This window comes from Syngnathus typhle, linkage group LG4, assembly GCF_033458585.1.
Source record: "Syngnathus typhle isolate RoL2023-S1 ecotype Sweden linkage group LG4, RoL_Styp_1.0, whole genome shotgun sequence".
Classification (NCBI taxonomy): domain Eukaryota; kingdom Metazoa; phylum Chordata; class Actinopteri; order Syngnathiformes; family Syngnathidae; genus Syngnathus; species Syngnathus typhle.
In genome coordinates, this window is record NC_083741.1 from 4,607,659 (window position 1) to 4,666,511 (window position 58,853).

The window sequence follows — 58,853 nt, forward strand, 5'->3', positions numbered from 1 at the left end:
TGACGTCCGCTTAGCAACCCGGGGAAGAGAAGCGAACGTTCGCTCCATGTTTGCGTTTGTTTAGAAAACTCTCGTGGCATGCGGCACACGTGCTGCTGACGTATGACGTAGCCCGCGTCCCAATAGATTAAGGAAAGTATCGGCTCACAGATCGGCTGTATTTTCCGATACCCGATCCATCTATTTTGTTGATATCGGGGCCGATATCCGATCTAGATATCGGATCGGTGCATCTCTAGTAGGTATAATTACATGCTTAAAATGTTTCTTTTATTGATTTTATATATGAATATACTTGTCTGCTTATGTACTTTATTCAATGAGGTTTGAGCATATATGTTTTTGTAGCTAGGCAGGACTTTTTGTATTTCGACCCCATTCCTTCACTACTACTAGAAATACTACTACTACTACTACTACTACTACTACTACTACTACTACTACTACTACTACTACTACTACTACTACTACTTTTACTACATGTGCTACTACTACTACAAGTACTACTACTAGAAGTACTTACTACTACAAGTACGACTGGTAATACTATAAGTACTACAATGGGAGCTTAAGATCAGGGGATGCTTTGAGAATAATTGTCAATTTATGTCTCTGTGAAGCCCTTTGAGACTGCTTGTGATTTAGGGCTATACAAATAAACTTGACTTGACTTAAATTACCACAAGTACTACTACTACTCTTACAAATACTATTAATAGGACTACAAGTACTACAATTACCACAAGTACTACTACTACAAGTCCGACGAATACTACTATTACTACTAGTACTGCTACTACTACTACTACTACTACTACTACTACTACTACAACTACTACTCATACAAGCACGACATCGATGCTAAAGGTAAACATCGATTTATATCGCCGTGTTTGACCTCGGACATTAGACGCGACTTTATTTTGAAATCCAGTTCATTGTTGCTTGCTTCCTCTTTCCGGGAGCAGGGAGCAGTGCGCGGCGTTGTGTTGTGAGCAGAGCACGCACGTGAAAGGGGAGGCGACAACTAGTACGCGGCTCCTGGGCTGGTGCTATGGCTAGTGTCCAAAAAGACGAGGAAATTTGCTCCCCTTTAGGCTTCAAGTCATTCGTTTGGAAGCACTTTGGATTCCAAAGAAAAGATGGCTCAACCGACAAGACACGTGCAGTTTGTAAATCCTGCCATGCGGTGATCAAATATTCAGGGAGCACAAATCTCGCCGCACATTTAAAGAAAAAACACGACATCAAAGTTCAGTGTTAAAGTAAGCAATTTGTATACTACAATACTCTCGTAATTTCCTAAATAAAGAGTTTGCAGTACCTTGTTGATTTTGCGTATGAATTGTTATAAATCAGGATATTGTTCTCTATTTTTTATTAAAAAATAAATAAAAAATCGATCGTAGAGCACTATATCGCGATATATCGTGAATGAATCGCAGCAGGCTTTAAGATATCGGCAAATATCGTATCGTCGTTCTTTATATCGATATTATATCGTATCGTGACAAAACCCGCGATTTACACCCCTAATCGAAACACATCAATGAAATTCATCCGCGTTCTGCCATTGAAGCGGGGTCCACCCAAAGACCAGTCGTACAGACGCAACACTCATTCACTTCACCAAAACGCAACAATATAATTACGTTAGCTCTGCATAAACCTCGATGCAAAGAAACTCCTCTTTTTGGGTACAGGCTACAAGGAGTATATATTAAAAAGGAGACTTTATACTTAATTGTGATCATCATTCATCCATCCATCCATTTTATTTTATTACTCAGGTATTTTCAAAGCAAATTAATAGGGGTGTAACGATACATCGATACACATCGATTAATCGATATAATGCTCTACGATTTATTGGCATCGATGCTAAACGTAAACATCGATTTATATCGCCGTGTTTGACCTCGGACATTAGACGCGACTTTATTTTGAAATCCAGTTCATTGTTGCTTGCTTCCTCTTCCGGGAGCAGGGAGCAGTGCTCGGCGTTGTTGTGTTGTGAGCAGAGCAGGCACGTGAAAGGGGAGTCGACAACTAGTACGCGGCTCCTGGGCTGGTGCTATGGCTACTGTCCAAAAAGACGAGGAAATTTGCTCCCCTTTAGGCTTCAAGTCATTCGTTTGGAAGCACTTTGGATTCCAAAGAAAAGATGGCTCAACGGACAAGACACGTGCAGTTTGTAAATCCTGCCATGCGGTGATCAAATATTCAGGGACCACAAATCTCGCCGCACATTTAAAGAAAAAACACGACATCAAAGTTCAGTGTTAAAATAAGCACTTTGTATACTACAATACTCTTGTAATTTCCTAAATAAAGAGTGTGCAGTACCTTGTTGATTTTGCGTATGAATTGTTATAAATCAGGTTATTGTTCTATATTTTTTTATTAAAAAAAAAAATCGATCGTAGAGCACTATATCGCGATATATCGTGAATGAATCGCAGCAGGCTTTAAGATATCGGCAAATATCGTATCGTAGTTCTTTGTATCGATATTATATCGTATCGTGACAAAACCCGCGATTTGCACCCCTACAAATTAATATTGTTGCATTTATTAATTTGCTTTAACATGACAGCGCAATATAATTAAAAGCTGACACGATAGCAATGTCAAACGTGTTCATTTAAGAAAAAGCCACACACGTTTTGTGATCAAATCTTTCATAACGAGAATGATTTGAGTGAATTGATTTTACAGTTTTTATCCCCCCTCCCATCTGTCACTTTGCTTGGGACAAAAGGAGCCTTCAGAACTGAAATTTCTTCTCAATTATTCATTCAAATCAATTCACTCAAATCATTCTCGTTATGAAAGATTTGATCACACAACGTTTCCGTCTGTACGACTGGTCTTTGAATGCACCCCGCTTCAATGGCAGAACGCGGATGAATTTAAAGACATCAAATGAGAATAATCCTTTATAAAAATTAAAATTGACGGACGCAAACGTGAGTTCTTCATGTTTTTAATGAAAACAACATAGTGCTGACGCCGTCCGACGCCGTACGACATCGGTTTTTCGCTATAATTCGGTATAATTCGAGGTACTCCACCCTCACCCAAAGTTAAGGTTTCATGGGAATATTATTGTCATAATTGTCTGGACCATATATGATAATTGTTTAATGGTAGTTATTGATAGATCTTGAAGATGTCAAGCTATGGGTGCATAAGACTATGTTGTTCATGCATATAGCACGTTCATTGTAAGAGGGGAAGAGATGTTGTGTATTTTGGGCTAACTCAAATTCTGTAGTAGAAAACCCCCGGAAGTGGGATGGGCATTCTGTGTTGTTGTGCTACGCCCTGTGAACGCACTGTGAGTAAGGAATAAAGCAGTTATCATTCACGTCGTTGTCCGACCTATTCTTGCTATCTAAGAACCTGGAAAATAGTAAGGATATAACATATATCACGGGTCATTACGACGAGTTTGGTGGAGTTTTTACTGCTTCTTCCAACTCCTACCGCGCTGACTGTAACCTGACACTCTCTGGCTGCGTCTTGCCTCTTTTTTTTATTGTCGGACTCGGTGGACTCGGTCAAAATCAGCACCGAGTCCGAGTCCGGCAAAAATGACCGAGTCCGAGTCCCCGAGTCCGAACCGAGTCCACAATTTGTGAGTGTTGATGGGTGTTTGTCCATGTATACCCTGCGATTGGCTGGCAACCAGCTCAGGGTCTACCCAAGCTACTGCCCAAAAGACTGCTGGGATAGACTCCAGCACGCATGCAATCCTCGTGAGGATAAGTGCTTTGGAAGATGAATAACAGCACATCACATTAACAAAAACATCACATCACAAATGATCACATCCCATGACATAAACATTAAATCACAAAAATTACAAACTGCATTCACATAAACACCACCACATCACGTAAACGTGACCACGTAAACATCGCAACACTTAAAATATCACATAACAAACATCACAACATAGAAATCATGGAATGTGCGTCTACATCCGTGACGAATGGTGCCGGGACTCTGTAGTGGTATGCAAGCACTGCTCGCCACTGGCGGAGTTTGTGATCTCCAGGCTGTTAGGGTCCTGAACTCTCTCCCCCCTTCTGCTCCCCCCTGTACTTTTGCGCTTTGTTCTGTCTGCTGTGCACTCTTGCTCCGTTTTGCTCCTCTTATTTACCGTGTTATTTGTTTATTTATTATTTATTCATCACTCTTATTATTCCTTATTCATTGTTTATGCCTTCTTGTTTTTATTTTGCGTTGTTTTATTTGTGTGTTTATCGTGTACTGTGTCTTGTCACCGTGGGATAGGGGAAACGTAATTTTGATTTCTTTGTGTGTCTTGGCATGAAGGAATTGACAATAAAGATGACTCTGACTCTGATCACATCATATCACATAAACATCATGTCACATAACAAACATCACAAACACCACATCACAAAACGAACTACATTATGTTGGATTTGGTCCACAATTTGGGAAGCGCGCTATCCGTGCCTCACGGCAAAAGCCATAGCCAATCACCTGTTATCCAATTTACTCACTCCGTGCTCGTTTTATTTCTTCAGTTTTAGGAAAAGGCTAAGACACCGAAACAAAATTTAGACATACACAGGTTGGTTCAATCACAATTCTTGTTAATTCTCTGTTTTTAGGAAAAATACAATACAGAGCTGGTTCCGCGGCTGGCGGCTGTTGATTTCCATCCCGTCTTTCGGCCTTGGCGATCACCTTTGGCCGGGTTCTTGGTTGTTTTGCTCTTCCTCTGGGACCTCTACCGGTTTTATCTCAAAGTGTCCTTCCTGTAAACTATTCACCATTCATTGTCCTTTCAATCTTATCATTTTGTACAGAATTATGTGAACTTTTGTGTGTGACATTATCAATTTATTAATGTTCCCTGACTATGCAAAGTTCTTACTCAGCACTTACCATGCATTTGTTTGTTTGTTCTTTTGACACTATCTTTTGACACACATCTTTTCATTGTTAGGCAAAACATTTCCCTCTGTCCAGAACATTCAGTAGTAATCCAAAACTGGCGTCTAGCATTAGGCAACATATGGCGTCACATCCAGCATTAATGAAAACATAAGATATAATCAAGTACTGAACATTTTTAGATGACTTTGGCAGTGTCCGTGATTGAGAAAAACATCAGGTATGCATTAAACAGTTCCTTAAGGCAGTTGTTTTCAAATGGTGGTACGCGTACTCCTGGGGGTACGTGGAGGTACTCCAGGGGGTACGTGAGATATTACAAAAAAAAAACAGTAAGCCTGATTGTCTTGAGAATTAGTTATAAAAAGTTTGATGAAATACAAATGTATGTTTTATATTCAGTATTCAATTTTAATCCTTAATAAACGGACTCTCCACAAACCAATAGCAGTCACCTGCGGTTGCCTTGATGACGCACTGTAACATGGAGATGTGGCTAAAGCGTAGCAGCGATGCTGCTGTTGAAAACACTGAGAAACAAGTAAAAATGAAGGCAAAACCAGAGCCGACGAAGTACCGACAGTAAACGAAAGACTATTGTTTGATGGTATTTACGTCCACAAGTTGTAACCCACCCAAAGCGCTGTGCTTTTTTGAGGGGGAGAAATTAGCCAACGCTAGCATGAAGCCGGCACATCTCCAGCGGCATCTCACCACAAAACACGGATTCCATGTTGGTAAGCCACCGGAGTTCTTCAGGAGGAAACTTTCTGACTTCAAGTCATCCCAAGACACAATGCGAAAAGCCTCCACTACATCAGCCAAAGCCTTGAAGGCTTCTTATGCGGTTTCTTTGCTAGTAGCTAAAGCCAAAAAAACGTTCACCATAGCTCCATGTTTCTCACTAAAATGTAGTGAGTGCAAAAGACTCATTCAAGCTTCAAGACTGTTCAACGCTTGTTCAATGCTTGTCAAATGTTCAATGCAACAATTCAATTTTAGGAGAAAAAAAAGGTTGTTGTTTTTTTATCCCAAAAGAGGTCAAGTTGATTATTTTTTATGAGCAAATCTTTATTATTAAGTTATCAATTTATTTTGTAAAGATATTCATTATTTATAATTACCGTATTTTCCGCCTTATAAGGCGCACCTAAAAACCTAAAATTTTCTCAAAAACCAACCTTATAGTCCGGTGCGCCTTATATATTGACCAAATTCCTAAATTTAAACTGGCCCAAAGCATTGTGTCATGAAATCAATCATAAGTGGCCCGCTGAAGACTATGAATCATGACTCAAAAAGACTATGGATCATTATTTTATGATTATAAAGTAATTTGTTCCGTCTGAAGTTGAAATAAAAAAGATAAAATGGAGAATGATTTGATTTGGATTAAAAATCTGACATGATGCATTAATGGTGCGCCTTATAGTCCGGTGCGCCTTATATAAGGATAAAGTTTTAAAATGGGCCATTCATTGAAGGTGCGCCTTATAGTCCGGTGCGCCTTATAGGCCGGAAAATACGGTAAGTTAATTTATTTTTGTGAACACATTTTTAGTTATGTATATTTTTATTTCTTTGCAAGAGATTATTACAAGAAAGATTAATATGAATTACCGTTTTTTTCCATGTATAATGCGCAAAATTTAACTAATTTATTGTCCTAAAATCTGGGGTGCGCATTATACATGGGTACAATTTTTTTAAATTTTTTTTGGGTAAGAAAATCATGGTACAACAATTTTTGAAGAAAATCTTGTCACGGATGGAGTGTGGAAAGGAGCAGGGCGACCAAGTGCAGCTTGGACCAGGGTTCATTGGAGGAACTCAAAACACAGACTTGGTAAACTAACATAACTCTCCAACAAAACCAACAACAGGACTGACCGACAAAGACGTGGAACAAAAAGACAGGCTGACATTACCAAAGACAGGAACAGAAACCTGTGTTATTGTCAAATATTGTTTGTTTTTTAATCTCCATCGCGGCAGTATCACTGCACATGCGCACTATGGATCCGATGCGAAAAGTCCTCTTCTTGACTGACAATGAATGTGATAGTTTAATACAATCAGCAAATAATAAAATGCGTATTACAGGTAATATTTTATTTCACAACACTTTGCCTTGTTCCTTTTGTCTCTGCTGTTCACTTCAAACACGCTCCATACGAACGCAATGCTCTCGTATCAGACGCTTGCTCGATCACCTGCTCGTTTGCTGTCACAATGTACCCTACACAAATCTGAAACATTTGTTGCGGCTCAGAGTCACGATGAGGGGCGAGTTTTGGTTTCCAAGGGTGTTTCTATTCCTCTTCAACTTCTCTCCCATACAGAGCCGCCTTTTTCACATGTCCGCACGTCACTTTCCTCTTTTCATTTTAAACAAACTGATTGCGGTGGGGCCTTTACGGGCAGTCGGAGAAATCAACGCCAACAAAAAAAATACATCCAGCCAAGCTAAGACCATAGCAAAGACTATAAAAATGGGACCCATTGCCTCCCTGCTTGGCACTCAGCATTAAGGGTTGGAATTGGGGGGTTAGATCACCAAATGATTCCCGAGCGCGGCGCCGCTGCTGCTCACTGCTCCCCTCTCCCCCAGCAGATGGATCAGAATCACACGGGGATGGGTCAAATGCAGAGGACAAATTTCACCACACCCAGATGTGTGTGTGACGATCATTGGGACTTAAAAAAATAAAAAATAAATAAATAAATTGGGGTGCGTATTATACATGGGTACAGGCTTTTTCCCAGCATCGACATGCCATTTTTAGGGTGCGTATTATACATGGGGGCGCGTTATACATGGAAAAAAACTGTAGCAGTGTTCTGCATACAGTATTTGAGTTTTAAAAGGGTTTATGCCTTCTTGGTGGTCACTGTTTACTGTTTATCGTTTTTGTTTCTATATGCAATGTTTGAAACATAAATGTGTCCGTCAGGTACATTGCTACAAGTTGTTTAACAAATCAAACACTGATGGGACAATCCTGTACCTCTTTCTTTTCGACCAGAAATGTGTTGCGCTGGTCAGGGGGTACTTGGCTGAAAAAATATTTGAAAGGGGGTACATCACTGAAAAAACTTTGAGAACCACTTCCTTAAGGGTCATTAAGGTATTCAGGCAATATATCGACAAACATTTGTTATTTCAAAGTGCACAGAAATACAAATCAGATCATAAAGTTATAAAAACGTTTTGTCATTACCACCTATCAAAAATGTCTAGTTATGTCTTCTTTATTGATTTGGCGTGAAGGTATAATTATATGCTTAAAATTTTTCTTTTAATGATTTAATATGTGAATATACTTGTCTGCTTATGTACTTTATTCAATGAGGTTTGAGCATATCTGTTTTTGTAACTAGGCAGGACTTTTTGTATTTCGACCCCATTTCTTCATGTATACCGTATTTTACAGACTATAAGCAGCTAATTTTTGCACAAGCTATGAACCCTGCGGCTTGTAGTCTGGTGCGGCATATCTATGGATTTTTCGAGATTTTTGTGATGTCTAATACACTCATTAGTAAAAATGTACTGGACAGCTGTTGTGCAGCACTGCTTTGCTCAATGGAGGGATATGTGACCAGACACACTGTCACTGGGAGAAGAGTAGTGTGTTGATCACATGTCCGTCTGCCAGGCAAATAATGCCGCACAATTGACACGAACAAGAGACAGAACGAGATCAAGACGGACATTACTGGAGTAAGGAAGCTTTTATACACAAACCCTCATTAGAAGGGACAAAAAAATGCATATGATGCAGCTTTTAAGTTAAAGGCAGTCGTTTTGGCTCTTAACAAAGGAAATAGAGCTGCAGCATCTATTGTAGAGGTTTTCTCTGGCCACTAGAGGCCACTGGGCTATTGTTGATGACATCTTGTCGCATTAACCTTTTCAGTATTTTTTTCCCCCCGGGTCATGTCTTCTCCGGAGCTTTAGGTGTAGCTCGTATCGCATGGCAAACTTTACCCCTATAAGTGGTCCAATTATATTATTAATTGTGTGTTGCTAGTGTTCCCTGCACATTAAGTATATTAAGTACATTGCGGAGATTTATGCATGTTTGTATGTTTGCAAGTTTACAGAGCTTCTTCATCTCTGTCAATATACGTTATGTTAATAAAAGTTATGCGTCCCCAAAGAACCATCTTGTGTATATTCTTTTACAAATGATAAATAAACATTAAAACACCTGCGATTTATAGTCTAGTGCGTCTTATATGTGAACAAAACAAGAGTTCCCCCTAATTATAGCTGGTGTGGCCTATAATCAGGTGCGTCTTATAGTCCAGAATTTACGGTAAATAATGTGTGGTTTAGGTATGCAAGTGACCTTAGGTATTTTTTTATTTTTTTTATATTTGCCGCTTAACAGAGCTGTTTATGTTTGGTATCCGCATAAAAGATACAATACTATGTGTGCATTTTAATGAAACATTTGTGTATATATAACATTGAGCATTTTTTTATCATTGAAGGCTACACATGATCACCAAGCTCCGTCTAACAACCCTGAATTCCTTGGTAAGGCCGGGTGGGTCAAAAAGGCTCCTTGCAGACTGCTGGCTAGCTATAAAGACAGCTACATCCATGTTGATAAGACTGCTATTGCTGTATATCAAAATGAGGTACAGTATGTTGTCATTCCCTTGTATGGTTTATATACTATGTGGAAAGTATCATATTGTCCTTACATAAATAGAGTAGGATTATCTTTTTAATATGTATTTTACAATATCAGAGCGATTATGGCCTCTTTCATACTAAAAGTGATAATAATGCGTTGGATTTATATTGCGCTTTTCTACAGAAGCCTGTACTCAAAGGGCTCACATTATTCATACGCTCACCCATTCACCCATTGGTGGTGGTAAGCTACATAAGTAGACATCGCTGCTCTGGGGCAGGCTGACAGCATGGCTGCCAATGCACGACTATGGTTTTTCCGAGCACCACCAAATATTCATACACCAGTGTGAGTAGCATTTCAGGCAAGGTGGGTAAACTGTCTTACCCAAGGACACAATGAACCATGACTCAGGCAGCCAGCCAGCCAACCCCTCCGGTGACTGGATGACTGTTCTACCACTGAGCCACGTAACCCATAAATCATATAGGGATTTTCAAACTCATGTTCCACATACGTTTTGTATCCACAATCTAAAATGTTTGATATATGATACAAACAAGTATTCAATAAAAATTTATGAGAACATATAGTCTATATAGAAAATCTCTTACATGTAATACCTACATCAAGAGAATTAAAAGTATCTAGTATGTATAGGCAAATTGAAAATGGTTTTGATAGGTTAATAATGGAACTCCAAATTGTAGTCAATATTTGCTGCATATCTTAATAAATACGATGATCCCTCGTTTGTGTCATGGTTTTGGCGACTGATTTGGCCCACATGCAGAACACACTCAGGACACACTCAGAATTTTAAGTGTTTATTGAAAGGGGGATGAATAGCAGAGCTGAGGGACCGGGACAGGAGCAACAGAACTGATCCTTCAGAAGGTGGAGAGAGCAAAGTACCACCAGAGAAGAGTGGATTCTGCCGGGAGGTCAGCAGGGTGGATCCAGGAGCTGGAAGACAGCAACAGAGTTTATCAGATGGCTCGATAGGAACTTGGCACTTGGTGGAGGGCAAACGGGCAGATAGGAGTGTCAGGTGAAGTGGCGGAAAGCAAGCAGGGCAGATCGGCGCACAATCCAAAGCCTTGGAGGCAACCACGTGGGCAACACTCAGGCGAGGAGTTGCTGGCAGCAAGCTCCTTAAAAGCTTCACTTTAATAAGCTTCAATCGGCAACACCTGTGGATCCTCAGCCACCTGTGAAAAAAGACGAGAAGGCTCCCAGACTCTAACAGTTTGGGCAGAACCACCTGTGAAAAATTTAAATCCGCAAAGTAGAAACGATATATGCATGATGTAGAAATTTAAATACCAATATATTGATATTTCCAACACATAGTATTTCTTGATGGGCACTACAGAGCATGGGTGTATTGTAAGTCAATTACAAGTGTGGTTTTACTTACCAAGCAATGCAAAGTGCCCAACCTCAGAATTACCACACTACGCTAACCCGGGGGGATATCATGCAAAGCGAAAACAAAGTGAGTCACGGTTGCGCATGAATCTCATGAATATTAAAGCTTTTTAAATCCTTCCCAAAACTTTTACAGCTAAACATTTCTTATTCTCTTAATAACCATTCCCACACTATAGGCTGATATAACTACCGTCATTTTCGGACTATAAGTCGCGTTTTTTTTCATAGTTTGGGTGGGGGGGCGACTTATACTCAGGAGCGACTTATACATGTTTTTTTTCACAAATTTTTACTTGATCATTAACACATCACTTACTTACAAGTATAGTTGACCACTTCGCATGTTATTTTTAGTATAGTTGATCACTTCACATGCTTTGATATCTTTATCTTGAACATATTCAAAACATGAAAAATAGAGAGAAAAAATCAAATAAAGTAATTAACACTTTAAAGCACCATATCCTCTGGACATGTCCTCTGTCACCAGGATGACATAAAGGACGAGAAATTTGATTGATGGATTTAATGATTTGGAGTGACACAAATGGTTTGATAATATTGTTGTTTATGTGATAGTTATTTAAAATATAGTTTATATATCGTTGTTTGGGCCTGTGGAATAATTTGAACTGCGGCGCGCCACACGGCATTGTTGACAAAGGACGATCGATAAAAGAAGAGAAATTTGATCGATGGATTTAATGATTTGGAGTGACACAAATGGTTTGATAATATTGTTGTTTATGTGATAGTTATTTAAAATATAGTTTATATATCGTTGTATAGGCCTGTGGAATAATTTGAACCGCGGCGCGGCACACGGCATTGTTGACAAAGGCCGATCGATGGATTTAATGAATTGGAGTGACACAGATGGTTTTATAAATGTGTTATTTATGTGATAGTTTTTTTTAAATAACTGAATGTTACGTCAGGCCCGTTCTCAGCTCCTCGTTTGTGTTTGTCACGTTAGCATACCGTATCGTTTAGCCTGTTGTTGCTCGTTCATGTCTGTTCTTGGTGTTGGATTTTGTCGAATAAATTGCCCCCCAAAATGCAATTTATACTCCGGAGCGATTTATATATGTTTTTTTTCACATTTTTGGGCATTTTATGGCTGGTGCGACTTATACTCCGGAGCGACTTATAGTCCGATATATATAAACTGCATATCAAACAACTATAACATAAATAACAAGTTTATTGAATCATCTGTGTATCTCCAAATCATTAAATCCATCGAAATCTTCGTCCTTTGTGTCACTTATAAACAACTCAGCTGACTCCGGAAATCAGTGGATGTATTCAGATTTCAGACTCATCGTCAACTGCAGTTCCAATTTTTCCACTGGCCTAGATCGCCCTCATGCGGTTCAGTGTGAAAATAACACGTGAAGTGATATACCACTAGTAATGTTAATGTTACAATTATCTTGAATAGATTAATGTGCATGTTCTTGCTGAGAGGTCTAAATATGAAAATGTTTAACAGATGCCAATCATACAAACCTCTGTTGTACTTTCCAACTTCGACCTCAGCGGTTAGTGCTCTGCGTTTCTAACCCAAACCTGCTGGGGCTGTGGCTACAATCTTCAAATAGTGATTCTTTTGTTTCCGCAATGTCAGGACATAGATTTGTGCGTCGACCGCAGTGATTTTGATGCAAATGAGGGACGCGGTGCGAATTGGCTCGGAAAAGTGTACTTCTATTCCACAAAGGCGCAAACACCCCGTTTCGCTGAATTCTACCAGCACAACGTCTAGCAAAATACCAAAAAAAAGAAAACTTCACCCATGCGCACAGACTGCTCTATGCTAGACTTGTACCCAAAACAAAATTAAGGCCCATAGAATTAGCTAGGGCGGCCATATACTATGTCAGGTTGGATGTAGTGATGTCGGTGTTGAGTTTGATGTATTATCAAAATTATTTAAAATTAATATGGCCAAAATAGCAATACAAAATACTTTAGATTTCACCACACTCTGAATTTTATTGATAAAATTGAATTGATGAATAATACATGCTTTGTGTTACAGGACCTCATAAACTGCATTGAAAGTCTTGACCTACAAAACTATGATAAATGTCATGAATTAAAAAGCAGATTAATGAGGAAACACAGACTGATCCTTATTCGATCGCCGAAGTCTGGAAATGAGGTAAGCTAAAAGAATTTTTAGGTGAAATGACGACAGTACAACAACATGATTTCAATGTATTGAGTGCGGATTGAGTGACAGGTCAGAGGGTAACCAATCTATGTTGGACCCGGCCTTGACCTTAGCCTTAAGCTCGTATCCCACTCAGGAACGAAATTTGCAAATGTTTGTAATTGTAGTGAATATTGAGGGTTTTTTTCTTTGTGGTCGCAAACTTTCACAAAGTCATCCAATAGACGTTCACCAACAGTTTTAATGGTTGCAAACAGTTTTTTTTACCATCAAGAAATTGAGCATATTTAAAAATAATTGACTCCAAAATGCATATAATCATCCATCCATCCATTTTCTATACTGCTTGTCCCCACGGGGGTCACGGGCGTGCAGGAGTTCGGCATTAATTTTTAATGGCCAATTCAGTATTTGAGTTGTGTAGTAGCTATTGTGAAAGTGATATACAGTCAAATCTCGTTTTTTGACCACAATCCGTTCCAGAAGGCGGCTCGAGAAGCGAATCGGTCAAATTCCGAATCTATTTCTGCCATTACAAATAATGGAAAAATATTTAATCCGTTCCCAGACAAAAAAACAGCCTTTTTAAAGCATTTTTTCATTTCAGATTGCGCAACTGCAGCACACCGCCAAACGCGCAACCGTAGCGCATCGCCGACCGCACAACTGCACCGCGCTGGTCACATTATTGTGACAGAGCCGTCGCTGAAATTTAGAAAATATTTTTAAAGTCCTGATGTACTTTCCAAAATTTAAGTGGACCTAAGTGCGCAGGGAGCTTAATTTTGTCCGATCGCGCAACTACAGCGCACCGCCGAACGCGCAACCGTAGCGCGCCGCCGACTGCGCAACTGCACCACGCTGGTCACATTATTGTGACGGAGCCGTCGCTGAAATTTAGAAAATATTTTTAAAGTCCTGATGTACTTTACAAAATTTAAGTGGAGCTCAGTGCGCAGGGAGCTTAATTTGGTCCGATCACGCAACTGCAGCGCACCGCCGAACGCGCAACCGTAGCGCGCCGCCGACTGCGCAACTGCACCGCGCTGGGCACATTATTGTGACAGAGCCGTCGCTGAAATTTAGAAAATATTTTTAAAGTCCTGATGTATTTTCCAAAATGTAAGTGGACCTCAGTGCGCAGGGAGCTTAATTTGGTCCGATCGCGCAACCGCAGCGCGCCAGGCGCTCACTGTCGCATTGCTTTAAGAGCGTCTTTGTGTTTTAGGATGGCTTTACTCCTCTAACTTGCTTTCTTTGGAGGCTTGATTAAGGGTTATTACAATCCTCAAAGTAGCGAAAATACAATAACAACGAACGGAGTCAGTCGGCATCCGGACCGCGCGCTCGAGTTTTCTCAGGTCCTCTCGGCTCTTCTCGCGAGATTTGGCCTCCGAATATTTGTTCGATAACCGAAGCAAAAAAATCTAGAATTTTTCGTTCGAATTCCAATTTGTTCGAGAACCGGGACGTTCAAAAACCAAGGTTTGACTGTACAGTCCCCCCACATCGACAGCAGCAAAACAACTGAACCAACCAAAGATACAACCTTCCTCTGTGCCTGAGAGCATTCCCTCCCCGACCAACCACCGGCCAGCTCTGCCCAGCAGTACTGTGATGGCTTGAGGGATGCCATACACAGCATGGCCCTGCCAGTCTTTGGCAAAAAGCAGGGAAAGCCAAACGACTGGTTCAATGCCAATTTAACAACATTGGCACCAATCCTCGAAGAAAAATGCGTCGCCCTCACATATTACAAGCATACTCCAAACCAGTGACGTGCGGTGAGGTTCATGACTGGGGAGGCCGTGTCACAAAAAAGGTGGGGGAACGCTGCTCAAGTGTGGCTGATTCATTATTTAATTTGAACTATTTTAATTAAAATCTCATATCAGCAGTCTTCATAGAATCAAAAACTTGTTTTCGATCGTGCGTACAACTCTGTTCCGTTGTCTGAATCAAACCTTTTAACTCCGGAGTTGATCTTCCTTTACTGATGACCTCCTGCTTCGACCGAAAATCACTTATTCTACAGGTAGGCGCATGAAGCATCACTAGCACCCCCTGCCATAAGGCTGGAGAACCTTTTTTCGTAGCCTCCGTAAGGTATCTTTTCAAAGCGGTTTTGTTCATCTAAAGAAACACGACGTTACAGACAGATGACAAAAAAACACAAGATGATATATAAGTCAGCTTAACTACGGAAATTAGTTAATATAGCCACGGTGTTTGAACCCTTAAACAGGGACAGAGAGCAGTTCTGTCTAACTGCATAGCCTGTCAAGATAGGCAGCCGTGTGATTACACAATCTTCAGAGGAGGCTAGACAAGAAGTTGGCTCCTCCGAGCGAACCGTCTTCGGTTTTAAAATAACTATAAAAATTCAAATGTTGGTTCAAAATGATACAAAACGAATGAAATTAAAGGAAAATGACTTTATAAGAAAAACAATAGATTTTTTTTTCCCCTTTTCATGATGGCAGGGGAGGCGTTGCCTCCTCTGACCGCACGTCCCTGCTCCAAACTCCAAACCTCTCCAGGCCCTCCGATCTTCTAGGGCAGGGCTCTCAAACTCCAGTCCAAATGATCAGTTCATCCTCACGTTCTGCAGGAGCCTGATAATTGAATCAGGTGTGTTTAACGAGGGAAACTTGGAAAACATGTAGGAATGCGGCCCCGAGGATTGGAGTTTGAGACCCCTGTTCTAGGGGGAAACTTCAACAAGCCTCTAGACCAGGGGTCACCAACACGGTGCCCGCGGCCACCAGGTCACCCGTGAGGACCGCATGAGTCGCCCGGAGGACTGTTCTAAAATTAGCTCAAATAGCGGCATTTGTCAGTGAGCTGCATCTATTTATTTTAGAGTCAAACCTCGGTTTTCGAACGTCCTGGTTCTCGAACAAATCGGAATTCGAACAAAAAATTCGAGATTCTTTTGCTTCGGTTGTCGAATAAAATTCGAAGGTTGAACCTCGCGAGATGAGCCGTGAGGACCCGGAAAAAACCCGACCGCGCGGCCCGGATGCCGACGGACTCCGTTGTTATTGTATTTTCGTTACTTTGAGGATTGTATTAACCTCTAATCATGCCTCCAAAGAAAGCAATGCGACAGTGAGCACCCGGCGCGCTGCGGTTGCGCGATCAGACCAAATTAAGTTCCCTGCGCACTGAGGTCCACTTATATTTTGGAAAATACATCAGGACTTTAAAAATATTTTCTGAATTTTAGCGACGGCTCTGTCACAATAATGCGACCAGCGCGGTGCAGTTGCGCGGTCAGCGACGCGCTACTGTTGGGCGTTCGGCGGTGCGCTGCAGTTGCGCGATCGGACAAAATTAAGCTCCCTGCGTACTTAGGTCCACTTAAATTTTGGAAAGTACATCAGGGCTTTAAAAATATTTTCGAGATTTCAGCGACTGCTCTGTCACAGTAATGCGACCAGCGCGGTGCAGATGCACAGTGGGCGAGGCGCTACGTTTGCGCGTTCGGCGGTGCGCTGCAGTTGCACGATCGGAAAAATATGCCCAAATTAAAAAATGCTTGAAAAGACGTTTTTTTTTTTTTTGTCTTGAAACGGATTACAAAATGTTTCATTATTTGTAATGGGGAAAGATAGATTCGGAATTCGACCGATTCGCTTCTTGAACTGCCTTATGGAACGGATTATGGTCAAAAAACAAGGTTTGATTGTACTTTTGCTATTCTTGTTAAAATCACACTTACATGTGAACTGGAAATGACAATAATAACAGTGAAAGCCAACTTGAGCAAATTGGCTATTTCAGAAGTGTGTCAAACTGGTAGCCCTTTGCCTTAATCAGTACCCAGGGAGTAGCTCTCGGTTTAAGAAAGGTCGGTGACCCCTGCTCTAGACGTTGTGCCAACGACTATTGGCTACAGCTCTGCAGCAACATCAGACTCATGTTCGACGGCATCAAAAAGGCACTTGGACCATCACCCCGCACAATTGCCCCGTTGAAATAAGCTTAGGGAGAAACCATCGTTGACCGCTCTAAACAGCTGGACCACTGAGTGGAACACTACTCAGAGCTCTATGCCAAAGACGACAGTGTTTCTGATGCAGCCCTCAGGCATGTAGGGCATCTACCTGTTATGGAAGAGCTCGACATGGAACCAACGACTGAGGAGCTAAGCAAAGCAATTAACAGCCTGACCAGCGGAAAAGCTCCACGCACCGATGGGATAACAGCCGAAGTCCTCAAGTGTGGGAAGCCTGGTCTTCTGCATAGTCTACACAGGCTGTTATGCCTGTGCTGGAAAGAAGGCTCTGCCCCACAGGACATGAGAGATGCTAACATCATCACCTTGTACAGAAACAAGGGAGACAGGAGTGACCGTAACAACTACCACGGTATCTCCCTACTCAGCATTACCGGTAAGCTCTTCGCACTAAATAGACTCCAAGTCCTCGCAAAGAAGCTCCACCCGGAGTCACAGGCATGGATCAGATCAGGAAGATCAACTCTGGATATTATCTTCACCCTGAGACAGCTGCAGGAGAAGTGCAGAGAGCAACATAAACCTCTCTACATGGCCTTCGATGACCTTACCAAGGCTTTCAACGTGGTGACCAGGAGCAGCCTCTTCCAACTGGTGGAACGGATAGGTTGCTCTCCAAAAGTCCTCAGCATCCTCCAGTCCTTCCACACTGACATGAAAGGCACTGTTCAGTACGACAAGTGCACTTGTGAGCCCTTTAACATCCGCTGTGGTGTCAAACAGGGATGCGTACTGGCACCCACTCTGTTTGGGATATTCTCTCTCCTCCTGCGCCAAGCCTTCGGAACATCAACTGAGGGAGCCTACTTACACACCAGGACAGACTGCAAACTATTCAACCTCTCCCGACTGAGGGCAAAATCCAACGTCAGACCATTCACCATTCGGGACATGTTGTTTGCTGATGATGCAGCATCGGCACCACACACGAAGGAACACCTGCAGATTCTCCTCGGCCGATTCAGCCAAGCATGTCAGGACTTCAACCTGAGCATCAGCCTAAACAAAACCAAGACAATGGGCCAAGGGACCACTGTCCCACCCTCCATCACCATCAACAACTACACACTGGAAGCTGTAAACAGCTTTACCTATCTTAGGTCTACCATCACCTGCAATTTGTCACTCGATGCTGAGGTCAGCAGCCGGATTGAGAAAGCAGCTTCTACTTTTGGAAAACTGACATCCAGAGTATGGCAGAACAGCAAGCTCACCATCCATACAAAGGTACAAGTGTACAGGGCCTGTTTCGTCAGTACACTCTTGTATGGCAGTGAAGCCTGGACTCTTTACTCACACCAAGAGAGAAGGCTAAACTCTTTCCATCTGCATTGCCTGAGACGCATACTGGGCATCACCTGGCTGGACAGGATCACAGACAGTGCAGTCCTGGAGAGTGCACCGCTCCCCACTATGCTCTCCCAGCTGAAACAACGGCGTCTCCGGTGGCTGGGCCATGTCTGTCGGATGGAAGATGGTCGTATGCCAAAGGACATCCTATATGCAGAGCTAAAATCAGGCAAAAGGCAAGTAGGCCGCCCGCTGCTCCGCTACAAGGATGTCTGCAAACAAGACCTCAAATCCTTCAACATCAACCCAGCCACCTGGGAAGACGTCGCCCAGGATCGTCACAAATGGCAACAGGCTCTCCGAAACGGGCTGCAGACCGACAAAACCACCCTGGCTCAACACCGAGAAATGAAAAAGAAGTTGAGGAAGCACCAAGCTACCATGACCTCACCATCACCGGATCCGGCCCACACCTGTAACATCTGTGGCCGTGTCTGCCTCTCACGGATTGGACTCGCCAGTCACAGGAGACGCTGTGTGAAGAAGACCTAACCTCCAGACTTAAGAAATCTTTGGTCTTTGGAGACTGTGATGCCGAAGAGATACACATACAGTAATCCCTCGTTACTTCGCGGTTCACCTATCGCGGCCTCAATGCATCACAGATTTTTATGAAAACAAATATTGTCATGTGCCTGTGGCACCTGCCACTCGGCCGCACCCCCTCCAATTAGCTGTCTCGTTATGCCACTCGTAAGATCACTAGCCCTTGTCCATTTGACTCCCATTGCCAATCTGGCACGTTTGTTGATCCGTCTGCCTCAATCGCCTGCTCGTCTTGCCGATTGTTCCACCGGGTGGTTCCCAGCCGGCAGCCAGTCAGCTCCGGTGAGGAACGCATCTGAACGCCACTCCGCCAGGTTCGTCAACCAGCCATCATCCAGTCAAACCAACCCCCAAGTCCGATCGCCGCTCCAGTGCTCCACCGTTCCCTTCCCTTCTCACAATAAAGTCTGTGTCGCCCTGCATTTGGCTGTACTGCCTGATCCCTTACAGTACAGACTGACCATCACAATGCAGCCAGTGAGCGACCAGACGACATTGTGCCGATTGGAGCGGACGAAGGCCGCGGTCAGCGGTCTGTCAGCTGACATCCGGACTCTGATTAAGGTGGGTCAAGAACAGCAGCAACAGCTGCAACAACAGCACCAGCAAATTGAGCAGGAGCAACAGGAGATGGCACAAGTCCTCAGCGACCTCTGTGCACTGTCGGTGACCAACCCATCCAGCCACGCTCCCCCGGTCGCTGCTGCGCCCATCGCTACACCCACGCCCCGACCGGCCACTGAGGCCAGGGGGCTCGTGGACGTCCCGGAACCCCAACTTGGTAACTTCGAGAAGTCCGACGGAGACCCCAAGCACGTCAGGGCCTATATGACCAACTGCCGCATCATGTTCGCGACCGAACCAAGGTGGGGTTTGTCCTGACCCACCTCACAGGCGAGGCAGGGCTGTGGGGAATGGCCGAGTATGAGAGGCGGGCTCCTACTTGTGCTTCATTCAACACCTTTGCGGACAAGCTGTTACGCATGTTTGACTTGGGCTCCGCTGCTGAAGACGCCATCGAGGACGTCAAGGCAGCAAATCAGTAGCGGAGCACGCTTTGAAGTTCCAGACATTGGCCGGTAGCAGCAAATGGAACACCCCGGCCCTTGTTAGTACCTTACTCTACGGTCTCGCCGAATATATAAAGGATGAAATGGTGGCCTATGAGCGCCCTCGGACCCTTGAGGATGCGATGTACCTGCTGGCCCGAGTAGACCGACGGATCCGAACCCGGGGGCGCGAGCGTGAGCGGAGATCGCTACTGAACTCGCGTAGTCTCCCTCCTCCACCTGCCCGGGCCCTGCAGACCACGCAGCATGCCGAACCCATGGAGCTGGGACGAGCTCGCCTTCCTTTAGAGGAGCGCCGTCGATGCCTCACACAAAACTTGTATCTATACTGTGGAGAAGGAGATCATCGGGCAGCAATTAAAAGACCAGAGCTCACGCGGCGTCGGGGGATTCGCGTGAGCTCGACCGGCACCAGCTCCCACATCCCCAGCGCATTCACACTGCAGGGTCGGGTTCAGCTTGCAGCGGGCGACTGGAACGTGGCAACCTTGAAGAACTCCGGATGGCACTCTCCGCCCGTGCATTGACGACCGGGGAATAAACAAAATCACCGTCAAGAACCGCGACCCGCTACTTCTCCTTTGTTCCGCCTTCAAGAGTCTCCAGGGAGCCACCATCTTTACGAAGTTGGATCTCCAAAACGCTTACCACCTGGTGTGCATTCGGGAGGGGGACGAGTGAAAGACGGCTTTCAACACTGCGAGCGGGCACTATGAATGCTTGGTGGTCCCGTTTGGACTCACCAACGCCCCCGCAGTTTTCCAGACACTGGTCAATGATGTACTCAGAGACATACTGAACAAATACGTGTTCGTGTATTTAGATGACATGCTCATTTTCTCTCACTCGCTCCCTGAACACATCAGACACGTCCGGGTGGTGCTGCGCCGTCTCCTTGAAAACTAGCTGTATGTAAAAGCAGAGAAATGCGAATTCCACGCTCCGTCAGTCAAATTCCTCGGGTACGTGGTACGGTAGGGGTTCACAGAAATGGATCCCGAAAAGTTGAGGGCGATCACGTCATGGCCTGTTCTTGAAACGCGCAAGCGGCTGCAGCAATTTTTGGGCTTTGCAAACTTTTATCGCCGCTTCATTCGCGGTTACAGCACGGTGACCGCTCCCCTCACTGCCCTTACCAGCCCGGCCTCCCCGTACAAGTGGACAGAGCAGCCAGAACAAGCCTTCCGCAAACTGAAAAAGAGATTTGCATCCGCTCCTGTCCTCCGAATGCCCGACCCCGAAAGGCAGTTCGTGGTCAAGGTGCATGCCTCAAATGTGGGAGTCGGGGCGGTTCTTTCACAGCGGAGAAGCCAGGACAACAAACTCCACCCGTGCGCCTTCTCTCGCCGCCTGTCGTTTGCAGAACGGAATTATGACATCGGCAACCGGGAACTCCTCGCAGTGAAGCTGGCCTTGGAGGGGTGGAGACATTGGCTGGAAGGCGCCACCATCCTGTTCGTTGTCTGAATGGCCCACCGAAACCTGGAATACCTGAAAATGGCTAAAAGACTAAATGAACGGCAAGCTCGGTGGTCTCTCTTCTTCAACCTGTTTAATTTCATGCTTTCTTACAGACCGGCTTCGCGCAACGGCAAGGTAGACACACTGTCGCGAGTATTCACTGGTGGGGAGGAGGAGCAGGGGCCGGCTTCCACTATCTTTCCAAGTTCAGTCCGGGTCGCTGCGGTCTCGTGGGTCATTGACCGCCAGGTGAGGGCAGTCACATGAGACCAATCCGGCCCCAGCAACGGCTCGGAGAGTTTCTTATTTGTTCCAGAGGACCTTCAGATGTCGGCCTTGCGATGGGCCCATAACTCCCGGGGCTGCCCGCACGAGGTATGTGGTGGCCCAGCGCTTTTGGTGGCCTACCAGGAGGGAGGACACCCGCGATTACGTCCGGGCCTTCCTGTAACCGCTACAAGTCATCAAACACTCCTCCGGCTGGGCTGCTCCAACCCTTGCCAGTGCTCTGTGACGGGGCTTTGTTGATGTTCTCATGGCTGAACGTCTACTCATACACGTCGGTCGAGCCAAATTGTCCACTCTTTTTTAAACACTCGGCACTCAGTGTCTGCCTTTCTTTTCCTTCGGGCACTCATTTAATGGAAGGATTCCAGCAGAAGATTTGTGGGTGGCTTTAGCGTAGAACTGCATCTGAAAGCTCAGTGCACGTTTTACGAGAATGCTCACGTCACAGCCCACACTTGAAATTTGGCACTGATAGAAATAGAGTGCGGAGTGCGCCGGCTCCGTACTACTGAGTACTCACAGGCACTTGTGAGTGTGCACTGAGCTTTCTGACACTGCTTCCAGTAGTAAGTGTGCGGGCGGGCGTTTCCCCATCTACTGAAGAAACGCAGTCATTGCAGGGAAAATGACAAAAAAAGTTTAATACAATTTCTTCAGCTTTGGAGGGCCAAATTAAACGGCCCCCGTGGGCCGGATGTGGCCCGCGGTCTGTAGTTTGCCCTAGCCTGCCCTAGCTTGTGTCTGCCGCTATCATCGGGCTTGGGCGAGAGCCCGGGCCTCCCTCCTCCGCACAGTCTCCGGCTACGCTCGCCAGGCAAACAAGTGAACAACGCTGGCCCTGGTGCACCAAGCAAGGCAGCGAGTGTGGTTCTCGACGCGGGACCTGCCACTGCAATCGGAATCCCACAAACTGGCGCCCCGCTTCGTAGGGCCATTCCCGATACGCAAGGTAATTAGCCCATCCGGCATCCGTCTGCACCTTCCAGGCCCCATGCAGGTCCACCCTACGTTCCATGTGTCACGGGTGCGGCCCGTCCATGAGAGCGCATTGGTCCCAGCGCCCACTCCGCCACCACCCCAGCTCGTCGAGGGAGAGCCGGCATACACCGTCCGTTCCTTGCTCCAGTCACGACGGCTCGGACGCAGAATCCAGTACCTCGTGGACTGGGAAGGCTACGATGATGCGCAACACTCCTGGGTGCCGAGCTGTTGGATTCTCGACCAGACACTCATCGCGGAGTTTCACCGCCGTCATCCGGACCAGCCTGCTTTTCGGCGAGGGCATCCAAGAGGATCCAGGAGGACCGTGACGGACGGTCATGTACAGCACCTCCCACTGGCATCTGAATCATCCGCTCCTGAAACCCCAGCTCCTGCGCCTTCTGCACCAGCTTCCGACATCGAGGAGTTAGACGTCTTGGCGGAGTATTGATCCCGCCCGTCCGGTGTTGGGGTGGTTGTTGGGGACGTCAGAAGCCGTCCCTTGAGGGGGGTATTCTGTCACGTGCCTGCGGCAATTGCAACTCGGCCACGCCCCCTCCAATCAGCTGAATCACTCACACCTGTCGCCGGCTCGTTATCTGGGCTATTTTAACACTGCGAGGAAGCACTTCCTTGTCAGTCTGTCTCGTGATACCACTCGTTAGCTCACTAGCCCTTGTCCATCTGACTCCCATTGTCAACCTGGCACGTTTGTTGATCCGTCTGCATCAATCGCCCGCTCGTCTTGCTGATTGTTCCATCAGGTGGTTCCCAGCCCGCAGCCAGCCAGCTCCGGTGAGGAACGCATCTGAATGTCACTCCGCCAGGGTCATCAACCAGTCACCATCCAGTGAAGCCAACCCCCCAGTCCGATCGCTGCTCCAGCGCTCCACCGTTCCCTTCCCTTCTTACAATAATGTCTGTGTCGCTCTGCATTTGGCTGTACTGCCTGATCCCTTACAAATATTGCAGATATATTCGGTGCGTTGAGGCTTTTTGCGGCGTCACTTGGAGCACGGGCTTTGTCTGCCCATATTACTTTACAGCACACTATTGGCCAGTAGGAGACCAATGGGAACAGACATGTCATCAATTTAAAATAAAGCAACTTAAAATAAAAAAATAGTAAACAACAGGCTGAAGGTACGATATGCTAACATTACGTAAACACAAACAGGAAGCTGAGAACGTGCCTGACGTAACATATTGAGTTATTCAATAACTATAGCATAAATAACATGCTAACGAGTTTATCGAGTGAAACCAAGCTATTTTCAAATGGTGATAACTAAAGAACTGTATAAGTTAAAAACATACTTTCTTGTCTAATTGAAGAGGGTCCAATCGTTCATTTGGTACCACCTGTGTATATATAGCCCTAGCGCACAATATTCTGTAGGCCTTACAAAATGAGTGAAAATGATCGAAATAGGGTGGGATTTTAGGGGTTATTTTTTTCTGAAAACGCTTGGCATTCAAAGAGTGGATATGGAAGACTTCATTAAACAGCAAAATGTTGGTTTTCTTAATGCTTCTGTTTATTGTGAGCAAGGTGGTAACGTGAAGTTATTTTGTTTGTGCAGAATGTATCAATGTATATTAAACTCTTGTATATTGAATAGTGTACAGCATCCATACTTTGTAAAATATACATATTTTATAAAACGTGCTTTTGTCATTTATTGTGTTATCTGTTTATTTATTATTTATTCATCACTCTTACTATTGATTGTTAGAATCTTTGCCTTCTTGTTTTATATTGTGTCGCGTACATGTATGTCTATCGTGTTATGTGTCTCGTCACCGTGGGATAGAGAGCAACGTAATTTCGGTCTCTTTGTGTGTTGTGACATGTGGAGAGATTGACAATAAAGCTGACTTTGACTTTGACTTTGACTTTTCTTTTGTACAGTTATGACTAACAACTAACAAAGTTCATATCTGCAAAAAAAATTGATAATTGATTTCTCTAAACCCCACTTTCTTAATACTATTAACAGATCCGTAATATTAAATTCCAAGTACAGACTGAAGAGGAAAAAGAGGCTTGGATTCAAGCCCTGAATGATGGGATCAACCGAGCAAAGAACAAAGTGTTGGATGAGGTATTGTAAAATTACTATAAAATGTGTTTTCCTTTTGATAAGGGGTCTCAAACTCAACCATGTGTGGGTCGCTGGAGAGAGCGAGAGATATTTCTCCCTTTACAACAAATTGCTGGATTTCAGTGCTTACAATCTTGCAGACATACTGTAATGGTAAAATAACTTGAGATTTGTGCTGTCATTTGTATGTGAATGTATTTTAAGTGATGAAAAATGGCTCTCGTGGCCACTTCCTCTGTGACATAACACATGCACACATTAAATTAAGGTCTTTCTCTTTCTCATTTCCTCAGTAATTTGCATATGCCCCTCAATGTCTACTTGAGTAATGACGTCTGATTTGTTGATCACGGCAACATTCTGTATGACCTGTACTAAACAAAAAACAACATTCCTTTTTCTTGAAATTGTTAAGTCAAGTTATTTATAAAGCCCTTAATCACAGAAACATCTCAAAGGGCTTCACATGCCCACAGTTGACAAATATTCTTTACATTGCCTAATCATAACCCGCAGGAGGGCAAAGAAAAACATAAAACCCGGACTGGTGAAAAGGAGAAACTTTGAGAAAGAATCGCAGATAGGAGGAGGCCCCTTCCAGAATGACCAGGCCGCAATGGATACGGAGTGGGCAACATTCAACATACAATATAATATGAAATAATCTGAAATAAAGTAGTGTAGATATCCATCAAATAAGATGAGGCTCTGCAGGAACACCCTCAGTCATCATGGCAGCGCCTGCGAGGAGATGGTCCGCCTCAGTTCTTGTCCTGACTAATTGGTGTAGGATTCTACATCCTACTAATCCAGAGAGCAACTCGCCCCCCTCTTTTCTCTTTTCCTCTCTCATACATTTATTTTCTCATTTTGGCATGGGAACTGGCCTGAATACTACTGACTGGGTAGGACGAAGCAATTGTCTATTTGTCTGCTCTGTGACAATACAGCGGGTAATGTCTACAGAGTGTTCTTGTGTGTTTGAGTGTGTAGGTGTATGCATGTACGTCTGTCAGGCCAGCTTTGGGATGGATGGGTGGGTGTATGTATATGTCCATGGTCTTAAGTGTGTGTCTTTGTTATTGGATCTCAGTAAATCTCACTCGTTACCCTGTGCATGGCACTTAATGGAATGGACAGTGAAGGAGACGAGGTGATAAATTGCATTGACCATCATCGAAATATAAGTTGTAATCAGTATACTCTCGAACAACTAAAACAGTTAACAAATATAAATAACTGCTCCTTTTTGCATTTAAACATCAGGATATTGAATAAACATGACTTACTCAACTTACAAACACAGGCTGCAGCTTTGACGTAATTGGCTGCAGTGAAACTTGGCTGAATGACAGGTCATACACTGACATCTTAAATCTTAATGGCTATAAGTTGTTGACTAAGAACAGATGCGGCAGACCTGGCGGTGGCGTGTGCCTATATATTTTCTCTACATACAACGTGAGGATTTGTGATGACATTATCATAGCAGACAACCACAGTGACTCCCTTTTTGTTGAAATAAGCGGGAACAAAGCAGGACAAAACTCATTATTGGTATAATCTATCGTCCCCCAGACGCTGACTTCGAAATCTTTTGGACCAAACTGGAGGAAGCATTATTTTCTATAAATGATAACAACAAAAGCTGTGTCCTCCTTGGCGACTTCAATGTTGATCTTTCCAAGGATGATACAGCCAAAAATGACTTTATAAACACATTACACTCTTCATCCTTCTTTCCCACAATAGATGCTTATACCAGAGTCTCTCACTCAACTAAGTCAATTATTGATAATTTCATCACAAATCTTACAAAGGCCACACTTACTTCTGGGACTGTACTCTCTGAGATTTCTGATCATTTCCCTATTGTATTATTTATTGACCTCCTTGCTAGGCCCCCACCTGCTCGTCATTCAATAATATCAAAAATACTCAATGAAGAAACCATACGACGCCTAGGTGAGGACCTGCAGACCAAGACATGGTATGGAATATATGATTGTAGTGATGTTGATGCTGCATTTGAAACTCTAACCAAAGAGATATCCGACTCTATTCAAAGGACCATTTCTGAGAAAGTAATATGTCATACAACTACTCAAAATCCATGGATCACTAAGGGCATATTAAAGTCTATTAAGCATGAAAATAAATTATATAAAAGATACATAAATGAACCTAACCATAAAAATAAAAATGCATATACTAATTATAGAAATAAACTTACACATATGATCAGAAAGCGGAAGAGTAAGCATTTTGCCGACTTGATAAACGAATCACAGGGTGATTCCAAGAAATCTTGGAGAGTACTGAACGGGGTCTTGAACAGAAGCCAAAAAATTCCGGTATTCCCTGACCATGATCATAATATAAGCAACATCATCAGAAATAATAGTCTTGCCGACGAATTCAATAACTACTTTGTCTCTATTGGTAGAAACATATCCAGTAAAATCAGTCAGCCTCAGGATGCCTCGTTTAAAGACTATCTATCAGGTGGGCTCTTTCTTCCTGAATCCAACTAACTGCGATGAAGTGTATAAAATAATCATGAATATGAAGAATTCAAACTCAGCTGGAACAGATGGTATCTCAAGTAAAATTCTGGTAAGCATCTCTAATGTAATAACTGCACCTCTTACATATTGCATCAATCTGTCTCTACTCTCTGGAGGAGTGCCACAAATAGCAAAAATAGCACGTATCACACCGGTCTTTAAATCAGGAGACAAAAACGATCAAAGCAACTACAGACCAATATCAATCTTGCCTACTCTTTCTAAGGTTTTGGAAAGAGTAGTTTACAATAAACTTAACAGCTATCTAAACAAACTAAACATCATTGCCCCATCCCAGTATGGTTTCAGAAAGGAAAACACTACATATATGGCAGTACTTGACTTGACTGATAAAATCTACGGGGCAATCGATAAAGGCGAATATGGTATTGGGATTTTTCTGGACTTGTCCAAAGCTTTTGACACCATTACGATTGACATTCTTATTAATAAATTACAGCACTATGGTATTAGAGGCCTGGCGTTAGACTGGTTCCGCAGCTATCTGTTTGGAAGACATCAATATGTTTCTATTAACAACCATAAATCTTCATACAAACCCATCAATTATGGAGTTCCTCAAGGGTCCATCTTAGGGCCGCTCCTTTTCATCTTATACATAAATGACATTGTTAATACTTCACCCATACTACATAAAGTATTATTTGCTGACGATACAAACTTGTTTCTTTCCCACAAAAATCCAAATACACTTGAACAAATTATAAATAGTGAGTTAGCGAAAATAAACACATGGTTTAAATGCAACAAACTCTCCCTAAATGTCAATAAAACATACTACATCGTATTCCGCTCCCATAAAAAAAGGACATTGACCAAATTTGCATAAAAATCAATGGACAAAACATTGAAAGTCAGCTCTACTAAATTCCTGGGGATCCACATTGACGAGTTCTTGAACTTTAAAAAACATATTGATGATCTCGCAATCAAACTGTCTAAATATGTCTTCTTCAAATTGAGACATTATCTCCCACTCACTGCACTTCTTGTTCTGTACAAATCCTTATTTGAACCTCATTTAAAATACTGCAATATTATATGGTGTAACACATTTCCAACCCATCTAAGAAAGCTGGAGATACTTCAGAAAAAGGTCATACGTGCCATAACATGGTCTGAGTTTAACGCCCCCACTAAAACAATCTTCCACCAACACAATCTTCTGAGGCTTGTTGAATATAACTATTTCCAGAATGCTTGCGTCATGTATCAGACTGTCCATAAACGAAACCACAAACTCTGTCAACTCATCCCAATCTGTACTCCCAGCCACACCCACACCACCAGGAATAGAAATCTAATCATTGGGAAAAAACGGAAACTAAAATCTCCAAGCTTTAGTATTGTGTGCAGAGGGCCACAGATTTGGAATAAGCTTGATGAAACGCTAACAATGTTGCAATCCATATCCACCTTCAAGGCAAATCTAAAAAATCAACTCCTATCAATGTATATTTAATGTGCTGATTATAAATCGCATGAACACCTGTGTCCTGTTGTTAATGTATTAGTTGTTAATTTATTAATTGCAAATGTACTTTACATCAAATCCAGTGTAACCAGAATACTGAGGTTGTCTATTGCTTGTCGTATGGTTGTTGTGTGTTGTACCTTGTTTTGTGTTTGTTGTTGTTGTCCATTATATATCTGTATGTTGTCCAAAATGTAAGGATATCTGGCCAATATCTGATACTTACGGGAAACCAGGCCCCCTATTAAAAGCTTTAAATAGCTTGCTTGGGGTGACCTTTCACGCATCCGTAATACTGTTTGTTGTTTCATGTTTGTATGTCTTGGATATTGCGTGAATAAACTCAAACTCAAACTTTCAGTATGGTTGTCATCTTGTCCTTGGAGGGGGTAGGAGAGACAGTAAAAACAGCAGTCAAATCGGCCATAGTTTAACTAAAGGCAAGAGCATAAAAATACCGTTTTTTTCCATGTATAGTGCGCCCCCATGTATAGTACGCACCCCTAACAATGGCATGCTGATGCTGGAAAAAAGCTTGTACCCATGTATAATACGCACCCAATTTTTATGAATTTCTTTAATTTTTTTTTTTTTTTTTTTTTTTTTTTTTTTTTTTAAGTCCCAAAGATCGTCACACACGCAGGGAGGCAATGGGTCCCATTTTTAAAGTCTTTGGTATGGTCTTAACTAGGCTGGATGTCATTTTGTTTGTTGGCATTGATTTCTCCGACTGCCCCTAAACGCACCACCGCGCTCCGTGCGCACACGGCGGCTCTGTATGGGAGAGACGTTGAAGAGGAATAAAAACACCCTTGGAAACCAAAACTTGCCCCTCGTCGTGACTCGGAGCCGCAACAAATGTTTCGGATTTGTGTAGGGTACATTGTGAGACAGCAAACGAGCAGGTGATCGAGCAAGCCTTGTCTGATACGAGAGCATTGCGGTCGTATGGAGCGTGTTTGAAATGAACAGCAGAGACGAAAGGAACAAGGCAAAGTGTTGTGAAATAAAATATTACCTGTAATACGCATTTTGTTATTTGCTGATTGAAACTGCTAATTAAACTGTGAATTGAAACTAATAGGTGGAGAACTGAACTCTCGCTCTTTATATAGCTGACGTGTCTTGCGCAACCGTTCTGCGCATCTGTAATGGCGGCCTCCGTATGACGTCCGGTCCGCGATGGAGATTAAAAAACAAACAATATTTGACAATAACACACCATCGAGGATTGCACCATCGCATCAAACGATGTGTCGTCAATTATGAATTTTACTAAGTGTGTTGGGCAGGATGGCTGAATGCGATGCGCGATTGACAACAAACAAGAAGAAAGGTGAGTTTTATTTCGGGGGAGATTTGTCATGTCTCGTCCCCAGTTTTGCTATGTGTCTTGGTTGCCATAGTTTCTGTTCGTGTCACCCCGCTCTTCCTGTGTCACCTCAATCGATGTAACGTGTTTTGTATTTAAGTCCTGTCTGCCCCTCGCTCACCGTTGGATCATTGCATGTGTTACTGTCATTCTGTTCCTGTCTTTGGTAATGTCACCCTGTCTTTTTGTTCCACGACTTTGTCGGTCAGTCCTGCTGTTGGTTTTGTTGTACCATGACTTTATTTAAAAAAAAAAAAAAAAAAAAAAAAAAAATTAAAAAAAAAAAAAAAAAAAATTTTTTTTTCTTTGTACCCATGTATAATACGCACCCCAGATTTTAGGACAATAAATTAGTAAAATAATGCGCACTATACACGGAAAAAAACGGTAAGTCTTTAATCGTGTCCTCAATGCTTCTACTGAGGTAGCAGCTCTGATATCTGTAGGTAGGGAATTCCAGAGCTCTGGAGCCCAAATAGAGAATGGCCTCAAACATACGGACTTCTTTTTGGCTCTTGGGGTTATTAAAAGACCAGCCTTTTGTGAACGAAGGTTTTGGGATAGAATTTCTGATACACCTAGGTTGACGAGATAAGAAGGCGCTAAACCGTGTGATGTAGTCACATCTCGAGTTGACCGGGAGCCAATGCAAGTTGGCTAGTATCAGGGTAATATAATCAAACTTTCTCGTCCTTGTGAGGAAACTAGCTGCAGCATGTTGTACTAACTATAAATGTTGTAATACTAGGAAAGGAAAGACCAGAGTATAGCATATATTTTAATCAACTTGTACATTTTACTTTTGCGCAAAAAAGTCTTAATTTCACGCAACCAAACATTTCCGCTTATTTGAGCTGCTTTTGCTGTTGTAGTTTCAGTCCACGTCCTCCAGGTGGCAGTATAGAGTGTCCGTTCTTGGACGCTGTTGTATTTGCCAGTTAAATCGTTGACTTGTTTTTTCGTCTTCAGTCGAAAAAGTTGTTTTGGGGTTCAAGTTTGATTGTTGACAATGATTGAGGCGCGCCGTAACAAACTGCATAATATGTTGAAAGAGCGGGACAGGGTTTAGCAATATTGTGGATGTGAAAAAACGCAGTTCTAGTAATGTTCTTAATGTGTTTTTTGAAAGAAGAGAGTAGGGTCAAATGTAACACCGAGATTTATAACAGAATTAATTTGGGTAATAATAATAATAGTAATAATACCGTTTTTTTCCATGTATAATGCGCAAAATTTAACTAATTTATTGTCCTAAAAATCTGGGGTGTGCATTATACATGGGTAGAATTTTTTTTTTTTGACGCGCCAGCTATATAAAGAGCGAGAGTTCAGTTCACTACCTAAATGCGTATTACAGGTAATATTCTATTTCACAACATTTTTAGGGTGCGTATTATACATGGGGGTGCATTATACATGGAGGAAAATGGTAATAATAATAATAATACAGTGATCCCCTGTATTTTGCGGGAGATGTGTTCCAAAACCACCCACGAAAAACGAAAATCTGCCAAGTAGATATGGTATGCATAATTTAGAAATTTAAATACCAATACCAATGTATTGAAATTTCCAACACATAGTGTTTCTTGTTTGCCGCAGGAGGGCATGGGTGTATTGTTTAGTTTAGTTTAGTTTATTGTTTAGCACATATTATTATATCAATAACTGTGCAAGGAGGGAGACGAAGCCTAGGGCTTGTAAAGAGCTCCACTCCTTCTAACCCCCAATTCCAACCCTTAATGCTGAGTGCCAAGCAGGGAGGCAATGGGTCCCATTTTTACAGTCTTTGGTATGACCCGGCCGCGGTTTGAACCCACAACCTTCCAGTCTCAGGGCGGACACTCTAACCACTAGGCCACTGAGCTGTATTGTAAGTCACTTAAAAGTGTGGTTTACCTTGCCAAGCAATGCAAAGTGTCTTCAGAAATATCACATTACACTAACTCGGGGGACACCATGCATAACAAAGTCAGCTTTATTGTCAATCTCTCCACATGTCACAACACACCGAAACCAAAATTACATTTTCTCTATCCCACGGTGATGAGACATATTACACGATAGACATACAAGTAAGCGACACAATATAAAACAAGAAGGCAAAAATTCAAACAATAAATAGTAAGAGTGATGAATAAATAATAAATAAACAGATAACACAATAAATAAGAGGAGCAAAACGGAGCCAGCAAGCAAAGCGCAAAAGTACAGGACGCTACGCAGAACGGGGAAGCGAGTTCAGGGTCCTAACAGCCTGGAGTATGAAGCTGTTGTTGAGTCTGGTGGTGCGGGAGCGCAGGCTCCTGTACCTCTTCCCAGAGGGCAGAAGATCGAACAAAGAATGAGCGGGGTGACTCACATCACTCACAATCGCGGTCGCCTTGCGGGTGAGATGGGAGATGTAAATGTCTTTCAAGGAGGGGAGTGAACCACCAATGATCTTACCAGCCGTGTTCACAATGCGCTGCAGGGCCTTCAAGTTGTAGTCAGTGCACCTGCCACCCCAAACAGCAATACAGCTGGAGAGGACGCTCTCAATGGTGCCACGGTAAAACGTAGTCATGACGGCCGGAGGAGCGCTCGCTCGCCTGAGTTTCCGCAGGAAGTACAGGCGGCGCTGGGCCTTCTTTGCCAGTGATGGGGTGTTGGTGGACCAGGAGAGATCCTCACTGATGTGCACCCCCAGGAACCTGGCGCTCCCCACTCTCTCCACCACAGCACCGTCGATGGTCAGCGGCATGTGTTGGGTGTGACCCTTCCGGAAATCTCCTTGGTCTTGTCGACGTTCAGCAGGAGGTTGTTGTCCCTGCACCACGTGGTCAGAAGGTCAACCTCCAGCCTGTACTGAGTCTCGTCTCCCTTGGTGATGAGACCCACCAGAGTCGTGTCTTCAGCAAACTTCACTATGCGGTTGTCGCTGTAGGTTGCATCGCAGTCATGCATCAGGAGGGTGAAGAGCAGTGGACTGAGCACGCAGCCTTGGGGGGCCCCCATGCTCAGCGTGATGCTGGCGGAGATTTTGTCGCCCACACGTACCACCTGTGGCCTCTGACAGAGGAAGTCCAGTAGCCAGTTGCAGAGGTAGGTACTGAGGCCCAGCTTGTCAAGTTTGCTGATGAGACGTTGTGGGACAATGGTGTTGAAGGCAGAACTGAAGTCCACAAACAGCAATCTCACATACGAGTCCCTTCTCTCCAGGTGGGTGAGGGCCGAGTGGAGGGCAGAGCAGATGGCATCCTCAGAGGACCGCTTGGTTCCTCCTCAAAACCAAAGTGTTACGATTGAGCATGAATCTCCTGTTGCATTGTGGTCCAGTACACAATATTAAAGCTTTTTAAACCCTCCCCAAAACTTTTGCGCTACATACACCTTTCTTATTCCCTTAATAACCATTGCCACACTGTTCTGTGCATATTTTGTACCATCCATCCAGCCGTCCATTTTCTATACCGCTTGTCCCCACGGGGGGGCGCAGGCGTGGTGGAGCCTATCCCAGCAGTCACCAGCCAGCAGGCGGGGGACACCCTGAACCGGTTGTCAGCCAATCGCAGGGCACACAGAGATGAACAACCAGCCGCAACTCGGGGCAATTTGGAGTGCTCAATCAGCCTACTGGTTTTGGGATGTGAGAGGAAACCGGAGTGCCCATAGAAAACCCACAAGGGCACGGGGAGAACATGCAAACTACACACGGGGAAGGCCGAAAGTGGAATTCAACCTGCACCTTCCTAACTGTGAGGCGAACGTGCTAATGATGCACCGGTTGTTGCGCGTGGCCGACTGCTGCCTCCTGCGTTTGAACGCAGTGACGCACATTGCTCAGAGTTATTATTTGTATAGTCTCGAGGACTTCCTGCGTCCCGACTCCTGGACGGCAGTGCTTTTCCTCAGTGAAGGATATTCCTCAGAGGCATGATCGCTTATTTGTGCTGTCCTGACTCTTTCTGCAGGGCAGTGCATTTTTCCTTCTTGCGCAGCTGTGTCACGTCTTCCGCTCTCGCCCTGCTGGCCGGCTGACGTGCCCTCCGTGCTAGACTTTGGGGGCGCGCTTCGCGAAAGATGAATAGCGAAGTGGCGAGAGATCACTGTAATAAATCATCACGGGAATCCCGTGGATTTGTCATTTCCAAAGGTATGGCATAACAATGAAAACTAATGTTATATTTCCATATAATGTCACCAAACGGAAGCATGTAAATGCTGAACAATAGAGGTCCAAGTACAATCCCTGTGGACACCACATGTAATATTACTAAACTCAAAAGTCGTGTTGCGATTGTTAGGGTTTACAGATTATCTTCATCGTATGATTATGTTGGAATGTAACCTGTAATAATTTACCTAGCTTGTCCTGTCTTAACAAAAGTAGTAGACCAAAGTGCTAAGATCTTTTGAACTGATTGACTAGCTGCAGAGGAAGCAATCAAAGTTGCCTTGTTTACACAACGTCGTAAAAGACCCCCTGCTATGCTTTGATCAGCAGGCCAGGGGTTTCAACCCCATCCTGTTTGTTCCTTTCACCCCCACTCTCAACCCCACTCTGTTTCTCTCAATAAAAATGCTCCTGCATGGGGCCAGAGTCAGACGTCATTCGACCATCGCTGTATGCACAGCGACGAATGGACTCTCCACCTGCAGGTGTCTGAAAGGACTTACTTGTCTCCCGTGTGGTTCTTGCAAAATAAGTTAGAGTGAGCACCACCCTAACAGCGATGAACGGTGGCTTCTCTTTCAGAGGTAAGAACTAAACCAGGAAAGTGCTGAGCCCGAAATACTCACATTTCAAGATGATCTAATAATATGTTGTTATAGACAGTGTCAAAGGTGTCGGAGTGCAAACTGAGGACAAGATCCTTAGTCATTTTAGTAAGGGTTGTCTCACTTTAGGAAGGGTTGTCTCAGTAGAGTGGTCAGCTCTGAAACCCGACTGAAAGGTTAAAATTGATTGTTAGCAACCATATAATCATTGAGTTGTTGCGCTACGACCTTTTCAAGAATTTTCGCAATGAACTGTAAATATGAAACAGGCTAGTAGACGAATAATTGTGGTTTTAAAAGCTGTTGGCACATGGCCAGAGGAGAGTGATAAATGAATGACATTCAAGGTTGAGGGTCCTAACTCCTAAGATCTGAAATAGTTCTTAGGGCCCTCTTTAACGGGTCGAGTAAGCAAGTTGTCTGGTTTGCCGCACTAACCAGTTGTGCACGGCTTTCAAGGGACACCTTTTTTAAAATGGGAGAGGGTTGTCAGATGATTGTCAGCCTTATTAATATTAACTTCAGTAATCGCAAGTTTTGACTGGGTTTTAGGAGCAGTGTCCGTAATCTCATCCCTAATGAACTGAACCTTCTATGTAAATAATTGCATGAAATTGTTGGCCGAGCTATTGAAGGTCGGCTGCTGTTGATAGCTTTGCCACAGAATCAAATGAGTATATAAGGTTGTTTTTTGTAGACCGATAATTCCAGAGAAATAATTGGTTTTGCTAATATGAGCGCTTCCTTGTTTTTCTGTCACATCATGGCAGACGGAAGACCTCAAGTTTAGTTGCACGCCATTTGCGCTCAAGATTTCTGCAGAATTGTTTGTGTGCGAGTTTCATCTGTTACAAGCCTCCTCGTCAAATTTTAAGTCGTAAAGGTGCTGCATCGAAGGCGTTTAACAGCAGCATTGAAATCATTTATGAGATTATCAATCAAACCATTATGAGGGAAATGAACCAGTTGCCAGAAGCAGTAACTGAATAGAGCAATACTGGGTGACAAATTATTATTATAGCTGCTATACATTTATCTGCATTCATGACAATGAACGTTGACAATGAGCCAATACTTCAAATTTTATAAAGTAATAGTCAGACGTAACAATAGTATAGAAAGTATATGACCACAAAATATCCTACTCCTAATATCCAAATGGCCCACAGGCTGTTCTTATTGCCAACCTTTCTTTTAACAGCAGGTTAAAAAACATGACTGGAACTGGGTGACAGGATATCGTTTTATTCCACTTGGTGTCACATCATAATTAAGTTTTGCATTTTGAAGATGCGATTTTTTGTAAGCAGGGTTGCCAAATCCTTTTTCTCCCGCCTATATAAGCCTTGTTTACAGTGTGTTTAGCAAGGTTTTATTTTTAAGTCTAAGAAGAACTTGACATCTTTGAACGAGTGAACTGCCATTCAAAACCGTTCATTGTCCCCAGAATGAGCGGATTCCCAAAAACGTTCACAAAGCAAAAATGCGCTGCATTTAGTTCAAACCAAATGCCCAGGGCAACAAATGAAAATATTGGGAGCTGCACTAACAAGCTTTGACCACAAAATGCCAAAGGCCATGAGTTTGAGACTCTTGCTATACATGAATATCCCTCTAAACCAGTGGTGGGCAAACTACGGCCCGCGGGCCACATCCGGCCCACGGGACCGTTTAATCCGGCCCGCCAACCCTGAACAAATTGTATTATTAAACATTTTTTTGGGTCGTATTGCCTGCAATGACTGCGTTTCCCCAGTAGATGGGGAAGCGCTCGCCTGCGCATTTACTACCGGAAGCCGTGTCAGAAAGCTCGATGCACACTCACAAGTGCGTGTACGTACTCAGTACTACGGACATGGCGCACTCGCGCTCTATTTGTATCAGTCCCGAATTTAAAGCGTGGGCTGTGACGACTGCATTCTTGTAATTCGCGCGCTGAGCTTTCAGATGCAGTTTTGCGCTAAAGCCACCCACAAACCTTCCCCTGGAATCCTTCCATTAAAATGAGTCGCCCAAGGAAAAGCAAGGTGGACACAGTGCCGAGCGTTCAAAAGAGAGTGGCCAATTTGGCTCGACGTACGCGACGTGACGTTCAGCCACATGAACGTCAACATCAACCCGTCACAGATCGAGGTAAACGGACCAACACCTCGGATCTCTCCTAAGAATTGCGACAACAAATTTTACTGAAGACTATGACGCACTAGCAAAAAAGGGAGACCAACAACACTGTTCCCACTGAAAATGAAGGGCAGGCGCTCAAGTTTGTTGTAAAAAAATGCATTTTGAATATGATTTGTACACATGGCAGGGATTGAAACTAGCGACCATTCTCATTTTCAAACAATGCAGGATGCTCAAGGACATTGATGCACCACCTGTTTGCGACTAATCTTAACCTGTAAAGTTCTTAAGGCTTACTTTAAGGAAGTGTTTCCCGTTTCCTCACCTCTGTTACCAGGTGTTTGCGAGTTAAAATTCTGCTCTGATTTTCAGATACCCCTCACCGTGTTGCCGTTTTGATTACTTTATTTGGGTGTATGCTTTCACCGATTCTTCAAGATGATATATTTGGTCAGAATGTTTGCCGTTTGATGTGATCTCATAAGATCTTTCATTAATCTGACCTGCAGGCACTGAAGTGATGGAGACTGTTATTCATAATAACAGTCTCGTATTTTATGAGAATCACTGATAGCAGTTTTTTAGTGAATTATTATTATTATTTTTTAATGCTGTTAATAAATGCATTTGTTTTCAAAAAACTTTTGGAATATCCATGCTTTACTACCTACTGAAGGACAAAATCTTTTATGCAATGACCTTTACAGGTCGCTTATATTACTTCACACAAACACTACGTCCATCTGCTCCTGGTTCGGCCCTCCGGTCCAAATTTAGAACCCAGTTCGGCCCGCGAGTCAAAAAGTTTGCCCACCCCTGCTCTAAACAATAATGTGCCTTATCTACAACCATACACTGGGAAAGCTTTACACTGACTATATTTTTTCCGACAGGTTAAGATGGATGAAAACAGTAATTTACAGCATTTAACTCGAACAAGACCCAAAGGGAACCGTAACCGACGCCCACCAACCAGGATTCATATGAAAGAGGTATAATGTGACTGAGTGTACATTTATGAGAAAAGTCCCTAATGGCAAGTCAAGGCAAGTTTATTTAAAGAGCACGATTCATACACAAGGTAATTCAAGGTACTTTGTGTGTGTGTGCGTGTGTGCGTGTGTGTGTGCGTGTGTGTGTGTGTGTGTGTGTGTGAGTGACAGAGAGAGAGAGAGAGAGAGAGAGAGAGAGAGAGAGAGAGAGAGAGAGAGAGAGAGAGAGAGAGAGAGAGAGAGAGAGAGAGAGAGAGAGAGAGAGAGAGAGAGAGAGCGATGGACAGAGAGAGTGATGGACAGAGAGAGCGATGGAATGAGAGAGCGATGGACAGAGAGAGCGAAGGACAGAGAGAGCGAAGGACAGAGAGAGCGATGGACAGAGAGAGATGGATTGAGAGAGAGAGATGGATTGAGAGAGAGATGGATTGAGAGAGAGAGATGGATTGAGAGAGAGAGATGGATTGAGAGAGAGAGATGGATTGAGAGAGAGAGATGGATTGAGAGAGAGAGATGGATTGAGAGAGAGAGATGGATTGAGAGTTGGATTGAGAGTTGGATTGAGAGATAGAAATTGGTATTAACTTTTTGTAATCTAAAGTGGGTCATAAAACATCTTACATTGAAATTGAAGAAACTTGTAGGAACACTGACTCCTTTTTTAATCAATTTAGCTTTTCTAAAGGACAATGTTTTTTATATTTTCAGTACATTTCATTACATGAAAATGCAAAATGTTATTATTATTTTACAATTATGTTGATACTTTGAAGCCTCTTGCAATTCTAATTTTTCCAAGGAAAGTTCCTTTCTTGTCTTGTGATGTGATGAACCGGAAGTGGCATCATTCAAATAGTTGATATTGAGTGGGAGCACTTTGCTAATTGTGCAGTATGTGGCAGTGTGGACTCATTGCCTTTCCACAAAAAAGAAGTTTGGCTTCCAGGGAAAGGCACTACGAAGCTCTCTACTTAAATTCCAATTCTTAGACTTGGTCCAAAAGAATTGGATTACCACCTCATCCTGACCCTGGGAGGTTCACCCAACAGTTCAGTCATTACAGACTTTTTAGCCGTGTAGTTGATGAGGTGGATGATGTCCCTGGAGATGAACTAAGATGACAGCTGATCTCAGTGACATCCTCAGCCTGTGGAAAAAGAATGGAAAAAATGCAAATTCAGATTTTCATAGCAAATTGAAATATACTTAGATCATAACATAATACCTCTTCCTGTATTGTGTTAATTTCCGTGATGGGGTCGTTGAATATATATTGAATATATATCTTCTACAGTAAATAAGGCAGCGTTTTAAACCTTCAGTGTACTTGTGCAAAAAAATCACAATATGTCAAGTATCTCTTCAGCAGATTTTTTCGTGATTGCTAACAAGAGCTCTCTCACACTGTCTTGTTTTGGTGCTATAGAGTGAAGGAAAGTGGCTTTCAAGAGGCGTATCACAGAAACAGAAACTTGTTTCAAGGCTTATCAGGGTGGTACAGTGAAACCCCGGGAATCAATCCCCTTGGAACTCAACATATTTGGTTTTAAACGCAAAATGTCGGGACATCTTTGTCCCGGTTCTCGAACAAAGCTTCGGAAACTGACCCGAGTCACGCAGCTATTATAAACAAAGAGTTTGTACCACCTGCCGCTAGTCGGCGTTGGTTGACCACTGTAAGACTGCACTGTACTAAGGAAAAAAACATGTGTCCTAAGAAAGACACAAGAAAAAGGCAGAGGAGGAAAGTGGCGCAAACAATGATAGAGCTGAAAAAGGCAATCATAAACAAGTATTAAAGAGGCATTCGGGTTTTGTAGTTGGCATCGGAATTCAAAGTGCCAAGATTGACCATAAATTCATTTTGAGGACTAAAAACTGCTAGTGCTGCTAAGGGTGTTACGAGCCAAGTCCCAGTGGACCAAACAAAGAAAGGAAATCACTGACAAAATGCAGCCTCCGGATTATTCTTATAGAAGGGATTTAATGATACCCCCTTCCTCTCCACCTCTGCGTTAATTAGGGGTGTAACGATACATCGATACACATCGATTAATCGATATTATGCTCTACGATTTATTGGCATCGATGCTAAAGGTAAACATCGATTTATATCGCCGTGTTTGACCTCGGACATTAGACGCGACTTTATTTTGAAATCCAGTTCATTGTTGCTTACTTCCTCTTCCGGGACCAGGGAGCAGTGCGCGGCGTTGTTGTGTTGTGAGCAGAGCAGGCACGTGAAAGGGGAGTCGACAACTAGTACGCGGCTCCTGGGCTGGTGCTATGGCTAGTGTCCAAAAAGACGAGGAAATTTGCTCCCCTTTAGGCTTCAAGTCATTCGTTTGGAAGCACTTTGGATTCCAAAGAAAAGATGGCTCAACGGACAAGACACGTGCAGTTTGTAAATCCTGCCATGCGGTGATCAAATATTCAGGGAGCACAAATCTCGCCGCACATTTAAAGAAAAAACACGACATCAAAGTTAAGTGTTAAAGTAAGCAATTTGTATACTACAATACTCTTGTAATTTCCTAAATAAAGAGTTTGCAGTACCTTGTGGATTTTGCGTATGAATTGTTATAAATCAGGATATTGTTCTATATTTTTTATTAAAAAAAAAAAAATCGATCGTAGAGCACTATATCGCGATATATCGTGATTGAATCGCAGCAGGCTTTAAGATATCAGCAAATATCGTATCGAAGTTCTTTATATCGATATTATATCGTATCGTGACAAAACCCGCGATTTACACCCCTAGCGTTAATAGATTCAGCGGCTCATCAATCGAGGTATGTAGATCTTAAATTTACTGTTTTAATGATGTTTCTTATTCAATTTATAGTGCATATTCAACTCTGCATATTTTTGCTTCACGATTGTGGTATAAATGAGGCAAAGTTAGGGTAAAAACTTGCTGTCTGAGAATGGATTACAGTAATACCTCGCTATATCGCGGTTCATTTATCGGGGCTTCAGTACATTGTGGATTTTTCTCCGAATTAAAAAAAAATCCAAAATAAAAATTTCTAAATTGAGGAATTATGGCACGAAAGTTGCCCACACACCAGCAGAAGGCAGGGAGTGCCCACACAACTGCAGTATGTACACTTGTTTTAAAAAAAGTTATAAAATATAAACTAATAATAATAAGAGTTCTAAAACCATATTTACAGTATTGTACCTTGTTATAAAAAATGTTATAATAATAAAAGAGTTCTAAAAACATATATACAGTATGTACACTTGTACTTTGTTATAAAAAAGTTGTTATAATAATAAGAGTTCTAAAACCATATTTACAGTACATTACATTACAGTACTTGAGCTACATCTACATATGTTACACACACGTATCATATTTGTGATGATGATGATGATGATGATGATGATGATGATGATGATGATGATGATGATATAACTTTATTCATCCCACAGCGGGGAAATTTAGTTGTCACAGCAGCGCATACGAGTGCTAGAATATAACTGCCAAAATTTCAAAAAAGGATAAATAACAGACAAGGACAAAGACAAGTGCCACTAGTAGAGACGAAACACAATTTTATCAGGTGCCATGCATGTTGTCTGACAGCAGAGGGAATGAAGGACCTGCGGAATCGTTCCCTCCTACACCGTGGGTGTAATCGTCTGCTGCTAAAGGAGCTGCTCAGGGACCGCACAATGTCATGGGGTGAGAGGTATTGTCCATGATGGATTTCAGCTTAATTAACGTCATCCTCTCACCCGCAGCCTCAATGGAGTCCAGGGGACAGCCCAGGACAGAGCTCGCTCTCCTGACCATCTTATTTAGTCTCCCCATGTCCCGGTCCGTACTGCCCCCACCCCAGCAGACCACAGCGTAGTGAGACCACCACAGAGTCCTAGAAGGTCCTGAGGAGAGCCCTGCACACACCAAAGGACCTCAGTCTCCTCAGCAGGTGGAGGCGACTCTGGCCCTTCTTGTACAGGGCGTGGGTGTGATCAAGTCCAGTCCAGTTTGTTGATAAGGCGAACACCCAGGAATTTGTAGTTCTCCACTACCTCAATATTTTTTATACATTATGTTCTGTATCAAAGTCAAAGTCTGCTTTATTGTCAATTTCTTCACATGTCAAGACATACAAAGAGATTGAAATTGCGTTTCCTACTAACCCACCGTGACAAGACATATTACACCCAATTGGTCCACAGACAAACAAAACATTCAAGTAAACAATACGAGAAGGCACATACAATGAATAAATAAGAGCAATGAATAAATAAGAGCAACTTGGTTGAAATGGAGCAATTGTGCAGAGAGTCAGTATAATAGCGCAAAAGTGGAGTAGTGCAAGGCAGCCATCGTGCCCCAAAAGGCCAGGACGTGATGCAGCCGAGGGTGGAGGGGGGAGATGGGGGAAAGAGTTCAGGATCCTAACAGCTTGGAGTATGAAGCTGTTGGTGAGTCTGGTGGTGCGAGAGCGCAGGCTTCTGTACCTCTTCCCAGACGGCAGTAGATCAAACAAAGTGTGAGCGGGGTGACTCACATCACTCACAATCGTGGTCGCCTTCCGGGTGAGATGGGAGGTGTAAATGTCCTTCAGGGAGGGGAGCGAAGCACCAATAATCTTACCACCTGTGTTCACTATGCGCTGCAGGGCCTTCCTGTTGTATTCAGTGCAGCTTCCACCGCACACAGCGATACAGCTGGAGAGGATGCTCTCAATGGTGCCTCGGTAGAATGTGGTCATGATGGCTGGTGGAGCACTAGGTCGCCTGAGTTTCCGCAGGAAGTACAGGCGGTGCTGAGCTTTCTTCGCCAGTGGTGCAGTGTTGGTGGTCCAGGAGAGATCTTCACTGATGTGCACACCCTGGAATCTGGTGCTGCTCACTCTCTCCAGCACAGCACCGTCGATGGTCAGTGGCAGGTGTTAAGATTAAAGATTAAAGATTAAAGTCCCAATGATCGTCACACACACACCTGGGTGTGGTGAAATTTGTCCTCTGCATTTAACCCATCCCCGTGTGATTTTAATCCTTCCCCTGGGGGAGAGGGGAGCAGTGAGCAGCAGCGGTGCCGCGCTCGGGAATCAGTTGGTGATCTAACCCCCCAATTCCAACCCTTAATGCTGAGTGCCAAGCAGGGAGGCAATGGGTCCCATTTTTATAGTCTTTGGTATGACCCGGCCGGGGTTTGAACCCACAACCTTCCAATCTCAGGGCGGACACTCTACCACTAGGCCACTGAGTTGGTGTGACCCTTCCGGAAGTCAACAACAATCTCCTTGGTCTTGCTGACGTTCAGCAGGAGGTTGTTGTCCCTGCACCACGTGGTCAGAAGGTCGACCTCCAACCTGTATTGAGTCTCGTCGCCACCCGCCAGAGTCGTGTCGTCAGCAAATTTTACTATGCGGTTGTTGCTGTTGGTTGCAGTGCAGTCATGCATCAACAGGGTGAAGAGCAGCAGACTGAGCACGCAGCCTTGGGGGCCCCCGTGCTCAGCGTGATGCCTGGAATTCCACCAGGTGCAAACATCTTGAATGAGTGCATTTTTTGGAATATTAAGCATTTCATGCTTGCTCTTCAAGATGTGGGCAGCTGTGGTGCCTCTGTAAAAATATATATATATTTATGACTTTTTCCAAAAATCTAGACACTTGATTGTCTGACTCTAAGGTCTAATTTATTGTCTGTGCAAAACAACCAATCTGAGAATCCAGTCCTCCTCATTTTACTTTGTTGATGAAGTTCCTGGCATTCATTGTCTGTAGTGACAGGTATTGTGGTCTGATGTCGCTCTAACTTCCATTATTGCACTGGCGTCAGGAGCTCCGCTAGGTTTTGTGATTGTGTGTTTAACACTAAAACAGCTCACGTTTGTAAAACTTGACTGTCGCCTTCCTGCAAAGGGGTGACTCTGCCTAGCCTGTGTCATGATGTGTGACCTCTCAGTCTTAACTAAAATCAACTGCTATGTAGTACGTGCAAAGTATATCATAGAGGAGGGAAGGCCAGTGAACGCAAGAGAAGGCTCACAGCAAGATCAGAGTCAGAGTCAGCTTTATTGTCAATTCCTTTCAAGCTTCCAATCTAATCGCCTGTGCCAAAGAGGCCTATTATAACAATCTGTTATATGCAGTTCAAATCGGTGTGTGCCAAAAATAGTACATTATTCGATACCCATAATTCCGCTCTGGGCCATTGGGCCACTGTTTATATAAAACCATCGTTCTCCCTCAGGACCTCACCCGGTTGGTCAATGGCATAAGGGTGTGGTCTTACCTCAAATGTCTTTCCGGTTTTTACAGACTCTATACACCAGTAATTTCAACATGGTTTCACCAAATGGAAGTGTAAGTCAAGAATTAAACTTTTCTATTGCGGCAGCCACACTAATTTCCAAGGGAAACATTTGAAAGCATTTGACACCGAATAGAAAATGAGGCCGTGTTGAAATGGTGCTTTGTTAAAATGATGATTTTGTTTGCATGCAATTAGAGTCATCGGTTGTTGATGTTAATGTTGTTGATGCTAAAATGCATAGCATCATCCGATTTACTTAAAAACTATATGATCATGATATTCCTTTCCCCTTTAAGGTTGCAGAGTTGTCATCTGAAGGCATGCTGCGCTTGGATCTTGACCTTTTAAATGCTGCAGTGCCGAATGGGACATATGATGCCGATAGTGATGACACTGACATGCCTCGAGACTCTAACAAATTTGTGCTTCAGTGTAAATTCGCTGAGGGTGCAGAGAATCTACTTGCAGAAACCCAGACTGAGTTAAAGGTTGGTTTCCAGAAAAATTAAAATATACAGAAAATTTACATGCAACAAAATAGTCAAGTTTGCATGTTACTAAAGTCATCAAATATAAAATAGTATCTATTTGTATCATAAAAATATATTTGGTTTATGACTTAAAGGTCTTGAAGCTACCCATTGAAAGTCCATCGTCGCTTCCCAGTCACTCAAGCAGCTCCTCGAGTGAACTTGCAGGAAATTATCAACTGAAACATCACACCCACCCTCCAAACCCACCAACCAAAGACATGAAGCCTTCCTTCGTTCTTTCGGCACCAAACCAAAAGGCCGAACGTCCCCCAGACAGCAATGAGGACACGCAACAAGAAAATAAAAATGATATAGCAAGACTACCTCAGAAAAAATATCAAACTCTTATTCATGTTGGTGATGGTACAACTACATGCATAGAAGGAATCATTATGGAAAATGACAGGGCAAAAATCATTCCACAAATGCCTGGTTCAAAGATAATGATACCCACAGAAAGAAAGACAGTTTTTCCTCCACTAAGCCCCAACAAAAAACATTCTCTTTCATCTAAATTTAACATCCAACCTATAGAAGACGCAACTAAATCTCAAGAGGAAGAAGATCATGCTTCTTGGCTTAAAACATTGGTTTGTTTTTCTTCCCTCTCCAATGATAGTTTGCTGAACGACCCCACCAATTACAGCCAAATGTTTTTGCCAACACCACAAGAAAAGAGAATAAATTCAGATAATGAATGTGTAGGTTGGGTTCAACATCTAAATGCAAAGAGTGCAGTAACTGGACACGAAAACACATTTAGAATGTCTAAAACCACAGTTAGTGATTCAGATACAGATGTTCTGAACATTAGTAGCGATGGTAATTTGACGCAGGCAGCAGTCAGTGCTACAACAAAAAATCAATCTAAGGGCTCAATGTGTCGACAATTTAAGTCTATGCCTCTGTCAACCAAGATTAGATCTGTCTCCTTTGGAGATCTGCTGTCTGACTCATCACATACTATTTCTTTGCGGTGCCATTCAGAGGCTTTCATGAGAAATGAGGTTGACTTGATCACACTTGAAAATGAGTTGACTCTGGAAATGCAAGAGACAAGCGAGCTAATGAGCAGTGTGTGCCAGTCCCATATGGAAGGAGAAGAAGCATCCATACCAGGGAATCTGCTGATGAAGGCAATGGAAAAACTAAATAAGGCAGATCATGTCCTCAAAGAGCTCAAGGAATTGAAACATACAAAGACTGAGAGAAAAAATTCCTGGTGAATGTCAGTCAAACAAGTAACAGTTTTAAGACCACATTGCAATGTATCCATCACTTTAGCATCCTTACTTCTACCACTCTTACACAAAATATCTAATCCAATCAGGAGATACAAAATACTGACATTGGAACACACATCCATCCATTTTCATCAGGCAGTAGGCGGGTGACACCCTGAACCGGTTGCCAGCCAATCGCAGGGAACACAGAGACGACAATCATCCACACTCGCACTCGGGGCCATTTGGAGTGATCATTTGGCCTACCAAGCATGTTTTGGGGATGTGGGAGGAAACCGGAGTGCCCAAAGAAAACCCACGCAGCCACCATGCAAACTCCACACAGGGAGGGTTGGAGGTGGAATTGAACCAGCACCTTCCTAAGTGTTAGGCAGACGTGCTAACCATTGCGCTACCAAGCCGCTCCTTGGAACACACAGTACCACCAAATTCAAATCACACAACGCACCGAAATGGATGCATCCCAAGAGCATAATCCAGAGAAGCAAGCTGAACAGTGCTGTAAAGAATATGCAGCCAAGTTAAAGTTACACCTTGAGCAAGACGCTGAACCCAATTTGCTCCCAATGGGCCTGGCAGCACCTTGCATTGCACCAGCCTCCCATCGGTGTATATAAATGTGTGTGTGGATGAGGCATTGTAAAAGTGCTTTGGAGACCATACGGTGTCAATAAAGCGCAATATAAGTGCAGTCCATTTACCATTCCACTATAATCGTATTTCCTTTTGTTTCTGTGTGTTTCTTTACGCAACACAATTTCTTGTATTTTGAAAGTTAGTATGTCAAAAAATGAGCATACTAATTTTTCAATTGTTTATCAACGTGGTAGAGATAACACTTTGCTACAATGTGAAGTACTGTAGTCAGTGTACAGCTTGTGACTGTAAATTTAATATCCTCTCAAACTAAGCCTCCATTCAGTTTTTTATGTCAAAACCACAGGCAAAAGATGCTACTCCATATGTTTTCCTTTTTGCCCAAAATAGGAGAACCATTAATTCTATGTGTGAACGTAATTACGTTAATTACAGTTAATTACTGGTGTCATGGAAACTTGCAGATTTTACATGTACTGTTTGACTTACTCCAGTCATGCTCCTTATGTCTCAGTGAATTGTAATAAAGTAAATCTTTGGATCCTCAATGTCTGGCCAAAATCCAGCATCATTTGGTTAAAAGTAAACAACACAAGTTACAGAAATAAGAAGATTCCATGAAGTGTTTACACCTTAGCCAATGAGTTTTGTGTTTTTCTTGTGCCATTTAGTTTCTTTGGCCATTTGGCTTTGCCTTCCTGTGCTGTTTATGTATCTTGACACTTTTAACGTGGAGAAGTATAAAGATCAGCGCTTGAGACCCACTCATGGCTAAATTCTAAATCTCAACCCTGTTATATACTGCAGATTGTTTTGTTCTGACAAGTAAAAATTCTGGATGTTATCTGCTTGACAGTTTCGACTGTGTCTCTAGTCTTCCTCAGATGCGTCGTCCGACGTGCTGCTGACGTGTCATCTGAGGAAGTCTGGAGACCCAATCGAAACTGTCATCGAAATAACTCAACCCTGTTACCAGACTTCTGGAAAGCCTTTTAGCTCTATATATAGTCGTATGCAAAAGTTTGGGCACCCCTGATCATTTTCATGATTTTCCTTTATAAATCATTGGTTGTTCGGATCAGCAATTACCGTTAAATATATCATATAGCAGACAAACACAGTGTCATCGTTTTAGCGATTGAGTTGACCCACAAGCAGAAAAACCAACTCAGACATCCAGAATGAGTGAGTGTTTATTGGAGGAGCTGCGGTGCAGGTAGAGCGCGATGATCGGAGCCAGAAGCACGGAGCGGGGCAGCAGTGGCGGAGCGTGAGGAGTTCAGCCAGGACGGACGGGGTGGATCTTGGCGGTGATCGGTGGAGGTAATCTACAAGCAGGATGCACAAGATTTGGTCAGAGAATTCAACGTGGCTGTGGTGGAGCTCTTACTGCGAACCAGAGGATCTGAAGAACTTGGCGTCGGAGAGCAAGGCGAGAACTACGAGCGCGGAGCTAGAGGCACAACCGTGGAGAAGATCACAACGAAGGGACACTCAGGCAACGAGCAGTTGACAGCATGCTCCTTAAGAGCTCTCCTCTAAGAGCCTGATGAGTCGCACATGGGCCCTCTGCACTCTGCTGCTCTGCTCACTGTTGCTCCCTGTAGACAAAAAAGGTACGCCACCTCGGACCCTGACACAGTGATATTTGAGAAGTAAAATGATGTTTATACGATTTATAGAAAGTGTGCAATCATTACTTGAACAAGGTATATATATATATATGTATGAACAAATCGGTATTCGAACAAAAAATTCGAGATTTCTTTTGCTTCGGATGTCGGACGAAATTCGGTTGTCGAACCTCGCGAGATGAGCCGAGAGGACCCGCATGCCAACTGACTCCGTTCGTCATTACGTTCTCGTTACTCTGAGGATTGCATCAACTCTAATCATGCCTCCAAAGGAAGCAAGTGGGAGTAGTAAAGCCATCCTAAAACACAAAGACGCTCCTAAAGCAATGCGACAGTGAGCGCCCGGCGCGCTACGGTTGCGCGGTCGGACCAAATTAAGCTCCCTGCGCACTGAGGTCCATTTAAATTTTGGAAAGTCCATTAGGACTTTAAAAATATTTTCTAAAAGAGTGTTTTTCAAGGCTCAGGTAGCCCTTGCAGGTGTTTCGAGTTAATTAGATGATTCAAGTGATTACTTGAATACCCTACTAGTATACGTATTCATGATCTTCCAATATTTTGAGATAGGACATTTGCGGCTCGGTGGCGCACTGGGTAGCACGTCCGCCTCACAGTTAGGAGGGTGCGATTCCACCTCCGGCTCTCCCTGTGTGGAGTTTGCATGTTCTCCCCGGGCCCGCGTGGGATTTCTCCGGGCACTCCGGTTTCCTCCCACATCCCAAAATTATGATTGATAGGCCGATTGAAGACTCCAAATTGCCCCTCAGTGTGAGTGTGAGTGCAGATGGTTGTTCGTCACTGTGTGCCCTGCGATTGGCTGGCAACCGGTTCAGGGTGTCCCCCGCCTACTGCCCGATGACGGCTGGGATAGGCTCCAGCACTCCCGCGACCCCTGTGTTCAGAAAATGGATGGATGGATGGATACTTGAGTTTTCTTAAGCTGTATGCCATAATCAGCAATATTAAAATAATAAAAGGCTTGCAATATTTCAATCTATTTTTAATGAATCCAGAATGTATGACATTTTTGGTTTTTTAATTGCATTACAGAAAATAAAGAACTTTATCACAATATTCTAATTTTCTGAGACAGTCCTGTATATATATAAATCTGATGGGGTCTCGGGTGTGCCGGAGCCTATCCCAGCAGTCATCGGGCAATAGGCGGGGGACACCCTGAACTGGTTGCCAGCCAATTGCAGGGCACGCAGTGACGAACAACCATCTGCACGCGCACTCACACTGAGGGGCGATTCAGAGTGAATTCTGTGCCGTGCTGTAAATTACACACAGACATTAACTGCTTGATCCATTTATTGTGCTACCACTGAAAGCACATAGTGGGTTGGTGTATTTCATTGTCGTTGGTTTGGTAAGACACCAATGTTTTTCAAAATTAATTGTAATCTTACATACCTACAAACCGGATTCGATTGAAATTGGGAAATTGTGTAAAATGTAAATGAAACCAAAATACAATTTTTTGAAAATCCTTTTCAACCTTGGGGACGAAACGGTATAGAAAATGGATGGGTGAAATTTTTATTTTTTCAGGTATGAGGTTTTTTTTTTGAAGTACAAAACGTTTGACTTTAATCTATCGCCATAAATTTTGGCGAGTTTGGCGAGCTTTTCAATAACAATCAAATTTTGTGAAAGCATAAAAGACTGAGTTGAGCGCCAAATCCAAATTTTTTGGTAGCTGTTTGATAGTTCCAATCAGTTAATTGATTCAATCAATTTCATAATTCAGGTAACGTAAACTGACACCAGATCGCCAATTTCATTCATCTTTTCTGTTAGCTGTTTGATATTTTTAATTAGTGAATTAATTCGATCCATTTCATGACACTGTTCTTGTCTGTATTACGCGTATACACAAAAGCGCATTCAGAGCTAATTCAATGGGTTTTAGTGTAGTTTGTCCAATTGGAGTTGCCGTTATTGACGTCATCAAAATGCTCCCGGAGCGGATCTGGTACCAACATCGGTTAAAGAGTACAAGTACGGACGTACAATGTCTTCTTCTGGTATGACCCGACAGGCGTTTGATGGAGGAACTGAAGGTTGTTATTTTTTATTAGATTATTATTTTTTTCCTTTAACAAAGCCTCCCAGTCAGTCAGGTTTAGCGTTAAGACAATTTCTTCGGTTATACGCTCAGCAATAGTTGCAATATCTACAGTTTCAGCCTTTTTTTCCCTGATTAATCTATTTTTTAAAGCAGTTTCACTAATTTTGTACCTCTTGTACAGGAAATTGGAAGACGCTGTGTCCATTTCACGGCTGTAAACGCGTCTACACGGATGAGAGCGCTTTGGAGAGTCATGTTAGGGACCATGCAATCCAAGCGCAGTCTCTCCCTGGTAAGTGATTCCAATGACGGTAAAGTGTTCAGCATGAAATTTTAAATCAAATTGCATATATTGTCTATCATTGACATATGAATTGTTTTACAATTCAATGCGGCCGCGCGCCGATTTGTAGATTTTGCACTAGTTACATCCAAAATGTATTATTACCTATTACTAGTAGTGAAAAAAACCGTTATGCCGACATTTGTTAATTTTGGGGACACCAACTCATATAACAACGTAAAACACATATACATATTGTCATATAAAGCAGTTAACCAAATGTCAGATTTTTATGTTTTGATTGGCGAATATAAAAACAAGGAGTAAAACACCAGAGAAGTTATAACTTGTTTATTAAAATGATAATAATAATAATTAAAGTGATTTAATGTGAAACTGCAGTTGATATATTGGATAACAACATTTAGGCATATATATGCATACATGTTATTTAAAACCTACTATAAGTAAATCGTAAATCTACATTCTCGTTTACATAGTTCACGCCAGGAGACGCAACACGTCCACTGACTGATCCGTTGATGCACAGGAAGGCAGTTCACTCATTGACTCGTTTGCAAACGGGAAAGCCAGGATTCGTTCCCTCACTGATCCGTTGTTGCGGTGAACTGGAAATGTGAATCACTCAGTGAGTGAGTGATTCACTCAGTGATTGAATGAATCACTTCCTAAAGTGATTCGTTCAATCTCGTTCACTGAAAAGATTCGTTCTTTTTCAACGAATCGTTCACTCACGAGCCAACACTAACAGTCTCTTGATGATGTACGTATGTACCGTATTTTCCGCCCTATTAGCCGCACCGGGCTATAAGGCGCACCTTCAATGAACGGCCCATTTTAAAACTTTGTCCATATATAAGGCGCACCGGACTATAAGGCGCATAAAATAGAAGCTATACTGCAACAAACCGAGGTTGACTAGGGTTGCGGTATGCACCCACTAGCCAATAACCAACGAGACCTCTGTAAACAATCTCGTTTCTCAAACGATCTCCTATAAAATGATTGGAACTGCCTAATGTTCGATCTAACGCATTGGTACTACTTACCTATGTTTCCCTTCCATATTGATCCGTAGATTTACTCGAAACATTAACACAGCAGCCTATTTTGACATGAAATAGCTTGCTGCGTATAGCAGCTATTGTTATAGCATTAGCCATCCGCAAAAACCCATGAGCTTCCTGCTCGCAATCTCCCATGAGCCTCAGCAAAGTGTAAACAATCGCGTTTCTCAAACGATCTCCTATAAAATGATCGGAACTGACTAAAGTTTGATCTAACGCATTGGTACTACTTACCTACGTTTCCCTTCCATATCGATCCGTAGATTTACTCGAAACATTAACAGAGCAGCCTATTTTGACATGAAATAGCTTGCTGCGTATAGCAGCTATCGTTATAGCATTAGCTATCCGCAAAAACCCATGAGCCTCAGCTCGCAATCTCCCATGAGCCTCAGCAAAGTGTAAACAATCGCGTTTCTCAAACGATAAAACGATCGGAACTGACTAAAGTTCGATCTAACGCATTGGTACTGCTTACCTGTTTCCCTTCCATATCAATCCGTAAATTTACTCGAAACATTAACAGAGCAGCCTATTTTGAAATGAAATTGCCTCGCGGGTACAACAGCTATGCGGTGACGCCCCCTGACTACAGTTACCGTAATGTTGGGAAGCGATGCGACCTTGTAATTTACTAGTCGTACTAAAACGTACTAAAACATTTTGGCAGAGCACTGTGTACAACCAGTATGGATCAACAAATTCATCAATTGATCCATATATAAGGCGCACCGGACTATAAGGCGCACTGTCGACTTTTGATAAAAATTTAGGTTTTTAGGTGCGCCTTATAGCCCGGAAAATAGGGTATACAAATACTCATGTCGAGTCTGAAAAAAACAATAGTGTCCGTCATAAGTCAGTCATATTGTAATTCTGGTGACGAGACTCCCAATAAGTCAACGTAAAAGTAGTATCTTTTCAAAGTGAAGTTTCATATAATTGCTCCAAAATCAAATTTCCTTGTATCAATATTCTTAATTAAATACTTTATTTGGTTTTATTTTATTTGTTCCCATTGAGTCTCTTTTGTGTTGTGTCTGTATCCCCTACAGGAAAAACATTTCACTGCTCTAATGCTGGCTGCAGCTGCTCCTTTCCAAACATGCAGAAATTGATGGAACATATGAGACGCCATCATAAACCGAACATATTTTTCTTGTAAGTTTTTCTCCTTTGAAACTCCTCGGTTTATATTTGTTGCCAGCAAAGATTAAAGCACGTACGAGTGTTGTGACAGGTCATTGCAAAACATGGGTGTTGTAACTACTTACATGGGGAGATGGAGTATCATTCCCCCACCCCTGGGTTTCCATCCCTGACCCACGTGGGTGAGAGCCAAGCAGCGTTGAGAACATAATTTCCACGTCACACGTAGGCACGGAGAAGAAAAAAATTAAAACCCACACGGCCACAGCGTGGTAATATTAAAACAATGAAAAACCTGTCATAGTGGTCTGCGGGAACAAAAGGTATACACCTCTGTTTTCTTTTTTCTTTATTTGGTTGGATGTCAGGTGTGCGGCACTAGTGTGTGACTAGTTTGGTTGACTCGGACCAACTAAGTGAGGCTAAAATAGGAACAAACACTCCGGGATGCTGAGCCTCTTCTTCCAGTTTTCCTGCTATGTCAACATAATTTCACTTGGCATATGTATTTACAAACCGGATTCGGTTGAAGTTGGGAGATTGTGTAAAATGTAAAGAAAAACAAAATACAATGATTTAAAATCTTTTTCAACCTGTATTCAATTAATTACACTACGAAAACAACATATTTAATGCTCAAACTCATAAACTTTTTTATTTTTCAAAGAATAATCAACTCCGAATTTTATGGCTGCAACACGTGCAGTAGAAGTTGGGAAAGGGCATGTTTACCACTTCGTTACATCACCTTTCCTTTTAATAACACTCTTAACTGTTTTGGAAGAGAGACTAATTCTCTTACCTTCTCATGTGGAATTTCCCATTCTTGCTTGATGAACCGCTTCAGTTGTTCAATAGTCCGGGGTCTTCCCTGTCATATTTTACGCTTCATAATGCGCCACACATTTTAAATGGGAGACAGGTCTGGACTGCAAGCGGGCAGGGGAGAACCTGGACTCTTTTACTTCAAAGCCACGCTGTTGTAACACGTGCAGAATGTGGCTTGGCATTATCTTGCTGAAATAAGCAGTGGCGTCCATGAAAAAGACGTCGCTTGGATGGCAGCAGATGTTGCTCCAAAATCTGTATGTACTTTTCAGCATTTATGTTGCCTTCACAGAAATGTAAGTCCCCCATGACACGGGAACTAATGCACCCCCATACCATCACAGAAGCTGGCTTTTGAATTTTGCGTTGATAACAGTCCGGATGGTCCGCTTCCTCTTTGGTCCGGAGGACACGACGTCCAGTGTTTCCAAAAACAATTTGAAAAGTGAACTCATCAGACCACAAAACACTTATCCGTTGTGCATCAGTCCATTTTACATGAGCTCGGGCCCAGAAAACCCGACAGCGTTTCTGGATGTTGTTCATAAACGGCTTTTGCTTTGCATGGTAGAGTTTTAACCCGCACTTACTGATGTAGTGACGAACTGTATTTAGTGACAGTGGTTTTCTGAAGTTTTCCTGAGCCCATTTGGTGATATCCTTTACACACTCATGTCGGTTTTTAAGGCAGTGCCGTCTGAGGGATCGAAAGTCACGGTCATTCAGTCTTGGTTTCCGGCCGTGGCGCTTACGTGCAGTGATCTCACCAGATTCTCTGAACCTTTTGATGATATTAGGGACTGTATATGTTGAAATCCCTAAATTCCTTGTAATTTTGCTTTGAGAAATGTTGTTCTTAAACTGTTCAACTATTCTCTCACGCAGTTGTGGACAAAGTGGTGAACCTCGCCCCATCCTTGCTTGTGAATGACTGAGCATGTTTGGGGAAGCTCCTTTTATACCCAATCATGGTACCCACCTCTTCCAGGGCTCGAAGCTTATTTTTTGCCCAAGTTGCCCTCGGGCAAGTTGGAGAAAATTTTACTTGCCCGAAACAAAATTTTACTTGCCCGAATTTTTTTGGAGTGGATTTTTACTTGCCCGACACATTTTTGCAATAAAAAAGACAACACTATAAGCTTTGCCTTCATATGCCTTCGTATCCGCCAACCGGAAACAAGCTCTGCTGGTGCGCAGGTGCAGAAGAGCCAGGGACGGGTGAGGGAGCATGCATTTAATTACGAAGCGCTTTGCCGTTATCAATGTATTGCAGACTTACACGAGAAACTAACCGCTTCCTAGAAAACAAAATGTCGGACCAGAAGCGGCAGAAGTTGCGAGGAATTATGCACAAAATCGTCTTTTTACAGCTTGAAAACATGGTATTATGGCAGGGCAAGTGAGGAAAAATTCTACTTGCCCGTCTGCCATCGCTACTTGCCCCGGGCAATCGGGCAATCGTTAGTTTCGAGCCCTGCTCTTCCCAATTAGCCTGATCACATGTGGGATGTTCCAAATAGGTGTTTGATGAGCTTTTCTCAGCTTTCTCAGTATTTTTTGCCACCTTTCCCAACTTCTACTGGACGTGTTGCAGCCATGAAATTCTATGTTAATTATTATTGGGAAAAAAACAATTAAGTTGTTCAATTGAACATTAAATATGTTGTCTTTGTAGTGTATTCAATTGAATATGGGTTGAGAAGGATTTTAAATAACGTTGTATTTTGTTTTTATTTACATTTTACACAAATTCCGAACTTCAACTGAATCCGGTTTGTAAATCAAAAAGTAATTTTGATTCTTTGTCCGTAGGTGTGAAAATTGCCGTACAAAGTTGCGATCATACCGCGGCCTCCTGACTCACCTTCACACCTGTTCCAAAGTTCCACGAGGGAAATCAAAGTCAACAGAACAGATGCCCTTCAACCAGCTGGTGTGAAAAACCCAAACGCAACTCCTTTGTCTGCTAATCGGAACCCGCCTCAGGTGGATGTGTTCACCCCACACCTATTGATCCCTAAACCAGACAGTTCTTAAGTATACCTCTTCCCCATCACGTTTGTTGATGCATTAAAGCAATGTGCAAGTAAAGTATAATAAAGCAAAAAAAACATATACAACTTGCATTTTTGGAAGAAATTTATTTGACAAAATCCAACACCATGAACAGGCTAAACAGTACGGTTTGCTAACGTTACATAAACACAAACAAGGAACTAAGAACGTGCCTGACGTAACATTAACAATTATTCAAATAAATAACATGTTTATCAAACCATCTGTGTCACTCCAAATCATTAAATCCATCGAAATCTTTGTCCTTTGTGTAAACAATGCTGCTGCTGCATGCGGCGCTGGCTAGGCCACGTCAGTTGTGGTTCTTGTTATTCCACAGGCCAATATAACTACTGTTTTTTTCCATGTATAATGCGCAAAATTTAACTAATTTATTATCCTAAAATCTGGGGTGCGCATCAGGGCTGTGGACTCGGTTCGGACTCGGGGACTCGGACTCGGTCGGACTCGGTCATTTTTGCCGGACTCGGACTCGGTGCTGATTTTGACCCAGTCCACCGAGTCCGACAATAAAAAAAAAAGAGGCAAGACGCAGCCAGAGAGTGTCAGGTTACAGTCAGCGCGGTAGGAGTTGGAAGAAGCAGTAAAAACTCCACCAAACTCGTCGTAATGACCCGTGATATATGTTATATCCTTACTATTTTCCAGGTTCTTAGATAGCAAGAATACGTCGGACAACGACGTGAATGATAACTGCTTTATTCCTTACTCACAGGGCGTTCACAGGGCGTACCACAACACAGAATGCCCGTCCCACTTCCGGGTTTTTTCTACTACGGAATTTGAGTTAGCCCAAAATACACAACATCTCTTCCCCTCTTACAGTGAACATGCTATATGCATGAATGCGACCAAGATAGTCTTTTGCACCTATAACTTGACATCCAAGATCTATCAATAACTACCATTAAACAATTATCATATATGGTCCAGACAATTATGACAATAATATTCCCCTGAAACCTTAACTTTGGGTGAGGGTGGACTACCTCGAATTATACCGAATTATAGCGAAAAACCGATGTCGTACGGCGTCGTACGGCGTCAGCACTATGTTGTTTTCAATAAAAACTTGAAGAACTCACGTTTGCGTCAGTCAATTTTAATTTTTATAAGGGATTATTCTCATTTGATGTCTTTAAATTCATCCGCGTTCTGCCATTGAAGCGGGGGGCATTCAAACACCAGTCGTACAGACGGAAACGTTTCGTGATCAAATCTTTCATAACGAGAATGATTTGAGTGAATTGATTTGAATGAATAATTGAGAAGAAATTTCAGTTCTGAAGGCTCCTTTTATCCCAAGCGAAGTGACAGATGGTGGGGAGGGGGGATAAAAATTGTAAAATCAATTCACTCAAATTATTCTCGTTATGAAAGATTTGATCACAAAACGTGTGTGGCTTTTTCTTAAATGAACACGTTTGACATTGCTATCGTGTCAGCTTTTAATTATATTGCGCTGTCATGTTAAAGCAAATTAATAAATGCAACAATATTAATTTGCTTTGAAAATACCTGAGTAATAAAATAAAATGGATGGATGGATGATGATCACAATTAAGTATAAAGTCTCCGTTGTAATATATACTCCTTGTAGCCTGTACCCAAAAAGAGGAGTTTCTTTGCATCGAGGTTTATGCAAAGAGCTCACGTAATTATATTGTTGCGTTTTGGTGAAGTGAATGAGTGTTCCGTCTGTACGACTGGTCTTTGAATGCACCCGCTTCAATGGCAGAACGCGGATGGCATCAAATGAGAATAATCCATTATAAAAATTAAAATTGACTGACGCAAACGTGAGTTCTTCATGTTTTTATTGAAAACAACATAGTGCTGACGCCGTACGACATGGGTTTTTCGCTTTCCAAATAAGGGGTCGTCACTAATTATTTGTGTTTAGATAAATGTCTGAGCTTTAATGGTGTAAATAATGATTAAAACTTGAAAGTATCTGTTTATTGTATTTGTTTATATGTTTAATAAAGACAAAGCCATCACAAAACTATTGTAATTATTTAGATTTCGATCTAAATTAGCCTTGAATAAAGACTAAGCAGTCACATGAATTAACAGAAAAAATGGACAGCCGGACTCGGACTCATGGTGCAAAAATCCGACCGAGTCCACAGCCCTGGTGCGCATTATACATGGGTACAAAAAAAAAAAAAAGAAACATTTTTTACTTTTTTTTTTTTATCCGGATATGATACGGAGGCCGCCATTACAGATGCCCTTTCTTCTCTGGTGTTCACTTCAAACACGCTCCATACGAACACAATGCTCTCGTATCAGACGCTTGCTCGATCACCTGCTCGTTTGCTGTCACAATGTACCCTACACAATTCCGAAACATTTCTTCGCTATTGAGTTTCCTAGCGCAAGCGCAGTGATACTGACCGGCAGAATAACATCCGGTTGTTCCCAAAGATTATCTTTTTTCTGAAATAATTTTACATTTACGGACTTGAGTAGGAGTCAAAATTTGGGTGCGTATTATACATGGGTACAGGCTTTTTTCCAGCATCAACATGACATTTTTAGGGTGCGTATTATACATGGGGGCGCATTATACATAGAAAAAAACGGTAATTACAAACTACCGTAATTTTCGGACTAAAAGTCGCTCCGGAGTACAAGTCGCATCAGCCATAAAATGCCCAAAAAAGTGGAAAAAAAACATATATATGTTGTCAAACGCGCACTTTTTATCGAAGTACCTCCGGCTCCCC

The 58,853-nt window shown here is 42.8% G+C and overlaps 1 protein-coding gene across 1 annotated transcript; it reads left to right on the top strand.

The window, feature by feature from the left end:
* The first annotated feature begins 9,424 nt into the window (after positions 1 to 9,424).
* Positions 9,425 to 47,537, top strand: LOC133152631 (uncharacterized). Its single transcript, XM_061276394.1, has 5 exons — positions 9,425 to 9,585; positions 13,063 to 13,185; positions 24,915 to 25,019; positions 44,912 to 45,103; positions 45,241 to 47,537. The coding sequence occupies exons 2-5, from the start codon at positions 13,135 to 13,137 to the stop codon at positions 46,372 to 46,374; spliced, it is 1,482 nt and encodes a 493-aa protein (XP_061132378.1). The 5' UTR covers positions 9,425 to 9,585; positions 13,063 to 13,134; the 3' UTR covers positions 46,375 to 47,537.
* The last annotated feature ends 11,316 nt before the right edge of the window (positions 47,538 to 58,853 follow it).

Bases quoted from the DNA above. Each gene is read 5' to 3' on its own strand.
- LOC133152631 (XM_061276394.1), top strand. From the start codon at position 13,135: ATGAGGAAACACAGACTGATCCTTATTCGATCGCCGAAGTCTGGAAAT. The intron at 13,186-24,914 runs GTAAGCTAAAAG...TACTATTAACAG, and splicing joins CGCCGAAGTCTGGAAATGAG to ATCCGTAATATTAAATTCCA. The intron at 25,020-44,911 runs GTATTGTAAAAT...TTCCCCTTTAAG, and splicing joins AGAACAAAGTGTTGGATGAG to GTTGCAGAGTTGTCATCTGA.